The sequence below is a fragment of the Pogonomyrmex barbatus genome, unplaced genomic scaffold, assembly GCF_055798465.1.
Source record: "Pogonomyrmex barbatus isolate J1 unplaced genomic scaffold, ASM5579846v1 scaffold17, whole genome shotgun sequence".
Classification (NCBI taxonomy): Eukaryota; Metazoa; Arthropoda; class Insecta; order Hymenoptera; family Formicidae; genus Pogonomyrmex; species Pogonomyrmex barbatus.
Genome location: NW_028297113.1, coordinates 555,926 through 628,014, shown reverse-complemented (window position 1 = coordinate 628,014; position 72,089 = coordinate 555,926). Strand labels below are relative to the sequence as shown.

Below are 72,089 nucleotides of genomic sequence, written 5' to 3'. Positions count from 1 at the left end.
CTCTTTGGACTCCTGCAAAACGAATCAAACAATATATTACAATCGGTAAGTCGTCATTGATATAATAAAATTACATACAATTACAATACATAAAATTACAATAAAATTACAGTCATTGATATAATAAAAATCATTAAAGAACAAAAGGATCTCTCATGTTTGTGCATTTTCAGATTGGGGCCATTCGAAACGTGTGAAGTTTGTATCACGATCATATCGCTACTTTTAATTTACTCGTTATTTCCTTGTAATTTATAGATGTCTCTTTGTAATGATTAAACTAAGTCCGAGCTGTTTACATTTAATGTCGCATTGCGAGGTTGGATAGTCGCGTGCAATATTAAACGTAGACTTAAACTTAGACTTTTAAGCGACAAACAAAAAAGGCCTACTTAGAATAATTATATTAAGATTACATAGTGAGTGTAGAGCTTACTAATGCATAAGACGTTTTTGTAAAAGAGTTTATTTAAACGTCTTACAAAAGAACAAAGACGTTTAAAGAATAGAACATTAAAGGATAAAAGAATTGAAAATTGATTTCGGAAAATAGAAATGTGTAAACATATACAAATTGACTTTCCTTCTTTTTTCCTTATAATATTGAATAAAATATGTCTGAATTTTTCAATGGCTAAAAAACAAAATATCTTAAATACAATTGTCTTGTTTATATTTTACAAGAAAATGGAAAAACATCGAAATTTTAGTAAAAATAACGTTTCAACTTGCCGCTTCATTCTCAGAGTCTCAGTTTAGCTTTTAACATCAAAGTGGAAATAACAGCTTCTTCATTTTATTTAACTAATATTTTCTTTATCTAAATATCAATGTTATCTTCCATTCAATTATTTCGTTCTACGAGAAATGTATCGCTCTCTAAAATTATTATTATTATTAAATAACTGAATAATAAGATAATATAGCGTAATGACTTATTTAATGTCACATGGTACCATAGAAGCTTTAATAATTTCTTTAATCAAAAAATAAACAATTAAAAATATCATCATATTTGATCATATTGATCAATATCATATTTGAATATATATATATTTTAATATAAATATATATATTTTTTTTCTTCGTTTTACACTCTTTTTCTAGCGTTTCCCGCTCTTCTTATTCGTATGGCGTTCTTGCACATTGGCTTATATGATGACCGTGGTGAATGTTAAAACTTAATAGTTTAATAAGTGGGACGTAATAAATTTCTAGAGATCTTATCTAAAAGATAAATCATAAACGTAACAAATGACGGATCTACTCCGTCTACTGAACGGAGTTTACTCCTACGGAGTGTAAATAAATATAAGAGAAAAGCGAAAAAATATGTTGATTCAAGCATCTCTCCAGAAGATTTAAATTGAATATATAGATGTATGTACATTACATTCCTTATAATAAAAACAATAGCAATAGACAACAATAAATTATGCTTTAATCTGCTCAAAGATCGAGAGAATAGTCACTTTGTTTTTTCCATTTAACTAATACTTTCTTTGTTTAAAAACTCATTTAGCTTCCGTTCAGTAATTTTGTTACTTCTATGAGAAAAGATCTAATAATTATATCGAAACATTGTATATCGTTAACGTGTTGTCAACGTGTGTGATTGAGGACTATGAGGAGAAGCAGACCGTAGATATTGCATTGTTAAAATTTCTGTTAAAACGCGTCTTAGCAAGCAGAAAGACGAAAGACGAGAGGAACACAAGCGGGAGATGTTTACTTCGAAGCACAAACCTGATTTGATACATTCTATACTAAGATGAATAAATCAATCTCGCTCATCGCAAATTCAATTTTATTGAATTACATAGAATGAAATATCGCTAAATCAAATAAATATTCAAGATAAATAAGCACCTAGAAACAACATTAGATATAATAAAAATGCCATCTATTTAAAAATAATACTACGTAGAAAAAAAAGATAGAGATACATACGGAGAAAGATAGGCAATGTGATTTTATATACGAGCTCCTACCATTTGATTCCTCTCGTTCCTTCGATTCATATTGTTTGTTTTTGCTCTAAATTTGAAGCATTAATTACTTCATTTACTATGAGAATATAAACTATATGTATGTACAATTATATATATTCAAGATTAAAATATAATAATTTATTACAACTAAGTGCGGTTATTAATGTTATTATCCGCTTTACAATCCATTTATATCTAATACTACTATAATCCTGCATAATTTTAATTTCGCGAATCTTAAACCGCAATTATCATTCATCGATGAAGGCCGTTAATAGTAATATATTAAATAAAATATTTCTTTTTTCGCAAGTTAAAATTCGATTTATTATACTATATTCGATGAAAATATAGGCGCCTTTATAACTTAGTCTGACTTATACTGGGTGCTTTTCATTTAGTGACACAAGTCGACACAAGTATCATTCTATCTTTCTTGGCTTTCAATTAATAAGGACATAAATGGAAAACACCCATAGATGCATAATCTAAATATAATTAATTTTCTATACTTTCACATTTAGTTATAAATATTGTTGTATATTGGGTAAAGTAATTAAAACTTGAATATCTTTGTTGCGAAGATACAAAAAAGTAACAATAATAAAAATTGTTTAGTTCGAAAGAGGAAATATCCCTATTATCATAGGGAAAGATAATTTTTCTCAAAATTATGTTTTCTATTTTTTAATCTCATTCATGTTTTTTTAAATGAAATCTTATTATACTTTTAAGAGTGATATTATAATAATAGTATTTTTTTGCATCGAAGATGCAAGATATTCAAATGTTTTGTCTTACTCGGTATGAATAATTCTGAAATATCCTGAAAATACATTTACTTTTAACGACACAAGCATATTCATTTTTATCAATTATTCCAGTCTTCCACTTGTGTAAGTAAAATTATACTATTATTCGAGTCCATAAAAATATGTTTATCTCATATATAATTATAAAAAGATTAATGATTAAGAAGTATGACCAAAAAAACAATACATTTGCGAATGTATGTAAACACCTCACTTATAATGTTTTCTTTAGCGTAATCATAAATAGATATTTCGTGTATATTTTACAAATTCTTCAACGTGTATAATAAAAATGTGGAAACATATGTAGGCTTATCATGATAATTGCAATGAAATATTAATGAATGAAATATTATTGAAGACTGATTTGTTACAAGAGATTATATTATTTAAAAAATTCGCTGTGTATCACAAGATATCGAAATAACTGTAAATTGTAAAATTAATAGTGCCTTATGGATCAAGCGTGCAAGTATATCATATTTATATCGAACGACTGAATAATTAATAATGTCAACATTTTTCGAGTCTATTATCTCCTCATAAGAGGTAGACCAATTGAGATCGATTAATAGCCTATAAAAATTCAGTAGATTTCTTAATATGATCCTCAATAGTAACTCATTATTCGAGTATTGAATCCGAATATTGTAATAAAAGGTATTACAAAACTCGAATAAAAAAAAATAGAAGCAACTTTAAGCATACGCGGAATATTCTGCAGTTCATGATCGATCAAACTTAGATCCTTATAACTAACAAATGATTCGACTAAATAAAAAATTGCACATATTTTCATCGCTTAATTTTTATACGCTCTTTTCTGATAAAATATCTGATATAACTATTTCTTGTTATATTCAAATTTTAACATTCTATATAAATAAATAGATATAATCAATATAATAATCGCTAATTAAAATACATGTACGTTGTTACGATGTGACGTTAATGTATCTACTTATGGAATAAGTCTTATAGCGCATGTATCCTGCGTATCACGATTAATGTTTCATTATATCAACGGATATAGTCATTATATTAATATTATACGTCAACTTTCACGCAGTTCTATGTCTAATGATAAACTTTTCTACAATACATATTCTACAATATCATTGAAAGTCATCGCTCTCTTCAACATTAATAAATTATTCCGATTATGGAAACAGTTTTTTAAGCCCAAGATCTGATAAAGCAACAACAGTGCGTTTCAACATGTTGCAACCAACGGAACAGCGACGGGTAATAGTAGACCATTGGTGCTGCCTTCTATCATCATCGCAACGAGACGATGCGATCAGATGATTAGCGTTGCACGATGATTCATCTTGAATCGAGACGGACGTGGTTGTTGACAATGGTAGCAGGGTCTGTATATCCGATGTCAGGCAAGATTTAGCTGCTTGATCGAAGTAACAATTACCGACAAACAGAATCGTTCGTCCTAGGATAAAATTCACGCGGCACAATTCCTAGAGTAAAATAGGATATTATAATAAATCTTTATCTTTCAATACTCTATAATTGTTTGTCTATAATATCTATCTTATATCAAATAAAATAAAATGGTAATGCTGTGCGTGTATATGGCGTATACATGGTAATCACTCTCACCTGAAAACTGCACGGTGATGGTAAATCCCAATTGCACGGACGACGATCTGAAATAGAAATCCGTCAGCAATCATTTGTCATATCTTGACAAGTTCTAGTTTCGCTGCGTTCATCAGCTAACGCATCAAGAATATCCAACAAAAGTTCGCGGCTTAATTGTCTTAATCTTGGAAGCTTGGCAACCTGAATAAAAGAAATATTTTATATATGCGTATAAATATTAATAGTGTTGACATCAAAACCCATAGGATTTGAACATTTCCTTACCTTGCTAAAGTGATGAACTATCAGATTCAGAGCATATTTCTTCATATCGGTAGCTTGTATTCTATCAGCTGCTTCTAAAATCTGTATAACATTTTCGAAAGTGACATTCATCTCGAGATTTTGTTTGCAAAATGCCTGGAGTCGGTTATTTGTGAAACCATAAAATACCGGCGCAGTAAATAGATACAAGGAGTCTTCAGGAGGCATCGAGACATCCGCAAAATAGATATACCTCAGCAAGGATTGAAACGATTCCGACGACGGTATCATTTCACCAATTTGTATCTACATGAAAATTACAAATTTGTATCACACATAAAATATTAATAGGTAAATATTAAAAAGTAATAAAATCCCATTTTTTTCTTATTTAACAAGAAATTTTGTTAGTGATATCTTTCTACAAACTTTTTTACAACTTATACTTACGTTCACCGTATTATTTTCAGGCATGAAAGATCGGAACATTGCTTCAAAATAACTACATCGCGCTGCGAGAATAGCTTTGTGCGCCGGTATCGGCGTATCGTTCAGTATCAATGTGATATCACAAAATTCTCGACCAATGCTTTTCAAAAACGCTTCCATGTCTTGCTCCAGACTAGTTCCTATCGAATAAATTCTGTATGTCTATTTTATGACAAATATACATCGCATATAGTACCTACCAGTAATAGATTCATATTCGCATTTCGTAAAAGTTCTGGCTTGTGGTACTTGTCGTCGCCTAATAATCTCTACCATTAACGGTTGATCTAAAGTCTCAAATTCTTGACTCATCACGATTAAATTATAATTAATCTCCTTTACAACAAAGCTGAGACAAAACTCTTTTATAAAGTACAATTTCAAATGCACAGCATTGCGCAATGCTTCCAAAACGTTCGCATGGCTTATGGTTGCCTCGAGATAATTGATACATAATTGTTCCAAACGTTTCATATTGAATTGCACAGCCAGCCGATATACATCCATCATAAGAAGTACAATACGGTTGCTCTGGGGATCTTCAACTTTGTCGTCTGATCTCTTGGTAGGATCAATACGATCGGTATAAATGTAGTTTAGTACCATTCTGAAAGCTTCCGGTACAGCGTCTTTTAATCTTACCTGCAACAATTTATAAAATGCAAAGATCTAATTTTTTGTAAAAGACGGCATAATTATAAGCATATAATCCACGAACAGTAGAATTGTAAAAGATTACAAATAAAAATTGATAATATTCTAAGTAACATTTGTTTGTAGTATTTTAGTTCTAAAACTTTCTTTTGGCTTGCAAATACCTAATAAATAAAAAGAAAGAAAAAGATATAAAACGTAATTATTCACAATTTAATTTTTGAGTTCATGAAATATTTTATATTTATAATAATAATTCAAAACTTATATCTATAAAAATTATTAAAAAAGTAAATCTAAAGCAACCGACTATCTAACTAATATAAAAAATAAAATTTTTCCATTTTTCAAGCTTTGTTTTCAATGTCCACTATTTTGTAAAATATTTTTTATAATTCACAATTTATCTTTTTCGGTCGTCAGATCATCAGGGAAAGGAAGATTTAAACTTTAATTTGAACTTTGTTTCAATATAATTTTTTTACTGAATTGTTATTTCAAACAATATAAAATTATAATAAAATTTGATGATCCGTTTTGTATGTGTGTGTGTGTGTGTGTGTGTGTGTGTGTGTGTGTGTGGGGGGGGTGCGTGCGTGCGTGCGTGCGTGCGTGCGTGCGTGCGTGCGTGCGTGCGTGCGTGCGTGCGTGCGTGCGTGCGTGCGTGCGTGCGTGCGTGCGTGCGTGCGTGCGTGCGTGCGTGCGTGCGTGCGTGCGTGCGTGCGTGTGCGTGCGTGCGTGTGCGCGCGCGCGAATTGTATTTTATTATTAAGTCAAATATATAAATAGAAATTTTGGGGGAATTCTTCGCGAGCTCTTTAGAATAACTTCATAATCTCCTTTACCTCAAGCGGTGCCATATCTTTAGTAGGACGAATAACAAATGTCTCCAAAATGTCCAAATGATTATCGCGTTTTTCGCGTGCTTGCCGAATACGTGTCCGGAGAAATTGTGAGCGCGCCGCCACCATGGCTATATGCGCCGGTATTTTGGTCTCCGACTCGCCCACTATGAATTCTACATCACAGAAGAGGCGCATATTCAGCAGCTTGCCAAAATCGTCATGTAACGTGCATTTAGGATATGACGAAAACTGAAAACGATACATCTCAGCAGAGCGTATGTTGTTGTCTATAGTTCCCCCAAAGATGAACATCGCGTCTCCGATTACGGCAGCTGCGTGAAAAAGTCGACCAGGTGGTACCTGCGCAAATATATTATAAAATATATATTACAAAAATGAGATCTATACTTATTACATTCTTATATAACATCATTAAAAAGAAATTATATTCGCGAACATGTTAAGGTAAAGCCAAATTAAGGAAAAAGTAAAGAAATAATAAATAATGAATAATAAACGAATAAATAAACAAATATGTATAGCGGCTTAGATATGAATACATCCAAATTTACATCAATAAATACATTTTATATTTTAATAATTCATCAAAAGAGAAAAACGCTCTTTATACTCTATTTCTGTCTGTTGTATTTATTTGAGATTATTCATTTTTACTAGCTTAAATTTATTTTTACGGATCGTCTACCTGACTGTCCGTAGATGGTAGGATAATGTTCCATGTTTGCGTGTCGAGATCATAACAATGGAGATCATTGGATAGAGCCGAATCAGCTGCACCACCAAAAACATAAAGATGACGATCAAAACTGACCATTGTGTGACCGTATCGTCGTGCGGGTGGCGGTGGTGCGCCACGTAATATATGTTCTGTTGATATGCGTGTCCATCTAAAAAAAGAGAAATTAACCGAATGTGATTCAAATGGATACATATCTCAATTTGTATATGTTATAATGAAATTTACCGTCTTTCCTTGAAATGAAACTGAAAGAGACTGTTGGTTGTTCTAGCCCCGCTCTGACCGCTAAAAACAAACATAGATTCCCGGGCTACCGCGACAGGAAAATTGCAGCATGTCGGTGGACGCTCACCGATCTGAACAACTTCCTCCCATGTTTTGTAATCACCAGGCTAATAACAGATGTTGAGTGAATAAAATTAAAATCAAATGTATCTGCATTATGATTATATAAATTTAATATTATGTATTCATTGTATATCTTATGAAGGAGATTTAGATATAAAGTACATAAAACCCATCTTTCCTACCAATAGTGATATTGTCCACATATCATTCAATCTAGCATTGCCATCATAGCCTGCGAAGATCCATAATTTATTGTCATATACAGCAGTGCCATGAGCAGATCTAGGTACTGGAGTCCTATAAATATATTACAGTGGAATGAATTCAATAACAAACAGCAAGAAGAAAAACTAAGGTTATTTGATAATCATATCAGTTTAATTTATCACTTTTAATTTATTATTTTTATCAAATTTGTTATAATGTTACCTGTACAATACTTTAAAAAAGAATAAATTACATAATTTATTAAAACTTTAAAATTTCAAAAACATAATCATTCTCAAATATTTCCTATTTTCAAAAACAAAAGACAAAAATATTTTAGATGGTAAGAATAAATGGTTCACTTTGTATATAAAGTACTTGCACTCCAACAAATCTCCACTCTGTCCACTGGCCGGTCTGGAAGCGATATTCAAATAGATCGTTCTTATTACTAAGATTGGAATTAGAATGTATGTCCCCGGTGTATCCGCCGAACACAAACATCGATGAACCATGAACAACCGCAGAATGATGATAGCGTGGTGCAGGCGGAGTACCAGTTGCAAATGCTCTACCCCAAGACTTTTCTTTCACGTCAAAGCGCAATAAATCGTTCAGCATTCTCTTACCATTGTCGCCACCAAAAACATAAATCGCATCCTTGTATGCCACGATAGTATGTTTGCTACGTCTGATAAAAACAGAACAAGAGATTTTCAATCAATCACTTCCTTAAATCTATTCTCGAAATTTAATAATAATAATAATTGGAAGTATAACTTGTATCAAGTATATTTCGTTTCAAATTATATTAACAGCACAAAACGACGGAAAATAGATACGGATAGACGCCGACCCGGATAACTCCCTACCTGGCGCCGACAAACTCGTCGCATTCCGGCATACGTTGCCATCGGTGCACCGTCTCGAACGGACCAAAATCTAGGGTTAGGCATTCGGCAGTAGCCACGTTATCCATTTTTGCACAGTCACGAACGTAGCGTCGTCTCATTCAACGGAATATTGGTCGGACGGATCTTATCCGTGGATCTTTCCTTAACCTATGACACTTCGCGTCAACATATCTGCTTCGCCGTGGGATTCGATGACAAGCAGGAACGGCACGCTGATGGAACGTCCGTTGATTTGTGATTGCGCACCGAGAAACGGTCGGACCGCCTTTCAAGCCATCATACGGAACTTAACGCGCTCCAAAATCGCTCCGCTTCTCCGCTGGAGCGGATGCATGAACGTCAAAAACATATGTATGCCGCGCGTGTCAGAGGAATCAATATAGGAACCGGCATCCGGCATCCTTCCCTGTCTTTCCCTCTCACTCTCCCCCTCACGCGTCCGCCATCGTGATGTAAAAATGCTTGTCCTTTCCTCCGCAACATGCTTGCACCGCCATGCACGTCGGCATCAATGAAAATTTGCATATATAGCTACTTGAATTATACAGATACGAGAAATTATTGAAAGATCCGGCTGCATGATATTGTAAGAAATAGACGACTGTAAGCGGTCATGAGAGAGAATATAAACAGCTAACAGAGGGGAGCCGTCGCGGTCGTGCAGATTAAGTGCTTGGTAGTAGGTGAGGGATCCCGAGTTCAAATCCAGTCTCCGGTCTTCGGTCTCCGTTTATTTTTCCGAATCTAATAAATATCTTTCAATATAAAACCTCATTGATGCTTCTCTTTGTATAAAAAAAAAAAAATTATGAATAAAGTTAATATTTGACTTTTTTTTTTATAATATCGTGCGATTCTTATTTTACGTCTATAGTTCCATCAAGGAAAGACAAGAAGGGATGTGTTTCGTAAATTACACGTTTAACTTTTTTATTAATCACAGATGCTATACAATGATGGAAGGAGTAACGTAGACAATCTTTGTTTTACTGCAAGATTTTTTTATTCAATTTCTCTCCTGTATATAGCAATTATAACAAGGTTATTCACGATTATTCTAACTATTGAATCATATCCTATATAGAATGAGTGTAGTTATTGTTCTCGAATCACGTAACTCAATCTGAAAAGAGTAGTCATGGTGAAAAAATCCATCTTTAATCACTACAAACTTTTATTTGTTACAAAAATAGTAGAAAAACAAGAACAACAATCTCAATTTATATGATCTAATTTAATTAATGAGCTTATCCCGTCATTATCTGCTTATTCCAGTCAATTCCAAGGATAAGTTCAATGCAGTAACAGGATATTATAAAGTACTTTGACCATATAAATATGGACTGCTAGTAGCTCACTTCACTCGTGATGCCAATATTAATTTGAACAATGACGCTATCATGTCCCACGAACTGACGAAAATGCGTCACGTGAGTTGAAGCGTGAGTGATTAGTCAGTGCATGGTTGCGTTTCGTTTCGCGCATTATGCGCACGGATTACATAGAAAACGTTCCCTTTCACTCAATTTGTGCATAAACAGCGCTTAGAATTCCCATCACCTGCAGCGCATAATGCACGCATTAGCCTCAAGTTCAAGCTATAGCAGCTTATGCATTCTTCTTTCTATGCGATTGCATAATTGTATGTGGCGGTTGATGGCATTGTGAAAAGTGTTGAATTCTAGTTTTACATAAAAGTGTCAGTGAAGATATGGAAGAGACATTGTTAGAGTTCCCAGTCCCATTGAAGAAACGCAGAGCGTCATCACATTATTTCTTACTCAGGAAATAATTAATAAAGTTCAAACAATCATTAACATTTGGTCGAATATATTTGTAAGTTATATAGATTACAAATACAAGTAAATCATTTCTTACGAAAAAAGTTTTTTGAAAATAGCGAAAATACCCAATTAGGTTATTTTTTTCGATTTTTGAATTAATATTTCCATTACTTCCAAGAGCATTTTTAAAGGGATTATTTTTCTATTTATTCAATTATTGGCTGTAAATATAAATTATATTAGAAATACTGTTACAGATCAAAAGTTGCTGTAATCACTCGTAAACAGAGTAAGCAGAATAATTCTACTGACTTCTCAAGTTCTTCAGAAATTAGTCAGCCTTCATCAGCATTGTCGAAGAAAATGATTGTTCGAATACAAAAGGATTTATATGGTGCTGCAGTATATTTACTATTAGAATTGTAGGGAGAAAGAATCCGATTTCAATTCGGGATCTAAAAGAAATGCTACTATTTGGGCTAAATTAGCAGAAAAAGTAAGAGAAAATTCCAACGGAAAATACGCTGTAACTGGGTTGCAATGCTTTGTAAAGATGTCTGGTCTTAAAAGGACATTTAAAAACATAAGCGGTCAAAATAAAAAGAGTGGAAATTGTTGGAATACATAGGCCTTTTATTCGGTAAATCTGTTTCTTATTTCTGTAAATAATGTATTAGAAAATGAAATACAAATTTGATACTGTTAATTTTATATGTAATCTATTTGAATTTTGTAAATAATTTTTTACATAATTGATTTATATAATTTAAGTAAATGCTTTTACACAATTATAATTTTGAAGGTGATAGACTTAATTTTTGGGAAAAAGACTTTTGTGGTGCCACCTGCAATTGCATCAAGTGAAGGTCTAGTTAAGCCAACAAATGTGACAGAATCGGCAGTAGCAGAATCACCTTCATATTTTAATATATTTTTACTTCAAACGATTCATTTCTTCAAACTTTCATTTACCACTATTCAAATGGAGCACAAAATGTAAATAAACCGAATGTTACCGAGTCTACCCGAAATGAACCGATATCAGACGAGTGCCTTGGATATCGATCACGTAAGTTTTCTCCTAGAACGAATCAGTGAAAAGTGACGAATCTCATGTGAATTCCATCATTTTGTGATCACGTAATTTTAATTCCGGTGAAAGCGCGAGATATTTAGCGTGAAACTTTTCACTATCAGCTGACATAGTTAAACACGGTGAAAATCTAGTGTTTCTTAACCTACACAGGCTGCGTTCCGATATTCACTATCAGTACTAAAAATCTATAATATACGTGATCTGAACTATATATTTTCAGTACTGGCAGTGAATATCGGAACGCAGCCACAGCATATTAATTGGTAAAATGGCCGCAGTTTTAGAGAGATTTTAATTTTAATTTTTAATAATTATGTATTCCGCTGTAGATAAATATTCAAATTTTTTATGAAGATAAATTGCTAGTATATATAACACATTATTATCAAGATGTAAACTGAGAAGAATGTAATACTTAAAAAATAGAGTGAATAAAAAAGAAAACAAAATATTGGAATTACCTTTTTTATTACTTACTAAACTTCCCATAAATAAACGTCATTTAGTCAACTATAACATTTTCAGAAAACTTATCTAATATCACATTTAAAACGTATAGTTACCATTTCCACCATTTATATTCTCTTTATCAACTTCATTACCTGAATTGTGATTTGTAGTTTCTATGATTAAAGAATGTTTTTTTCCTGCAAAATTTGATATGTAGACTCTAACTTCATTAAATGCAGATTCATTTAATGACTCATACTCTTCGATGAATTGCAGCTCATCACTTTGGACATCTTCAAGCGGACTTAGCTCTCAAAGCTGGCTTAGCTTTTATGCTCCTATTTGTTTGAAATAATACATACACTGAATAAATACATACATTGAAATAGAGAAATTTTTTAAATGAAAGTTTATATATTCCAAATTAATAAATTAATAAATTGTTGCAACTTATAATTATTAGTAATTGTCTTTCTTATTGCCGTTGATATATTTATCGTCTTTGCACAAATAGGAATATCTATTCCTAAATTCGTATCTCTTTATTTTGCTAAATATTAAGGTTATATTTACAGTCGTAAAGTTGCATTCAGTGTTTTTGAAATATTTTGAGATGAATAGGTCTTCATTACTTCTAGTTATGTCACTAATAATTTCTTTCGCTGCGTGATTTCGGAAGCGTCCCAGATGTGCACATTTTCAATCGGACACACTCATATCAGCTGATGCCTAGGAATTAGGGGTGGGCGATCTTGAATCGATCTTTCGAAGAATCGATTCTTTTATATTCGATTCTCGATTTTTTTAGGTCGATCTTACAGCTTCGATTAATGCAGTGAATCGATTCTTGAAATAAAAAATCGATCCTATAAAAATGTAAGATTCTACACGCATTAGTTGACTTTTCATATATGTGTATAGCATGTGTCTATACAAATTTATTTGAATAGACTTTAAGCTTTAATATATTTATCGATTGTAGACATATCGACAACAATAGAATATTATATTCAGATTTTATTTTTATTTTAGTTCTTAGCAGAATGGATAACTTATAATTAAGACAACGTTTGATGACTTCTTTGTCTTTGATAATACATAATACTATCTTATGTCGCAAACCTTAATGATATATACAAAGTATCACTTTATATACATTTTTAAAACTCTATATATATATATATATATATATATATATATATATATAATATACGAGGATGGTTTGAAAAGTCCGCAAAAATGAAAACTACTTAATTTTTCGGAATAAATCTTTTTTATTTTTTAATGTAGTCTCCTTTTAGGATTATACACTTCGTCCAACGCTATTCCAGTTTATTGATCCCTTCCGAATAATATGACTGGTCTGGATATGATTTGGTCCAACTGTGCAAAATAAGCATTCGTTTCTGCAATCATCTCCTCGTTTGAATGAAATCTTCTTCCCAGCCTGCTAGCCATTTCACATTGAGAAATAAATAATAGTCCGAGGGAGCCAAATTTGGAGAATAAGGGGGATGTGGAACGAGTTGGAACCATAACTTCAGCAATTTTGCGGCCACAACTCCGGAGGAGTGAGCTGATGCATTGTCGTGATGGAAAAAGACTTTCTTGGTGACAATCAATCGTGGACGTTTTTTCTTGCAGCTCGGTTTTCAAACGGTCCAATAACGATGAATAATATTCACAGTAATAGTTTTCCTTCCATATAGTCGATAAATATTATTCCTTGCGAATCCCAAAAGACAGTCGCCATAATCTTCCCGGCCGAAAGAATGGTCTTCGCTTTTGGTGCAGATTCCCCGCTGGCAACCCATTGTTTGGACTGTTTTTTGGTTTGAAGCGTGTCCATGTTTCGTCCACAATGACGAAACGACGCCTAAAGTCCTGTGGATTCTGCTAGAACAGCAGACATTCCTTGGAAATATTACACTTTACGATTTCGTTTTTAGTCAATTGTGAGCAATCGCGGCACCCATTTTGCAGATAATTTTTTCATACCCAAATGTTAATGCAAAATATTATGTATCCATTCATTCGAGATGCCCACGGCACTAGCAATCTTACGCACCTTGATTCTTCTATCATCCATTATCATATCATAAATTTTATCAATGATTTCTGGAGTAGTAGGGCATCCAGAACATTCAGCGTCACTTGTGCTCATTGGCCATTCCGAAACGTTTGAAACTATTTATAAACTGTTCTAATCGAAGATGCAGATTCCATAATGTTTATCAAGCTTCTTTTTAGTCTCTTCAGGCGATTTGCCTTTCATAAAGTAATACTGGATCAACACACGAAATTTTCTTTCATCCATTTTTTAGAAATCGCTCGACTTCCTCGTTTCAGACGAACGCCAAATACAGAGAAATAGATCAATCTGGCTGAAACTTGTGTGTTCTTCCAGAGATGCTACTAATTGAATATAATCTTGATACACACCAATGGTGCTATCTTTTCGACTTTGTACGGACTTTTCAAACCGCTCTCGTATTATATATATATATACCAGGTGTATGCATAAGTTTTTTCCGGTTTAACTAAGAGATGTCGCCAGCGAAAAGTACGCAGCGTATTAATTTGACACATACATCATTTTGTTCGTCTGACATTTAAAACTACAAACACACACAAGTTGAGTCCGCCAAAAACTAGCGTCTTTGTTTTATCGTTCAGTGATCATGTCAAGTTTTGTGCCTGAAAAAGAACATTTGCGGCACGCATTGCTTTTTTTATTTAATCAAAAGAAAAAGGCTGTTGAAAGTCATCGTTTGCTGGTAGAAACATATGGTGAACACGCTCCATCGATTAGAACATGTGAGACATGGTTTCAACAATTTAAAAGTGGTGATTTCAATGTGAAAGACAGTGAGCGCTCTGTAGACCACAAAAATGCGAAGACGAGCAATTGCAGGAGTTATTGGATGATGACCCAACTCAAACTCAACGGCAATTAGCAGAAGCATTACATGTATCACAAGAAACAATCAGCAGACGTTTACGAGCAATGGGAAAGATCAATAAACTCAGTAAATGGGTCCCACACGATTTGAATGAACGTCAAATGGAAAATCGCAAAGTCACTTGTGAAATGCTGCTTCAACGCCACGAAAGGAAATCATTTTTGTATCGAATTGTGACGGGTGACAAAAAATGGATTTATTTTGAAAACCCGAAGCGGAAAAAATCGTGGCTTTCACCTGGCGAAGCCTGGTCCATCAACACCAAGGCCAAATCGCAAGAAGACCATGCTCTGTGTCTGATGGGACCAGAGCGGTATTGTGTATTATGAACTCTTGAAGCTCGGCGAAACCGGGCATCATAATACACAACGCTATCGCCAACAAATGATTAATTTAAACCACGCATTAATCGAAAGACGATCGGAACGGGCCAGAAGACATGGCAAAGTGATTTTGTTACATGACAATGCGCCGTCTCACACAGCAAAACCAGTGAAAGACACTTTGAAATCGCTTGGGACATCCTTCCGCACCCGCCGTACTCCCCAGACCTGGCGCCATCTGACTATCACCTCTTCGCATCAATGGGGCACGCGCTCGCAGAGCAGCACTTCAGCAATTTCGAGGAAGTTGGAAAATGGCTCGACGAATGGTTTGCCGCAAAAGACAAGCAGTTTTTCTGGCATGGTATTCATAAATTATCTGAAAGATGGGCGAAATGTGTAGAAGCCGATGGCCAATATTTTGAATAAAAAAAAATTAATTTCCCTTGAAAATTACGTGTCTTTTTCTTACTAAAAAACCGGAAAAAACTTACACCTGGCATATACCATGCACCTGCATACACCTGGTATATATATATATATATATATACTGTAAGAATTAGACGACCGTAAGCGGTCATGAAAGAGATTCGGAATATAAACAGCTAACAGAGAGGAGCCGTCGTGGTCGTGCAGACTTAAGTGTCGGATTGGTAGACGAGGGATCCCGAGTTCAAATCCAGTCGGTCTCCGTTAATTTTTTCCGAATCTAATAGATATCTTTCAATCTCAGAAGTGGGATTCAGCCTATGTTACCTCAGAGAAGATTCAGCCTATGTTACCTGACAAGTCGATCGTTCAGGAGTGAACGGAAAAAGTCGGGGGTAGTACTCCAAAGTCGTTGTCGGTCGTTCAAGAGAAATGAACGGGAAAAAAGTCGTGGAGTAGTACTCCAAAGGAGTCGTGTCGTTCAAGAAAGTGATCGAAAGTCGGGAGCAGAAGCTCCAAGTTTCGGATAAAAGTCCGATAGAGGAAGACTCGGTACATTCGGGACGAATGTAATACCAGAATGGCCGAACTGTAAGAATTAGACGACCGTAAGCGGTCATGAAAGAGATTCGGAATATAAACAGCTAACAGAGAGGAGCCGTCGTGGTCGTGCAGACTAAGTGTCGGATTGGTAGACGAGGGATCCCGAGTTCAAATCCAGTCGGTCTCCGTTAATTTTTTCCGAATCTAATAGATATCTTTCAATACATATACGAGAGCGGTTTGAAAAGTCCGTACAAAGTCGAAAAGATAGCACCACTGGTATATATATATATATATATATACACACATACATTATGTATATATATATATATATATATATATATATATACACATTTATCAAAAATAAGCAATAAATATATATTAACAAATAAATATTGATATTTTGTATTCGTACAAAAATATTATCATTATAAAAAAGTGTACTTATTTCAAATAATATACCATGTAGACTGCGTTTCGATACTCACTGCCAGTATTGAAAACACGTAGTTCAGATCACGTATATTATAGATTTTCAGCACTGGTAGTGAATTTCGAAACACAGCCCTTGTAAAATTAGATAAAAAGATCGATCTTTGATGAATCGATTCTTTAACAGTCAATTTTTTAGTAAATCGATTTTTAAGTGTCCGATCTAAATCAATCCAAAAAATCGATACTTTTGAAAAAATTGTTCATCCCTACTAGGAATTTTCTAATAAGCCACCTATCAAAAATTTTTTTATTTAATCGACCAATCGGCAATGTGTCCGATTGGATCACCCGTGATTTCGCAGTGAAAATTACGAATGATGAAACCATGAGATAGCCACTGGTAAAAATACAAAAGTGAACTATGTCACTGAAAAATACGTGATCGATGCCCTGGAATGACCCTCGCTCCGTATATTAGAACTACAGTATAAGTAGATACAATAGGTTCACTCTGCTCAATATCCGTGAAATGATTGTCACTCGCGCATGACAGAAATGCACACTTAACAATATGGCGGTTAAAAAAAATGGTACATGCCATAACCACAGTACTGTGGTATAAAGTTATTAAAGTGGTGTATATAAATTTGTCAAAGGCCAACACAACAATTTAAATACTCTATAGTGTGTAAAATTTATATAAACATAAATAACAAAAATGGATATTGAACTGAATATTTGTTATATTCTGTTTTAGATATTATATATGACGTATCTTCACTTAGACTCTAGTAAAGAAAGAAAATTAAATATAGAAAGAATTATTGAGAAGTGAATTCGAAATTAACATACTCCTATAACATAGGATGAGTCAATGAAAAGAACAAACTTCAAAAAGTTTCAACCTCATTTCTTTTGCAATTGTACACACACACACACACACACACACACACACACACACACACACACACACACACACACACACACACCATAAATAATTTTATCAATTAATAGATCTTTTTGAACTCTATACCTCTATAACTTTTATCTAAAATTTTATTTTTTAATATGTACAACAATATATACATCGTATATATATCGTAAATATACATTTTTTTATATTTAATAATTGTGTTTTGCATATTTGTATGTACATACATATATTGGCAAAGGAAATAAACTTATATATGAATTAAATGCCAATTAAAACTTTTAAATAATCCTTTCTTTATTGTATTTGTTAATTTACATAAATTATTGCACTTGTTTCTCTTTAATTACATATATAGTTTTATTTTATTTTATATTTATTACTTTAAACTGCCCGCGCTGCACATTCAACATTATGGCCGACCATTTCACTTCAGAGGGTCAATCATGTAACTTTTCCCCTAGGGCGGAAATGTGAAAAGTGAAAAGTTTTATGTGAACTTACGATCATGTACGATTTTGCGGGATCATGTAACTCTCTTAAATGTGAAAATGTAAAATTTTCACGTGAACTTTTTCGCCATGTACTTTGGTGGCGGAAAAGTGGAAATCTAGGAAATTAATAAATATGCTTCGGAATTAGAGAAGATTAGGGCTGCGTTACGATTAAGTGTACATAGTACAATTGGTTATTAAAAGATGTATATAATACTGTACTAATAAAATAATTTTCATTAGCTATAAAAACTATATAAAACTTATGAAACTATGTTTCATGATTTTACTTTCCATGCATCCAAGTTACATACATAATCGCTGTACGTGAAAAGTTTTCACGTGAAATGTCAAGGTGTGAAAAATGAAAAATAAAAAGTGAAAAATGAAAGGTAAAAAATTTCACATAAAGTTACATGATTGACCCCCTGAGAGGGTCAATCATGTAACTTTACGTGAAATTTTTCTCTTTGAATTTGAATAAAGTTACCATTTATCAGGAATTCGAGTTCGATTATTTTTAAACAATGTCGTTATATTTAAGCGTGCGCACAAGATGAATTTGTCCGCCACGTGGCGGTCACAGGAGGAAAAGGCGGGATTTTCGATCTTTTAATGAAGCGGCACAATTTTAAAGAAAATACTAGAATATATATTTTAACGTCTGAACAGAGTTAATACAAAAGTTTCGAAGAACGCACGACTGAACAACGATACGATATTGACTTTACACGACTAATTTCGACTAACTTCGACTTCGGCTTTGACCCTCGTGGAGAAGATGTTTGTCTCGATCGCCGACTAGAAAGAGAGTGTCGGATCGTTGGCTGTTCCGAAAAATGGAGCACGTTCAATGATATTAGTTCAAATAGAGATTGCATCAGCCTCGCTATGACTGGTCAAAATCGAAATATCGAAAAGCGAGTGCTGGGATCGTTCGAATGCTCTCGCCGATCGCCGAACAGCACTTTTGGCGCCATCCGCCGGTCGCCTTAGGAACTTCTTATACTATTGTATCTACTCATACTATGTCAGAACCTTTCCTTATCTAAAGTGGCAGCTTATGTCTATATATTTCATATGTGTATGGCTAGTACTGGCAGTGAATATCGGAATGCAGCCATTAGCTACGTTCATTTAGCACTACAAAAGTTTCGAATTGTTTGATTAATCAATCAAAATAAAAAATTTTATGAATTGATCAATTAAAAAATGCTTCGAAGCATTTGCACCAAGTGGACTGCATCCATAGTTTTATTTCATATGATGTATTCGATCTTAATCGGTTATTCGATATATATCGATATGCTTATAATTTGTCGCGCGAATTTCAATTTGAATGTCAAATATATTTTGTGTGTTGCTTTTTCTATGACAACATATCATCATCGTTATTGATTATTTATAAATAAATAATAATTGAAGAAGGACGTGTTCTTGTATAATTGTACGAAATGTTGCGTTGTAATATAAAATTCATAATTATATTTCTCTGAATAATGTATTAAATAAATCTAAGTTTGAATAAATACAAGAATCAATTCTTAATTGAATAAATAATAAATAAGATCGCTACAGTTATTTCTTCAGAAGTGGGATAAAAGTTTTCTCATGTACCTTCTCTGGCGAAAATAAGACAAATAAAGAAGCATTAAAGAAGAAGCATTAAAACGCTTCATAAACGTTTTACATTTCTTTTACGTTTCGCTGTTCCAATTTACGCTCTCTAGAAGCTTTGTTTACACTTCCGTCACTCTTTTTTTACATTCGACTTACGTTCAACTCTTTATTTTCGCCTTATTTTCGCCAGGGTTCTCGTTTATATAACGCATTTGAATTTGATTGCCGTCCTTCTCGAGCAATTTTTAGTCCGCCTTTGTGAAGAAAAATAATGGATAGGCTTCTTCTGGAAGACTTATCTTTAGAAGAATTTCGTGCGGAAATTCAGCTCATTATGGTTTGAAAATGTCGGATAATAGAAATGTGCATTGATACAGAGTGCATTGATACTATAATGTCGTATTTGGAAAGAAATGGTCCTTTGATGGATATGCGTCATTCGAATCAGAAGGATTCCAATTGCGGAAAAGATGTGGTTCACAGAATTTTTTCTCCTGATGCAAATCAAGATAATCTTTTGCATTTATTTCTTAATTCTGAGGCTAATGATTCAAACTCTGCGAAGCAAGAAGCAACCTGAAATTCCACTTTCACAAGTTATCTGCTTGTTATCTGAGCAAACGCGACAACAACAAGAGGTAATGCGTCAATTATTATCTGCTTTAAATCTTGGAAACTCAGCTTCTAAAGTTTATCCTGCTCCTCCTGGAATCCTATAATATCCCTTCTTCTCAAAATCAACCAAAATCCTTCCCAACTTTCCTGTGAAATCCTAGAAATATGTCTTTAGCCTCTTTTTCGCCTGCTCAAGCTGTTAATTTATTGGCAACACAGATTCCAGAATTCTCAGGTTTGAAAGAGGATGACGTTGATTTATGGATTATTACAGAAAGTTTAATTAAACGTGTATCTCGTATTCATGATGTTTCACATAATGTTACTTTATTAAGCCTGCGAATGCATCGAGGGCTGGTGCAACGACGCGTCGGGTTCGGGGTAGAGGGTGAGCGATGCTTTTCATCGGTCCGCCACATAGTCGTCTTCACGATGAGATCCGCGTCAGTGGAGGAGAGAGAGAGAGAGAGAGAGAGAGAGAGAGAGAGAGAGAGAGAGAGCCAAGGGGATACTCCTATTTCGGAGCGTTTCATAATTGAGACCGTGCGTGGAGGCAGTGGGAGCGAGGGATCGATAATATTTTTTTTTCGGGGTAGGAACCCAGACGCATACGTGTTCAAGGTAGGGGTTGCGGGGTAAAGAGATCGGGATGGGACAGGCGGGTGAGGGGGTGACGAGGAGGCGAAGGGTTTACCGCTCGTGCGACACGTCAACGCGTGGTACGACTAGTATAGTGGCAACGACGTGTTGCCACTGGAAAACTGGTCAAATCTGCTCGTCGTTGGTTTGATTTATGTATTGGATCTGTTAATGAGACATGATTTGGTTTTAAAGATGCTATTACTCATAGATTCAAAAGTAAAATTCTTTTTAATGTTGTTGTAATGGATCAAAGCTCGAAAATAGAATGATATAAAAAAATCTTTTCAGGACTATGCGATAGATAAATTTTCTCTAATGCAAAGTTTGCATCTTTCATCGATTCAATTCAATTAATTAAATGGAATAAGCAGTAAATTTTTAAGAGGTATTATAACTGCTAGATATACTAGGTCGGTTCTAACCCAGGAACTCCGAAGGGGGTGCGAGTGTGCGGGGAGGGGGCGGCGCGCGTACGAAACGAAATAGCGCGTCGACCCAGTGCCATTGAGCGTAAACATGTCGTTCTTAAGCGTGCGATTGAATCGCTGAATCAACACAATCGATGTCTTCAACACTGTATATTAAAGATAAATAACGAAGATGATATAAAGAAAAAATTGCGCGTGGACAGGGCACGTGGACATGACGTCAGAGGGGGGGCCGTCGCCCATCATGTTTTCATCTTCTCTTTTTTTCTTTACCAACTCTCTCTCTCTCTCTCTCTCTCTCTCTCTCTCTCCCCCTCCCATTGCGACTCTCTCTATTGTATATCTACTATCTCTCTATTGTATATCTCTTTCTCGTATACCTATTATCTTTCCCGTTGCGGCTCTCTCTCTCTCTTGACGACTGTTATTTCTCGGCTAATTATTTTTGGTGGGAGGAAAGGAATGAAAGAAATGTTTTTTTGCATATTATATATGTTTATATTTTTAAACAAATTGAATACATTTAAGCGTGAAACTTTTTTTTATTACATTTTTCTTACACACTAAAAACTAAAACTAACAGCTCGCAATCGACGAGTCGACGTCTATCGAAGATATCGCAATCGCGTATCGCGTTTGGTACTTTCTCGGAATCTGTTACAACAGACGCGATGTTGGAGAATCGCGTATACTTAGCATCGATCATATCGACAAATCTGACGAGTCGATCGAACGTCATATCGATATATTCATTCAGATCAAACATTCGGCGTAATTCGATCATCGTACGTTCAAAGCGTACGTTCAAAGATTCAAGACTTACGAGTGTAACGTCGTTCATCAGGCAAACTCTGACGGTTAATGATCTGCTTATAAAATTCTTTGTAATCGTTTTTGTAATCGTTTTGCAACAATTTATAGATATTCCATCGCTGCTCGTAGAGTCCCTTCCACGTTTCGAGAGATAGTATCAATTCCTGTTCCCGATGATTTCCCAGAGCGATCTCCATGTAGCTCGGTGGACTAACGTTGATTCCAATTTCCAAAAATTTGTAACTTGTGGTCGTCAAAGTGTAACGTCTGCTTAGTAAGCGCACCGCGTGACGCTCCATCGAAATGCTGTAGAAATTAAATATATAATATTGTACAATATTGGAAAGAAAGAGAGAAAAAAATAAAAAATGCAGTTGAAACTTATGCATTACGTTCCTTCTTTTATTTTTCGCCATCGTACGGTGCGCTGCTTCCTTTGGCGGAATACATTGCGTACATTGCGTACATTGTTGATCGTTTGTACAAACGAATGATGGAGGAGCGGAGTACTTTTCATGCAGATCGTTCAATGGAGGACTGATCGCATCAGCGTAAATTTTTGACATGGCAAACCATTAATCCCCCCCTCCCCCTCCACTCTTCCTCCTCTCTTCTCCCTTTTTAGGCATTTCATTGTTGTGACATGTAGTGATATGTTCGCAAAGGAGCGTGATGTGTTCAAATTTTTTTTCCAGGAAAAAAGCCGTGATAAGATGGATTTTCGTGGAACTCGACGTACGCGTCGCGACGTGTTAAAAAAGAAGCGTCGATACTCCGGCTGCTATAAACAAATTGCGATTCGGGGAGATCTATGATGATGCTCTGATTTAGACAAAGGAACAAAGAAACTGTAGATGATATATATAATGGGTCATGGAGTGTGCAGGATTACAGTAGATGGAAGTCTAATGTGAGAGAAAGAAATAATTGACCATGTGAATATTGTGATTTGAAAATATGGAAGAAGACATCGCGAATATAATGAACGAAGTATTTGGAGATGAAGAAGAAATGGACATTAATGTTGAAAATATTGACATGGATATTGAAGACGAAGATGAAGATGAAGATGAAGAGCACGCATTGTCTGACAGCGATTACTTGAGTATCAGAGTGAGGAGCTTACGAATTATGTGGAGAAAATTGTTACACGTTCGGAACTCTTTGAATGGTAATAAAAAACATTGTACAATACAATTTTATTATTCGACGGGTGGTGCACTAATTGTATGTGCCGAATGCATGTTCGTCTGGCGGATACTAACATTGGAATAATATATGCCGTTAGGAAGCATGAGATAAATACTCTTGATGCGCTATATGGTCGATTTTGTTCCAATTGTAGTCAGTTCGTATATGTAACAATGCCATGTAACATGTGCCCAATTTGCATCGCGTAAAAAAGACAATATTGTGAACAAATCACATGCAAGTGCTCAGTGGGGACGTAATATAACATATAAAAAAATGGAACACTTAGAGCGAGTGGAACGCGACCTGCTGGAGCAATGCAGCCAGATCGCTACCTTGATGGAGCGTTTCGCGTGGCTGCAACGATACGACGAGTGCATCAAACAACTCGAGGAACTTAGCCGTGTTAAGCGTTCTCGACTCACTTGCAAATAGACAATCTGCGGTGGCGAGGATAGGACAACTCGCGGGTGCAAAGGTACAATTAGAAAGACGTTTCGTGCACGTTGATGGCGAATACCCAAGTAGAGACACTGGATCTCTCGTTTGGCGCGAGATTGATCCGGCGTTTAAAAGCCGTATATTGACAGATGCGGTGATTAACGTGGACTATATCGAGCCGCGACGATTTTTGGAAGACTGGTGGTGTAGAGTTCGAGTGAGTGAGAGACATTGTACAAAGACACGATAGTGTGAAAGTGAACACCGCGTTCAACGGCGAGTTTGTGACGAGCGATAAACGCGCCAATAAAAGTATAAACACGAAAAACTATGAACTCTTTCGAGTGTCAAATTTGGACGAGAGATACGAGCAGCACGTCATCGAACCTACGCTCGAAGAGTTCCAAGAACGCGACAGTGGATGGGCGCTATCACATATATATTAAATTTGACAATTAATATAAATAAATATAATCCAATGCACGCGGGATGTTACATCGAATTGCCGTGAGAAATTATGTTAAAGCGAGTGGTGATCAACGTACGATCCAAGAACAGTGCGTGTTTCGCGTGATCGGTGGTCGCGGCTCTGTATCCGGTCGAAAGGCATACGGATCGGGAATTGTCGTACCCGCATTATACGACAGTGTTAAATCTCCAAGACATTACGTTTCCGATGACGTTGAATCAGATTAAAAGGTTCGAACATCTCAACGACATCTCAATCAACGTCTATGGTATCAAGGAAAAGGAGATACTTCCGATACGGTTGACAGATAAGAAGATGGAGAAACATGCAAATATATTGTACGTACAGAATCCGCGCGACGACAACGCGGGGCACTTCGAGTACATCAAAGACCTGTCCCGCCTTGTAAGCTCGCAAATAAACAAAAAAGAACACAAGAAATACTTTTGCGATCGGTATGTATTTTAACAAATTTTATTATTTCTCTTATAAAATTGTTTATTATAATAAATACTAAAAAATCATATTTTCCGTTTGCAGATGTCTACATTACTTCAGTTCGTCTGAAAAATTGCAATCAAATACAACGGACTACGAAAAGAAACAATGCGCAATCCGACTGCCGAGCGAGGACGACAAGTGGCTCGAATTTAAGAACCACACAAATAAGGAACGACTTCCTTTTGTCATTTACACGGACTTGGAGTGCGTACTATGGCGAACGGAACCGGCAGAAAAGGAAGACGCGTCGTACACTTATCAGCAGCACGAGATATTTAGTATCGGATACTACGTGCGAAGCTCATACGACGATGTGTTATCGGTATATCTATTTCGTTGCGGCGAAGACTGCGTTGCGTTCGTTCGGCAATTCGAAGACTTGGCGCATCAAGTAAAAATTCTGTTATCCGCGAATTTCCTTATGAAAACGTTGTCGAGAGAACAGTGGGAGGCATATCGTAGCGCGACATGTTGTCATGTGTATTTGTGAAAAATCATTTACGTCGCATGATACGCGATCATTGCCACCTTACCGGTCGTTACCGTGATCCCGTGCATTCAAATTGTAATCTAAATTATAAAGATTCATATTGCATTCCCATAGTATTTCATAACTTATTCGATTATGACGCGCATTTTCTCATCATAGAAATAACTACGGCGTTCGAAGGCAGAATCGACGTGCTGCCGATAACAAAAGAAAAATACATCTCATTTACAAAACACGTTCAAGATACCACCGAGAGATCAGATTCAAATTGCGTACGACTGCGGTTCATAGATTTGTACAAATTTTTAAATACCAGCCTCGGTAAATTGGCATCTTTTCTAACAAAAGAAAAATTGAAAATTTTATGTTCCGAATTTTCCATGTTATCAAACGAAGATTTTTATTTGTTGACGCGCAAAGGTGTCTTTCTCTACGAATACATGGATCACATGGACAAGTTGCAGGACACGTGCCTACCACCGCGCGAATCATTCTATAGTTCGTTGACCGGTGATACGATGTCGGAGAATGATTACGCGAACATCTGGCAGCGGTTCTCCATTAAAACTCTAGGCGAGTACAGCGATCTGTATTTAAAAACCGATGTCTTGTTATTGGCTGACATTTGAAAATTTCCGCGAAAGTTGTATCAAAAGTTACAGTCTCGATCGCGCTCATTACTACACATTGCCAGGTTTCACGTGGAATGCCATGCTGAAATATACGCGTGTAAAATTTGAGTTGCTCACCGACATTGATATTGTTATGTTTATCGAGCGCGGTATACGCGGTGACCTCTGTCAATGTTCCGGCAGATACGCGCAGACCAATAACAAGTACATGCATTCGTACGACCCGTTGAAACCGTCGTTATATTTGATGTATTACGACGTGAACAATTTGTACGGATGGGCGATGTGTCAACCGCTGCCCTATGCCGAATGGGTTGAAGACGTTACAAACTTTGACGCGAGCGCGATCGCTCCGGATTCACCTACGGGTTATATTCTTGAGGTCGATATCGAGTATCCGCATCATCTACATGATCGACACACTGACCTATCTTTTTCGCGACGCGCGGTAAATCATCCAGCACGCGGCAGGATAAACTTCTCGCGACGTTATATGATAAGAAGCGGTACGTCATCCACTATCACAACCTGCAGCAATGTACGCGCCACGGTTTTCGTATCGCAAAGATACACCGCGTACTACAATTTGTTCAATCCACCTGGCTCCGCGATTATATCGCGATTATTATAATTCAATACACACTTTAGACGTGCGCGAAAAATGATTTTGAGAAAAATTTATACAAATTAATGAACAACGCGGTATTCGGTAAAACAATGGAAAATGTTCGGAATCACATGGATGTAAAATTGATAACAAAATGGAATAGACGGTATGGCGCGGAGGCAATGATCGCGAAATCAAATTTCCACAGCCGCAGCGTCTTTGCGGAAAACTTAATCGCCGTCGAACTGCGTAAACTCGAGATGAAATTCGACAAGCCGATTTATGTGGATATGTGTATACTCGACATATCGAAAATCTGCTTGTACGAATTTCACCACAAGTATATGTCACCGCTATATCGCGACAAATGTAAGATCATGTACACCAACATGGACAGTCTCATATATCACATCGAGTGCAATGACGTGTACGAGACGATGAAACGCGATATCGCTAGATTCGATACGAGCAATTATCCGCCACACATACGGGATGCCTCTCATGAATAAAAAAGTACCCGGCCTAATAAAGGATGAAAATAACGGTACGTGCAATAATGACGGAATTCGTCGGACTCAGAGCGAAGATGTACACGGTGAAGGTTGATGGTAAAAAGGATACCAAAAAGGCGAAAGATGTAAAAAGTAACGTCGTAGCGCGAACAATAACGTTCGACGATTACACGCGATGTTTGAATGAAGAGATCGAAATGACTCGTCGCCAGCCATGTATAAGATCCAAGTTACACCAAGTATATACGGTGTCTGAGTCGAAAATCGCTCTGATGACAAACGATACATCATACCGGATTCGACGGAAACGTTACCGTGGGGACATTCCATTATAATAATATACATGTATATGCAATGTATATATATTTTTATATTCTTTTATGTAGTTTATATATATGTATGGACATATGTACGTATGTACGTATACACGTATGCATGTATGCACGTATGCACGTATGCACGTATGCACATATGCACGTATGTATGTATGTATGTATTATATATATCATAAGTTTTATTGTTGTTACCATATATGTATAGTTTTTACGAAGATATAATGGAAGAAAAAAAAAGACTCTTTATATATATTTATACATTGTATATTAATTTTTTTTATACATTGTGAAAATAAAAAATAAATTAAATCACACTGCTTTTGTTTATCCACGAATTGTGCAATCCATCCCAACCATTTGACGTAAACCTTGTCTCCTTTCCTTCGCAGTACTTTCTCTACGAAATACACGTCCGGATGAGTCGCGCGATGCAACTCGTGCTCGTAGAATGCTCCAGCGACGGCTTTTCCACGATAATCCTCAAGCAGATAAATTACAGGATTAGTATGCTGTAGTATGTATTTTAATGATCTTAAACACCTCGGTGGTCCAATTTGGCGTGTAACCTTTTTCGAAAATTGTCTTGTACTTGCTCACGCGTAGCGAATCGCCTATTTTGAATTTTGCTGGACCTGCGATCTTTATCGCACTGTACACCGTGTCCAAGAATCTTTTGGCGATCGCGGGAGTTACGTCAGCGGGTCGAATGCCGATAATGCAATGCTTGCTTGTAATCTGACACGAGGTAGCGCATCGACCCACTTGTAAGTGCTATTGAGCGTAAACTTCCACATGTCGTTCTTAAGCGTATGATCGAATCACGTATCGACGAAACGAGCTAATCGATTGACATCAGTGAGGAAAAAAACAATTTTAAATTGTATATCTTATTTATTATCAAACATCGTCAAAACATGAGATCCGATGAATGTGAAAAAAATGTTAGCTCCGAGAAACGACGAAGCGTTGAGAAATTGCACGCTCCGGCGAGAAGAAATTTTCCGCGAAGACGTGTTATAATTCGGGGATACGACGATCTGTGGCAGGCTGATATCGTCGAGATGCGTCCGTACTCGAATTTCAACAGAGGTCATCACTACATATTCACCGTCATTGATGCGTTGAGCAAGTACGTCTGGGCCGTACCGCTCAAGAGCAAGGTCGGAAGGGAGACAGCTAACACTAACGCTAAGATAATTCGAGAGAGCGGAAGATACCCGAGAAACTTGCAAACGGATATGAGAAAGAAGTTTTATAATGTCGATGTGCAGAAACTTTTGAAAAAACACAACGTTAATTCATTATTCCACGTATACGGCGTTGAAGGCATCGATCGTCGAGCGATTCAATCGCACGCTTAAGAACGACATGTGGAAGATTTACGCTCAATGGCACTTATAAGTGGGTCGATGCGCTACCTCGTCTCGTGTCAGATTACAACGCGCGCAAGCATCGCACTATCGGCATGCGACCCGCTGACGTAACTCCCGCGATCGCCAAAAGACTCCTGGACACGATGTACAGTGCGATAAAGATCGCAGATCCAGCAAAATTCAAAGTAGGCGATTTGCTACACGTGAGCAAGTACAAGATAGTTTTCAAAAAAGGTTACACATCAAATTGGACCGGTGTTTAAGATCGTTAAAGTGCAACATACTAATCCTGTAACCTATCTGCTTGAGAATTATCGCGGAAAAGCCGTCGCTGGAGCGTCCTACGAGCACGAGTTGCATCGCGCGACTCATCCGGATGTGTATCTCGTGGAGAAAGTATTGCGCAGGAAAGGAGATAAGGTTTACATCAAATGGTTGGAATGGATCGCACAATTCGTGGATAAACAAAAGCAGTGTAATTTATTAATTCATTTATTACAATTAATTCATTTTTTACTTTTACAATGTACAAAAAAATTAATATAGAATGTATAAATATATATAAAGAGTCTTTTTTTTTCTTCCATTACATCTTCGTAAAAACTATATATATATATATATATGGTATTATATATATGGTATTATATATATATATATGGAATTAATATATATATATATATATATATATATATATATATATATATGATAACAACGATGAAACTTATGATATATATATAATACATACATACATACATACATATATACATACATGCATACATACATATATACATACATATTAGGTGTACAAAAAAGTTCTGAGCTTTAGATTTCATACAACCGAAATAACAATTTAAATTTTATATATCTTCTCGCCCTTTTGCGGTTTTAAACCGTTGACATTTGCCTTCTAAATACCATACGGTTTGGCGTTTGATGCACATAACCTCAAAAATCAGTAGTGTTCACGATGGCAATAACAAAAGAGCATATTCGATTTTCCATCCACTTCGCGTTTCATCTGAAGAAAAATGCTGCTGAAGCCACTGCAATGATTTGTGCTGCATATGGAGAGAACGCTGTAAGTCATACTACATGTAAAAAATGGTATCAAAAATTTCACCAAGGACATTTCAGTCTTGAAGATGAACCGCATGCTGGACACCCTCAAAAGATTGAAATGGACGAATTGCAAGTACTGCTGGATATAAACTCTGCGCAAACTGAAAAGGAGCTTGTAGAACAGCTTGGCGTTACGCAGCAAACCATTTTCGTACGTTTACATACGATGGGAAAGGTTCAGAAGAAAGGCAGATGGGTTCCACATGAATTGTCCGAAGACAACAAAAATCGTCGGCGTGACACTGCACTCACTTTGCTTTCAAAGTTTCGGAAAAAAGATTTTCTGCACAAAATCAACAGGCGATGAAAAGTGGATTCTTTATGATAACCCTAAACGTAGAAAATCATGGATTGACCCTGGTCAACCTTCGACATCGACGCCAAAGCCCAATATCCACGCTAAAAAGGTTTTGCTCTGTATCTGGTGGGATTGGAAAGGTGTGTTGTATTACGAGTTGTTACAACCGGGTGAAACAATCACGGCAGACCGCTTATCAACAACAATTGACCAATTTGAGCGATGCATTAGAAGAAAAAAGGCCATTTACTGGTCAAGGACGTCGTAAAGTGATTTTGCTTCAATGCTCGATCACATGTTGCGAAAGCGACTCAGGACCATATCTTTGCGTTAGGCTGGGAACTTCTCCCGCACGCGGCGTATAGCCCAGACATGGCGCCTTCCGATTACTACCTATTCCGGTCGCTGCAGCATCATTTAGCTGATACACATTTCGTGAGATTTGAAGAGATACGAAAATGCATTGATGACTTTATCGCTTCGAAGCCGGTGAGCTTTTATCATCAAGGAATTCGCAAGCTACCCGAAAGATGGCAAAAGATCGTTGATGCAAACGGGGATTATTTTGCTGATTAACATTTTTTTGTTTGTTTTTGAATAAAAATTGAATTTTACAAAAAAAAGCTCAGAACTTTTTTGTACACCTAATACATACATACATACGTACATACGTACATTGTAACGCGGTCACCTCGCTCGACGCTCGGATCGGCTCGTCGGTGTCCGGGTTCGAGAGGAGGGGAGACTCGAGCATACGCGAACACAGGTTGCAGCGAAAAGATCCTTTATTGGTAGAAAGATAGATACAGAGTAGGGCCTGGTGATGTCACAGTCTAATAGCAAAGCGGAGATGCAAAGCGATTGGCGTAAGGCGGCGAGAAGCGCAAGACAGGTGCGGCGTGCGGTCGACAACGGTTTATTTACACGTGACTATGGTGCGGTTACAACTAAAGAACTTAGAGCTACCGGCTTATAACTAACGGACTTCTGTATCACATGCACTTACAAGCTAATGTCAAGTTGGACGAGGTATTGCGGGCAAAACCGAATGTCACATCGAGCTCTGCCTTCGCAATGGAAACCGGCGAAACCCGGTGGAGCTGAGCGAAACCTCAGCCCGCGGAGTGGTGACAGGAGTCGGCGAAACCCGACAGAGTTAAGCGAAACCTTAGCTCGAAGAGTGGTGACAGGAGTCGGCGAAACCCAACAGAGCCAAGCGAAACCTCAGCCCCGAGAGGTAGTAGGTACTGGTCAGGTCGGTGTCAGGAGTCGGATCGCAGGATGGGATCTGGTCTCGATATCTCGGCCGGCCGGGCTTATATACCCGGCCGGCGTTCCCCACTGCGCGCCGTCAGTCCGGCGGTGGGGAGTCGGTATCGCGTGGGGCACCATGAGAGATAGCGTGAGCGAGACGGCGCGTGCGGTGTACAGGCAAGCGAGTGAGACAGCGCGAGCGGTGTGCGTGCAAGCAGGATAGGTAGCGCAGGAAAAACAAGCATATATCTATTTATATATATATATATATATATATATATATATATTTGGTACAAATAACGGCCCTGCCGTTACATACATATATATGTACATACATACGTACATATGTGCATACATATATATAAACTATATAAAAGAATATAAAAATATATGTACATTGCATATACATGTATATTATTATAATGGAATGTCCCCACGGTAACGTTTCCGTCGATCCGGTATCCTTTGTCATCGTACGAACTCAGAACAATTTTCGACTCGGACACCGTATATACTTGGTGTAACTTGGATCTTATACATGACTGGCGACGAGTCATTTCGATCTCTTCATTCAAGCATCGCGTGTAATCGTCGAACGTTATTGTTCGCGCTACGACGTTATTTTTTACATCTTTCGCCTTTTTGGTATCCTTTTTACCATCAACCTTCACCGTGTACATCTTCGCTCTGAATCCGACAAATTCCGTCATTATTGCACGTACCGTTATTTTCATCCTTTATTAGGCCGGGTACTTTTTTATTCATGAGAGGCATCCCGTATGTGTGGCGGATAATTGCTCGTATCGAATCTAGCGATATCGCGTTTCATCGTCTCGTACACGTCATTGCACTCGATGTGATATATGAGACTGTCCATGTTGGTGTACATGATCTTACATTTGTCGCGATACAGCGGTGACATATACTTGTGGTGAAATTCGTATAAACAGATTTTCGATATGTCGAGTATACACATATCCACATAAATCGGCTTGTCGAATTTCATCTCGAGTTTACGCAGTTCGACGGCGATTAAGTTTTCCGCAAAGACGCTGCGGCTGTGGAAATTTGATTTCGCGATCATTGCCTCCGCGCCATACCGTCTATTCCATTTTGTTATCAATTTTACATCCATGTGATTCCGAACATTTTCCATTGTTTTACCGAATACCGCGTTGTTCATTAATTTGTATAAATTTTTCTCAAAATCATTTTTCGCGCACGTCTAAAGTGTGTATTGAATTATAATAATCGCGATATAATCGCGGAGCCAGGTGGATTGAACAAATTGTAGTACGCGGTGTATCTTTGCGATACGAAAACCGTGGCGCGTACATTGCTGCAGGTTGTGATAGTGGATGACGTACCGCTTCTTATCATATAACGTCGCGAGAAGTTTATCCTGCCGGCTGGGTGATTGCTGGGTGCCGCGCGTCGGACAAAAAGATAGGTCAGTGTGTCGATCATGTAGATGATGCGGATATTCGATATCAACCTCAAGAATATAACCCGTAGGTGAATCCGGAGCGATCGCGCTCGCGTCAAAGTTCGTAATGTCTTCAACCCATTCGGCATAGGGCAGCGGTTGACACATCGCCCATCCGTACAAATTGTTCACGTCATAATACATCAAATACGACGACGGTTTCAACGGGTCGTACGAATGCATGTACTTGTTATTGGCCTGCGCGTATCTGCCGAAACATTGACTGAGGTCACCGCGTATACCGCGCTCGATAAACATAACCATATCAATGTCGGTGAACAACTCAAATTTTACGTATGTTTCAACATGGTATTCCACGTGAAACCTGGCAATGTGTAGTAATGAACGGGATCGAGACTGTAACTTTTGATACAACTTTCGCGGAAATTTTCAAAAACGTCAGCCAATAACAAGACATCGGTTTTTAAATACAGATCGCTATACTCGCCTAGAGTTTTAATGGAGAACCGCTGCCAGACGTTCGCGGCGCGTAATCGTTCTCCGACATCGTATCACCGGTCAACGAACTATAGAATGATTCGCGCGGTGGTAGGCACGTGTCCTGCAACTTGTCCATGTGATCCATGTATTCGTAGAGAAAGACACCTTTGCGCGTCAACAAGTAAAAATCTTCGTTTGATAACATGGAAAATTCGGAACATAAAATTTTCAATTTTTCTTTTGTTAGAAAAGATGCCAATTTACCGAGACTGGTATTTAAAAATTTGTACAAATCTATGAACCGCAGTCGTACGCAATTTGAATCTGATCTCTCGGTGGTATCTTGAACGTGTTTTGTAAATGAGATGTATTTTTCTTTTGTTATCGGCAGCACGTCGATTCTGCCTTCGAACGCCGTAGTTATTTCTATGATGAGAAAATGCGCGTTATAATCGGATAAGTTGTGAAATACTATGGGAATGCAATATGAATCTTTATAATTTAGATTACAATTTGAATGCACGGGATCACGGTAACGACCGGTAAGGTGGCAATGATCGCGTATCATGCGACGCAAATGATTTTTCACAAATATGACAACATGTCGCGCTACGATATGCCTCCCACTGTTCTCTCGACAACGTTTTTATAAGGACATTCGTCGAATAACAGAATTTTTACTTGATGCGCCAAGTCTTCGAGTTGCCGAACGAACGCAACGCAGTCTTCGCCGCAACGAAATAGATATACCGATAACACATCGTCGTATGAACTTCGCACGTAGTATCCGATACTAAATATCTCGTGCTGCTGATAAGTGTACGACGCGTCTTCCTTTTCTGCCGGTTCCGTTCGCCATAGTACGCACTCCAAGTCCGTGTAAATGACAAAAGGAAGTCGTTCCTTATTTGTGTGGTTCTTGAATTCGAGTCACTTGTCGTCCTCGCTCGGCAGTCGGATTGCGCATTGTTTCTTTTCGCAGTCCGTTGTATTTGACTGCAATTTTTCAGACGAACTGAAGTAATGTAGACATCTGCAAACGGAAAATATGATTTTTTAGTATTTATTATAATAAACAATTTTATAAGAGAAATATAGAGAATAATAAAATTTGTTAAAATACATACCGGTCGCAAAAGTATTTCTTGTGTTCTTTTTTATTTATTTGCGAGCTCACAAGGCGGGACAGGTCTTTGATGTACGCGAAGTGCCCCGCGTTGTCGTCACACGGACTCTGCATGTACAATATATTTGCATGTTTCTCCATCTTCTTATCTGTCAACCATATCAGGAATATCTCCTTTTCCTTGATACCGTACACGTTGATTGAGATGTCATTGAGATGTTCGAACTTTTTAATCTGATTCAATGTCATCGGAAATGTAATGTCTTGAAGATTTAACACTGTCGATAATTCCCGATCCGTATGCCTTTCGACCGGATGCAGAGCCGCGACCACCGGCCACGCGAAACACGCATTGTTCTTGGATCGTACGTTGATCATCATTTTAACATAATTTGCCGCGGCAATTCGGAGAGATCCATTGTCTCTACTGGTGCTCACATACTTGCCACTAACGTGCACAAAATGTCTTTCTAATTGCAATCACGAGTCGCGCGATCTTCGCCACCACAGATCGTCTATTTACAACGGTGAGTCGAGAACGCTTAATACGGCTAAGTTCCTCGAATTGTTTGATGCACTTGTCGCATCGTTGCAGCCACGCGAAACACTCCACCAAAATCTGACTGCACTGCTCCAGCAGCTCGCGTTCCACTCGCTCTATATTACATATATATATATATTTTAAATATTTATTTTAAATTTTTTATAATTTTTTATAAATATTTTAAATATTTATTTTAAATTTATATTTTATAAAATAGTTTTATTTCTAGTTTATATAAGTATAACATATAAATATACATACAGTAATAATAAAACAATTATGGTAACTGGATATCGAGAACATTTTGTATTCGTTCTTTTTTCCGTATACCTTCAATATGTAATTCTCGATTGATATTATCGTCTTCTCCATTCCTTACATTTTTTATGTCATTGTTTTCAACAAATATCGGAATATTATCGATCATGTCATTCCTCGATATACATATATTGTGCAATACGCAACACGCATTACATAATTAGGAATAAGATCAGTTCGCCTCACAGGAAGTTTATCTAGCAACATTCTAAATCATTCTTTCAAGAGTTCGTTCTACTGCCATTCGAGTCGAAGATAAGCAATAGTTAAAATTTCATTGCTTTTGCGTTAATCCATTATCTTTAAACCATCCATTAGCGTCCATTATCTTTAAACTACTAATAGGTGTCGTTGAATTTTGTAGGCTGCATCTCCTATTACATGACTATTATTAGAAAATTTCAACGAATCATCGAAAATACATTGTATACCAGAGAGTCGAAATACTCTTTGATTATGTACTCACTGATCCAGGATAGCCAACGAAACAATGAGTAAATTGTAAGTTATGCTTACAAATCACCTGCAATTTTAATAGATTGTTACTACCATTTTTTATTAATTATATAGATATGTGCAAGAAATGAAATAAAATAATACCTGCAGAATGAGAGCCCTTTCGATTAATGTATATTTCAGGATGATCATTTGGAGTATTTATAACAATATGTGTTCCATCTAATGCACCGATAACACTCGGAAATCCGTTTTGCCGCTTAAATGCTACTAATAGATTCATTTGCCTCGTCTTCTGTTAGTCATGTTATGAATTGCTCTCGAAGACTAATAAGAGCATTTATAACGCGCCTTACTATGTGCAGACCAATAGCTTTACCAACATTAAAACGGTGACATATAGATCTACAATATAATGAAATAAATATTTACAGTAGATGATATTTTACGGTGTTTTTATTTTACGGTGTTTTAATTTACAGATATGAATCTGATGCAGCAAGCGTCCAAATGGTTATTAGAAGTTGTTTTTCCAAATTAATGAGGAAAGCGACTAAGTAGTTATCTGCAGATCAGGATTTGACTTTTTTTCTAACTTTGGTTCTATTATGGTTAATAATAGGACCAATGGAAAGTTTCTCGAAACATTCTATTAAAAATAATAAGTTTATAATTAACAAAACATTTATTTTTGAAACAGTAGTATATAACGATATGGTAATAATGTACATTACTATAAATAATGAATATTATTGATGAATATGAATATTATATATAATATTTTATTAAGTAATATTTTCAATAAATAACTGCACTTTTCTTACCGAAAATGTGATTTAAAGTCTGCATCTGTTAATACAGAAATTACGTTTTGAATATAATTTTGTACGCGTAATTTTAAAAACAGTGGTCCGTGTTTACTATCAATCTTATTTATTAGTAATATCAGTAATATCTTATTTATTAGTAATTTGTAACATCATATCATCATCAGAATTATTATCACTTGATTGTTTTCGGTTATTATTCTAATAACATTGAATAACATATGTTGATCCATATTGATTATGTTTTGATTTTTTATGTACACTTTTTTTATTGCTTTACACTGCTTTTCTGTTCCGAAATCCAGTACTAGACAATAAAAATTTAAATTTCGGAACGATAAAAGTCAGTCATTTCAATAACAGCAGCGACAGACTTCCAGTTAATTTTAATTTTGGAACATGGCCTGATATACAATATTACGTACATGCCCGCGCATATGTCAAAAAGGATGTGCAAACCAACAGATTATTACTTGAATAGTGCTACTAATCCATAGAAACTAAAATTATTTTGTTTAGAGGATTTCGTTGGTACCAACTTTATTCCCTCCATTTTTCGGGAAATTGTTGTCTAATCACGGGGATCGACATGTAACTTTTTCCCTAGGGCGGAAACGTGAAAAGTGAAAAGTTTCACGTGAACTTATGATCATGTACGATTTTGCGGGATCATGTAACTCTCTCAAACTTGAAAATGTGAAATTTGTCGCCTATATACCTTGGTGGCGGAAATCTAAGGAAAGGTGGAAATCTAGGGAATTAATAAATATGCTTCGGAATTAGAGAAGATTAAGGCTGCGTTAGTGTCGGTCCACAATAGGTGATTTAAGCTTTAAGAAGTAAGAAATTGACCAATTATAATCGAATATGAAAAGAATAATCGACTATGATTGGTCAATTTCTTACGACTTAAAGATTAAATACTTATTGTGGACCGACACTTAGGATTAAGTGTACGTAATACAATTGGTTATTAAAAGATATATATAATATAATACTGTACCATATATAATACTGTACCAATAAAATAATTTTCATTAGCTATAAAACCTATGAAACTATGTTTCATGATTTCACTTTCCACGCATCCAAGCTATATACATAATCGCTGTACGTGAAAAGTTTCACGTGAAATGTCAAGGGAGGGTCAATCATGTAACTTTACATGAAATTTTTCACTTTTCATTTTTCACTTTTTACTTTTCATTTTTCACACCTTAGTGTCGGTCCACAATAAGTATTTAATCTTTAAGCCGTAAGAAATTGACTAATCATAGTCGAGTATTCTTTTCATATTCGATTATAATTGGTCAATTTGGTCAATTTCTTACTTCTTAAAGCTTAAATCACCTATTGTGGACCGACACTTAAAGTTACATGATTGACTCTCTAATGATATAGAAGAGTATATGGAAGAGTATATGGTATGCGGGGTCTATATTATTATATGTCTATGATTCCCACCAGTTGGGCATTTAAATGACAAAGAACGTTATAGAAAATTCCGAGAGGAAGTGTAACAGAAAATTAGTTGTGATTGGTTACCTACTTAACTACTCGACATGTGCAGTTTAATTTTATACATGCTGAAATCGGGAGAATTGCGCTACTCTGTATATGCTGTGTTATAGACATTGCGCAGTCCCTGTTATTGTAATATTTTTTCTCAATCTGTAACAATTTCATTGTTTTTTTCTATATCCCTTCAGAAATATCAGTGAAAAGGTGTTATATGACGTTTTACATATTAATCAAACGTATACATTTGTGATTCAGACGATCAAATGGCTGGCTCGCTGGGTACAGTCGATTGGGAAGGTAGGTCACAATTGCTACAAAATTTGTGTTCAAAACATTCAAGAAAGAAAGGAAAACTCTTCGCGATTATGTTTATTTTTTTAGAGAAAGGTCTCGAAAATTCAATATTTTTTGTACATTCTAAAATAATGATGTTATCTTGCCACTTTTGTTTTTACACGTCGCTGATCATACTACTCGCATCGTATAAAAAAGAAACATATTCATGAAGAAATTTTCTTTTTTTTTATCGTTTACATGTAGAAGCTGCGGTCAAATCACACGAATTGCTATTTTGTTGTAGATCTAAGGAAGCAGGCGAGACACCTAGAAAATGAAATTGATGCTAAGTTGGTGGCATTTAGTAAACTGGGCATAAATACTAGTGCTAGGCATACCAGTACAGAAGAAATTCCTCTTCTAGATGAGGAACAAGTATTTGAGAACATGGCATCAGAAATTGAGACATTGCTCTCCAAAGTAAGCTCTTTTTTCTGATATATATACACACACAAAAGAATATATTAATAAGACTCACATACAACATAGTTGTTCTCCATAAACGAAAGGATGAGCGAATTACAGCCGAATGGAGCAGCTATGTTGCATACAATGCAACGTCACAAGGAGATATTGAAAGATTATAAACTGGAATTTAATAAGATTAGAAATAATTTTATTGCTAGAAAAGATCGCGAGGATCTTCTAGGCAGCGTTCGTAAAGAAATAGAGTATGTACAACTTTGTTGTCATTTCCATTATAAATTATATATCAATTATGGATATCACATTGATGAAAAACCAATATTTTATATTATAGCAATTATAAAAATGCAAGTGGGTTGAATCGGCGTGAAATGTATCTCAAAGAAAATCAACATATTCACAAGTAAGCCAGTTTAGTCTTATTCATAATACTATGATAAAGATTAAAATATATATCCCATTAATGTTATTTTAAACATATCTGTGAAAAATCTTTCAATACTTATATTTTATCATATATTATTAATATATCTTTTTAGTTCCGACCGATTAATCAATCATCAAATAAGCATAGCAATGGAAACACGGGATCATCTGATGACTCAGAGACAGGCATTTAAACGTATACAAACTCGATTTAATGACATCTCCAATCGATTTCCAGCAGTGAACAGTCTATTGCAGAGGATAAATCTGCGTAAGAGGAGAGATTCTGTTATACTCGGTCTTGTCATTGGAGTCTGTACATTTTTAATGCTTCTATATGCCTTTCATTAGATGCAATGGCGATATCAAGATACTTCCATCAGATTAGATAGCGATTATTTTGTGATTTTTCGCGATGTTTCACAGTAAATATAAATACATTTAAGAAATATCCAGATTTAACAAATACATATGTAATTTTAGTATTTGAGTATATGAAAGTGATGTGTGTATGTTGCTAGAGTGATCAAGATTAAATGTACAGTTGCATTCGAAGTGCACGAAAAGAAATTCATCATTCTGTAGGTTTTTTTATACAAACATACGAAGTATAAGATGAAAATATATGATGTAAGCAGAACTTTTATTCAGATTTAACACAACATTATAATTTAATAAATGTTAAAGTACAAGGATACACGCGCATGCAATTGATGCTGTTATAGATTCAATTAATTTTTCGATTTTTTAAATAAAATATGGAGAAAGGAAAAACATACCAGTTTAGTTTTTTTTTCTTGGTAGTTAATTTCCTTTCTTTATTAAAAAAAAGTAGGTTTCTAATGAACAATCTTCACATTTGTATTTTGCGATGAAATCATTATATTTGGTATCTGCATAAAAATCATCATTTTATTCTACATCATTTAATAATATACTTGATAATAAAGACATATTTTGATGTAGCAGTTTCATTATACAAAAAAAAGAAATTCAGCATTAATCGCTTAATGGTTCGTTAAAATGCAAAATGGATTTTTAGAAAGAATTCTCGGATATGAAAACGGTGAGTATCGTCGAATATAAAGAATTGGATTTTTTTACATACACAGACATTTATACATGCATATATACACGCAACACATTCGATCATTCGTGAATTATCCATTAAAATATAGCACATTAAAAAAGAAATAATCGTTTCATTAGAAAGCATGTTTGTTTCCACACGTACTAGATACTACATTTATAAGCCATGGTTGGAAGTTAAGAACTCAAGCGAGATAATTATAAAAAAATACAAAACTACATTCTACAACTTTGTCCATTTTTAAATTAAAATTAAATATATTAAAATTCCGCTGCTCTCTGTATTTCACTAATATATAAACTAATAATAATTAATGTATTATTTTACGCAAATAGCATGCATTTGAAAGAATTAAATCTATAAATCTCGCTTAAACATTGAATATTTCCTTTCATCCTTTTCCGACTTTTTTTTTCGTGAAAGATTTATTCATTATATACTTCATAATTGAACACTTTACTCTCTTTTCTTTCATCTCTTTATAAATGTAATACATAGCTTTTATCCATGAAGTCATGTGATAGTTTTTGCGTACTTCCGCAGGATGATTCTTTATTACAAGAATAACCGTGGAAACAGATAAATGACGAATTTTCTCTCTCTCTCTCTCTCTTTCTCTCTTTCATAGATGCATCACGCGCGCACATTCTTAAAAATTAAATCACTAAAATGAGGACTCTAATCACGACTCGATTCTACTAAATTTTTCTGATAGTACTCTATGCTCTAAATCTGCGTTTTGAAATTTCATCATTAGAGATGATTGGATTGCAAATCTCATATTGTTAATTCTTCGAAACGTTCGGATGTACAAACGAACAAGGTAATCTACATTCAATATACATGCAGGCCGTACTTCCTTTCTCTCTTCTTTTTTTCTTTTTTGTCTCTTTTGTGTAATTGCTAATTTACGCATCTGAATATAAATATATCGATTGTATGTACTATCTTTTTCTAATTATTTTTCTTTTTTTATATATATTAAGGCTAATTAGAAGTATGTAAAGATCATTACGAGACGAGACGTCATATTTCAGACAATTTCGAAAAATATTTCGTGTACAATAATTATACGTATCAGAGACATTTTCATGTTTAACTTCAATTTCGCACAAGAAAATATCGATAAACAAAAAAATATATTGCTTATTTGTTCGAAAGAAATTAAAAATTCCAATATTAAACTATAATTTAACTAAAAATTATAAAATTTTTAACTTTATTTCATTTTATTTATCAAATACTTTTTTGTTTTATTTTCATACATAAATATTCATAAATATTCATTTCTTTATAAATAGACTAACGGTCTAAAAAATATTCACGATATATCACGTAAAGATTATGAGTAATTTTTCGTTGAGAGTATTTCTTTTTTTTGATGAAACAATTAGCAACATATAAAACAAAAAAAATATATTTAACAGAAATCCATTTTTTTATTCATGTAATAATTTAAAAAAAAGAGAAATAACAGAATATGATTTAGCATCTATAATAAGTCCATCTCTTAAGTTTTAATATAAAAACAAAAGAAAACTCCTATCTACGTGATTATCTCGTCTCTCCAGATCTGAATAATGACAGTTTTATAACAGTAGAGCACTAGTACTAATATAGCAATAGCAGTAATTTATAATAATGATAGATAGTATGTTAGCGGTAGCGTGTGTGCGTGCGCGTGGCGCGCACGTGTGTGCGTGCGCGTGGCGCGCACGTGTGTGTATGTGTGTGGTGTGTGTGTGTGTGTGTGTGTGTGCGTGTGCGCAACGCCTCTTTTCAATTATCCGATTGGTTTAATGATTAAACGGAAACCAAAGCTATCGAATATACATATCTCTGTACTTTCCAAAGGGAATCGACTACTCCAGTCTTGTTATTTTCGATTAATTCATCTCATTACTAGTTATCACTGGATTTACACGGTTGCAATAACAGCAGTCGATGCTCTTCGAACATTTAAGTTACATTTAAACTACAATCTAACTTGAAACTGAACATGATCCTAAATTGTATTAACCGATTATTTCACACTTTTTACGAGGAAAATATTTCTCTCTCTCTCTCTCTCTCTCTCTCTCTCTTTTCGCCTCTTTTTCTCGTTCTTTTATGCAATTAGGCTCTCTCATAACAGTCATCACAATGTATACTTATTCTATTATGTATTATATCACACGTCCATCTACTAAAATCTCATGGGCAAAAATGATTAATAGTGATGACATGATAAACTTCCTTTTTTTTTATTATATAATTGGCATATCATGACGATGTATGTAAAAAAAAAATGATAAAAATAAGAATTTAAATACTCAGAACAGTGCAGTTTAGAATTTCTAGTTTCGAGCTTAAAATTGATATTGTGTGTAGTGTTATGATATTTATGTCTATTGCCTTTCCTATTTTTTTACTTCATTATCTTTTCATAGCATGTATAAACGACCTAATTCCCTTTTTACGAGGAGATAAGACAACGTTGGAATCATTGATTTTGACCAAACTTGATAAACATACAATACAATACCAACAAGTAACATATACCAAACAGTAAAACGCAAGTGAATGAGAAAAATGAATGAGAAAATCAAAATTATAAACTCGCAATCAATTAAGTTCCTTACCAGTTTTGTCTGTAAATCATTTAATAGTTTAGCGCAATACTAAATTCGTATTGCGCAAAAAGCTGGTTTAAATCAAAAGGTATGTTTTTTTATTTGTTCAATTTCGTATAATTAATCTTATAACTCATATTTTCTGCTCATATATATATATATATATATATATATATATATATATATATCAAATATGAATATATCTAATATGTTACAGCTGGATTACTGAATGATTTAAAGACAGAATTAATATTAAAGAATGCTAAAGAATTTAATAATGCTTAATGCACATATCAATTGGAGATATACTATACTTTACAGAGCCTGAATCAACATCCAACATTATACCATTTCCTCGTTAGAATTACAAATCTCGCTATCGTTTTTCATATGTATATGTGCACCACACACACACACACACATAGTATGTTACACTTTGTGTATGTGTTGGTGTGCGCGCGTATACTTAGAATATAAAATAAAATGTGTGTAAAATTTTTTTATACGTATTATATTTATGTTTAATATATTTAAAAATATATTATTTTTTTAAATATATTTTATAATGAATAATAATTTATAAAAGCATCAAAATTTCTAATTTCAAATTATTCTCGTCTAAGATCAATTATCATATATGTAATGGAAAAAGAACTGTGAAAGATAGTAGGAAAAGCAATAGAACACTGAAAATTCCAAAATTACAAATCCTGGACAATATTACTTAAAAATCTATTCTTAAAAATCTGTTCGTGTGTGACGGATAAAAGCTATAATTTTTTCGAGCAATTGCATAAATGACAAAGAAATAAGCAACAAATTGTGATCCTTGATATCAATCGAAAGAGGTCACTCGTGTTCGTCGCGATTTATTATCAGATTCAATTTGGAATCTACTTGATGACGAGTCACAATTTCGGACTCCAGTCCAGAACATATAATTGCGTTCGTAATTTGCTTTTCTTTTCGTATCTCGACAAAATATTGACGAAAGATTTATTTCTCTCACATTCTCTCTCTTTCTTTTTCTAAAGTCGCGGCTCTAGGTACGTCAATAGTCTTGCTTGGTCCTATATATATCTACAAGAATAAAACAATTTCATAGATATTAAAGATATTTCGCGATTTTATAGATCGACGACATGATCAAGAGGAATAAGTTTACCCTTTATACGTGACTCGGCATTCAAAATGTTAATTCCTCCGTCTTTTCCGCATCAGAGGAGAGTGCCTGACGCAATGACTCCATGCAAGACTTCGGAATGAGTGTCCCAACAATTTTCAAACTTTCATCTGTTACCAATAAAAATGGAAAATTGTTAAAAGTTTTCAGATTTTATCAGAATGTTAATTGAATAATTAACAAAACCTTAAGTTTGACTTACCCGTACGTAATCGTACAACTTGCATCTTCGAGTTATGCCCGGATCGTGCAGCAAGTACATTCTCCACACGACTCCAAACGCTCAGTACAGAACCAGCTAATACATTATAGGAACGTCTTCTTAGTCCCACTTCGCAATCTATACCAAGAGTAGTATTTTTACAATTGCCGCTCCAATACGCATGCGAACATGTATCCACAGAAGCTTCATATTGTTGCGTCCAGTGTGGCTCCGCTTCGTCTGCGCTTACCTTCTTATACTTCTTTTCTAATTCACCTAGAGTTTCTTGTCGTAATTGCAAACCTGTGTTGGGCCTAATAATTCACAATTATTAGCTTCTAACATCAAAATCACTTAATATATAATATATAATAAAATATTTTTAACAATGTGGATTTTGATTGATTATACCTGTATACCATATAAAACTGATCTTTCTTGCTCTCAGATTTTTTCTTGCCGCTCTCTACCATGGCCGCAAGAATGGCCGTTTGCTTGCCGTTGCGGATCTGATGGCTTAGATAGAAACCCTCTTTAGACCCAGTCAACTCTGAGAACTTGTTCGTGACCTCAGACCAGCTCATACCGCGCTCGACATGAACTACATGCAATTCCGTCGGTGCCTTACCAGTTGCGTGTTTCCGCAGAAACCGATATAATCGTACTCTGCGAACATTTTCGCCTGATGTACCAAGATCAAGAATACCCATGTCAAAGCGGCCAGTCTTTTTGGCTTGTGTCACAATAGCGTTGAGTGTATCAGTGAAATATTTGAACAGACGATTTTGTAAGTCGACCGGCATCCCGAGAATGCGATTCAAAAATTTTGACATATTATTGTAATCCTTGTCGAGCGTTAGCACACCAGGTGTGCTTTCGCTATTGCAAATCAAACCGACACCTACTAGTGCATCTGCTACGTCTTTAAAAAAATCGCCGTGATAATCTTGTGGTGGTGGTACCAAAGGCGGCTCATATCTGAAATCATTAAACATTCATATTTCATGTAGATGATTTTTCTATACTTTTAATCAATTACAAACCCCATTATGGTCTTCATTGTCGCTTCCAATGCCGCACGACCGTACTTATTATCGATATTAAATTGCGAAAGATCTCGAGTCTCCGTCGCACGACGATCGCCATGCGTTAACGCACCCAAACTTTCCAAACGCTTCGCGACAATCGAGGCAAATCGCCTTTCCCCAGCTAAATCTGATATAAGAAATATGTACTCAGGCGCGTTAACCTGATTTGAGCGATGCGTTCGTCCAAACTGCTGTATTGCTCTATCTGCACTCCATGGCAACTCAAGCGTGATATGCACACGTCGCATTTGATTCCTAGCTCGTCTGTCACTCTGTAATGATATACCGCTACTGGCCGCTTCAGAAATTATCGCTACAGTCTTCTCTCCGTCCATAAACCTAACAAAGATAGAAATAGAATACCGATCTTAACTTAAATGCTTAATATAAATTAATTTTTAAATAACAGTCATTCTAATTTGAATTAAGTGATGAATCAAAAATAAGTGTGCGTCGAATTGAAATTTATTATATACAACTATATATTTTCACTCATCACACACCTCTGTTTCTCTGTCAAGTTGAGAGTTTCTAAAGGAACATCTACTTCAGACCTAGATTCGTACTCTATTCCACCATCTTCCCTTTGTACGACACGGCCCTTTCTACCTGTCATCTCTGCGACGTTTTCTGGTCCACCGAGCTCATCTATCAATTGATCCAACGTATTTGGCGGTAGACGTTCACCAAGAACCTCTATTTGTGATAATAATTCCTCTTTCATACTGCATGCCCTTTCGATAGCATCTCTAGGTGGTGCCTGATTATGAGATATACTTCCGCCTATAGTGTTCATAGACCCACTGATTGCCGTGTCACCATTACGTTTATTTTTGTTGCTAGACTGTTTATGTACTAGCATTGATTGGATTTTGTCCTGTGTACTCAAACGTTTCTTTGCAGGTTTTTTCTGCTTTTTACCCTTTTTCTTTCGTCTATCCCAAGGATCTAGAAAAACAAATATAAAAAATATATTCCTAAAAATCCTTCTCTAATTACAAGTAGTTGAAAACAATAATTGAAAAAATGAAGTTATTAAAATATAAAATAAAATTAAAATAAAAACTTGATAGTTTAGGACTTACCAATATCAGAATCACTATCACTGAAAAACGGATTGAAATCAGAGCTGGCATTGCTCTCTTCGTCGGTGTGATGATCATCTTCACTTTCGGTACCACTTAATTTGTATTCGGAACCGGAACTGTGAGCACCATTTCTTTCTTCATCTGATATTTCCTCTTCTGATGACCAAGCACGCACTTTCTTCGTCGCACGTTGTGCTGCTTGACGAATTGGTTTCCTTTTACTACCTCCCGCAGAACCACCAGCACTATCTAGATCTTCATCGTCATCTAATTTGAATTTCGGTGGTTCTAAACCGAGAAGACGTTGAATGCGATTACGATCCGGCGCTGGAAAATGTTTTTCCACTAGAGTTTGTAAAACTCCCCTATAAATTATTTAAAACATTAATAATAACAGCATTAATTTACAACCAAGACTTTTCTGATATCTAAAGCAATACTGACTTTGCGGTAGAAACAAAATCACTGAGCTCGCCATCATCACGTTCCAATTGTTCCAAAGTACGCGCCTCACCAGTAGATTGTAGACCGATTACTACACATTTGCCACATTTGACTGCCTCACGAGCCACGGCCACCGCGTGCTTCACTTTTGCGGCAATACAGAGATATTTGAAAAAGCGCTGATGCGCCGACCAAAATTGACCCCACATTGTCTTCTTCATACGATTTTCCGCGTCTATCAACTCTGCTGCTTCCTGGAATCTCTGCATCGCTTCCACCCACTAAATTAAAATAAATCGCACGAGATTATCATCCAAATAAAATATTGAAGAAACATTGGATATGCGACAACTCACCAGTCGTACTGAATGATCGTAAACCTTCGTGAAGTCCTTGGAAAGAGGTACTTCCTCGATCTTGAAGGCAACACCGTGAAAACTCAATTGCCGAGCTATATACATGCCACGCAGCTTCATATCCATCGCTACAATCTCCATCGCACCGACACCGCGTTTCTCCACAGCAGTAATAAAACCGTTGAACTCTGGGAAAGGTGTACCCTCGCCCCACATACCTAATCGTACCATATAGGCCATGTTGCGAGGTTCCGAAGCGCCAGTTGCACTGGCGTATACAACTCTAGCTTTTGGAAGCTTGTTCTGTAGTTCCAAGACAGTTAATCCTGTACAAGTTTTATATCGTCAATAAAGCCATCTACAAATGTTTTAAAGAAATTACGCGCATAAAATTGTGCTTTAACCTGTCTTTGTAGGTTTTGAACTTCCAGTAGGACACAAATTTTTTGCCCGATGACACTCGTCAAAAATTATTAAACCATCGAAATCTTCTCCGCACCATTGTAACAACTGTTTCAATCTGCTTTTATATTTTCCACCACTCTGTGATGATTCACCAATTAATGCAGAATACGTGCTGAAAATCACACCTTTCTTCACATTGCCATTTACAGCTGATGAAATTTTCGCATATTTAAACTTATTCAAAGCATGTACCTGTAAGCCGATGTATTTATTGTAATTTAAAATCAACATATTTCCAATACTTTAAATTAATATTTAATTAGATAAAAAGAATAGTTGTAAGTGAAAGAAATTAAAATTTGACATTCCGATATCGATATTCAATTTAACACAAATTACATACTTCTATTTTTGATGCACCTATATCCTTCAAATCGCGTTCAGCATCGTATTTCAGATCATTCGATACAGATACCCAGATGGCACGTTTTCGACCTTTCAAGTAATTTTCGAATATAATTCCGGCTATAGTTCTGCCTTTACCAACACCTGCACCATCGCCGATCAAGAATCCAGCGCGTGTACTGTCAGGTAATAGATGTTCATGTTGTTGAGAGGCATATGTAATAGACTCAAGTTGAAGTGCAGAGAGCGCACCGGATCGTATTGTCTCTTCTGGTATGGAAAGCTTATACCAAACGTCCGTTGGCTCGACACTCGACAAAGATGCTGTTTCCACAACCGGATCCGGATGCTTTCGTCCAAGTTTGACTGTTAATTGTCAAAAGATTTAATTCAAAGTAAGCAACACAAGAATAAATTAAAATAAATATTGATCATACGTTTTGTTGGCATATAATCAGCATAAGTTTCTGCAACACCCATATCTTCGTCGTCTACTTCTTCCTCTTCTGGAAGATTTGGCTGCATTAGTTTTGTTGGATCACCCGAATTCATCCACATTTGTGACACAGTTTTTCCTGTAGTAAAATTACAAATGGTATAAATTTTCTCTTTAAGATTTTCTTTCAATTAGATTATCATTAATATACCTGAAAGTCCTGACCAATTAGAATGAATTCCACTTTGATTAAGAAACTGAACAAAAGGATTAACTCCCATATTCATCCCAGGCATACCCATAAAACTATTCATCAAAGCATTCATATCCATGCCTAAGAAATATAATTAAATATCACGATATAATTAAAATGTAAAATTCTAAAAATTATAAAATATATAGTTAATTTATAAAAATATATTTTATTTTTATTTCATTCCTATTCAATATAAGTTAGACTAAAATTAAATTTAAATAAGTATTATAATATTAATAAAATTTTATTTGCAATTCATGAATAATGTATGTGCATAGATAATATTCATACATACATCTATGTGCAAAAAGGAAATGTTTAAAAGACTTTGTAAGAAGTTATGTTTTTATATAAAATTCATTGTGATAAATAATAATACAATTAACTTACTTGATTGAAGAAAAGCAGCAGGATTAAATCCTGCAAGAGCTAACCCTGGTGGAAATCCATATCCACCAGATGCTAATTGATTCAATTGATTCAACTGATTTGCACCAACAAAACCTGGTGGGTTACCTTGAGAGCCTCCTACATGCACCATTTCGTAGCCTGGTGCTGCTGTCTTTGTTACTAGTCCTTCAGGAATCTTGTTACCAAATTTTTGATTTAACTCTAAAAATAATTTTTGTAAAAGATAAATTTATGATGAAATAAGAGGAACACTAATCAAAACATAAGCATTGCTTTAAATATTACAGATGACTTACCATTTAACGCTCCTTCTTGCGTTTTTTCCAAAGGACTTGTTGGCAAGTCTGCAAGCTTCTCATCCTTAATACTTCCAATTACAGCTGCAGTCGCAAGATCTTTACCTCCACCTAATCAAAAAAATTATCTCTTGGATTAGATTTTAAAATTTTACTTATAAAAAGCAATATAAAAATTTTACTTATATAAAAGTTATATAAAAATAATTATATTATCTTATATAAAATGATAACTCTGAATTTTACTGTTAAATATTACATATGTAATGTATAATTTTCTAATTTACCAGGTACTTCAATTTTGTCAGGATCTTCTTCATCATCAAAGTCACTCCCACTAGTATCATCGCTCACTCCATCATCATACTTTTTTGCCTATAAAAGTATGATAATATATTCCAAGTTAGATTATAAAAACAAATCAAAATAATAAAATATAGCAAAAACATTTTTAAAACAATATATATCTGTGTAGAGAATTCTTGGTCATAATAATAATAATTAATCATAATTGATATATAATTTATCTGAATCAAACTAAAGGAATCAGAATCATAAATCAATTAAAATCTCATGTGTACTTCGTTACAAATAAAAATATCTTTATTGAAATATAGATCATATATGGACATGTATCAAATTCAAAGTTACAAACTATTCCATGTGTTCTCATAGACAAACAATTATTTACTCCAAATACATGATGATTCATTAGAGTGCAAATCCCTGTCATTTGGTATAAGAGAAAAAAAAAAAGAGCATAATGCCAAAGAAGAGTCTCTAGGTTAGTCAATTTTCCACATATAAAAAAAATAAAAACAGCTAATTCTTACTAAGAAACTGTACTTTATACTCCTAAAAAATTATCTTTCGTTTTCGTGTTCCTTGCTTTCAATTTTTCTCGGAAAATTAATATTAAAAAAACATACCATGATAAATCAAATGTTGCAAAACCTCGCGTGTTATCTTGCCGTGTGACGAACTAGGATAACGAGGACAATACTGGCAATGACGCTTCAACCAAGTATCCCAAGTACTAATATTGTTGATAGAATATTCAGCGAGCGAACGGCGATCTTTTCTTTTTTTTTCTTTCTCGGCCCGGTTTAAGAAGAGATCAAAAAACGTGTGTTACATAGAACGAACATCGCCAATGATTAATTATGCACGAGCTACGAGATAGGCACGACGAATATAGGTAATGCACGACTAAACCGGTCCATCTCACGCGGCTGTCGTCGGTAAGCAACGCGCGCGCATTCACAGCTCGAGAGCGCGTTCGCTCGGCTGCACGGCTGCCGCCATATTGGACTCTATTCCCTCATCCGACATCCTATTGCTTTTAACTCTCGTATGATGTATGTGTACATACATACATGCGCTGCAATATAACACGAGTACACATACATGCCCGATTCGAATTGCTGTCGCCGTCGTTATGCGGCGCCACTAATCCAACGGGTGGACGCGCGTGAACGCGTTTTTGCCGAATCGTTATAACGAATAAGGGCAAATTCACAGAACGCGCGAACCGAAAAATTGTCGCGTTTTCATAATTTATTGCTGCGCAGTTGCAACGGTAGGTAAGAGGGAGGGAGCGCGAAATTTGTCTTCTTTCGTATCGGCAATACAATATGCGCGGAGAAAAATTACGAGAATATCACGAGAAAACGATTTCCATCAACACTCCCCTTATCATGAATATTCTCATAAATGTTTTCTCTATTTCCCATACGATTTTTAAAAGTCAGATCATTTGCGAACACTTCGAAGATTCATAATTTTTTTTTTTTTTTTGAGCGATTCGAATCGATATTCGCAATAGCAAGAATCACGGATTAATATTCATAAAGTTGATTGTTACAATTTAAATGACAAGTGCTTTTTTTAGTGATAAAAAAAACATCAAATGTATCTTATTCGATACACATACCATTTCAAAGAGATGGTTCCAAAAACTTAAGATGTCGTTTCACGTTTTTGCACTAGTGAAACGTTACGTAAAATTTTACGTATATAAAAGATTGAATCAAGGATTAATAGCAGCAGACTTTATTAATAACGTTTTTAACACGGACCTACTTATTAAACACGTGTACACACGATCACACACTGCGACTGTGACGACGACATCAGACGACACACGAAGCTATTGTATCACCATCAACGAAACATTATCAAGGTCGCGATTATATCAAAATTTGTGCGGTTTCCAACCTGCATGCGCAGTCACGCCCTCTTAAAAAACATTACGACCAAAGTAAGAAACTATACTCCTTACAAACACAAATGATAACTGCAGACTAAAAATTTTGCAAAAATACATAATACTTTCACATCATAAATATCTATAAATATTTAAGAAACATTGAGATAACAATAAATTGTAATATTAGTATTGCTTATAGGTTTAATGTTTAGATTTGTATCGAGGATTCAGAAACAGTCGATAATGTAACGCTCTGTTATTATTCCTGAGACCATCAGCTCGTATAACAGATTCAAGTATCTTCGCTAAAGATAGCGCGTGTCATATATTTGCATATCCGTGGTCGTACATGTATAATACCGGCAACGATGGATGAACATTTGGCAACGTTGCCGATGCGTGCGACGCTGATCGTTAGTCGATTTAAAGTATTCGCGCTAAAAAGAAAAGAAGCCGCACTTGGCAAATTCGGCCGTGAATACTGAATTGATGTCGCTCAGTTATGAATTTCGTGTCACTATGTAATACATGATATTTCCAATTGTATCAGCAATCAAAGTAAATGCATGCATCGCTCCCGGCAACGAGTTTTCTGATAAATCTATCTAAAAAATAATAATGCCTTGCGAGCGCGGCAATCGATCCGCACTGCGCACTGCCAACGGCGCCACATCTCGGTACGCGCGCGAATTAACCATAATGAAGCGGTAATTTCATTCCCGCGATGTTTACCGTTTTCCCGTATTTATTTATTATGATCATTCGATACAATAATTCATTATTTGTTATTAATAACAAATATATTAAGTATTTGTTACGAGCAATAGCTTATTATTATTCAGTAAGTGAATTTAATAAAATATTACAAATTGCATTGATTAATTAACTCAGTGCTGTCCAAAATTTGTAACTTTGAAATTGATATGAATCAAAATTTAAATCAATTTAAAACCTTTCCTATTTCTTACTTTATAACACTTTATCTTTGTATAACGTGCGACGATAGATGACAGAGATGAAAAACGAGTTTGAAATCATTAAAGAAGTTTCTGACATGCATTAATTTTGTTTCAAATATATTATTATTAATAAATATTATTTGTAATAATATAATATAATATATTTAATATATTTAATATAATATAATTTATAATATTAAAAATAAATGAATATATGCGCGCACGCATGTCTCTCTCTCTCTCTCTCTCTCTCTCTCTCTCTCTGTGTGTGTGTGTGCGCGCGCGCGCGCGCAGCATGCACACACGCACGCACAAACGCACGCACGCACGCACGCATGCACGCATGCGTACACAAAATTACAATTTTTTATAATGTTCTAAATGTACACGCACGCGTGTACGTGCGTGAGTGCGTGTGTAATTTTTAATAATATACCACTTGAGTGCAGATAAAGCAGACCAAGTTAGTAGAAAAGTTCTTTATTTTGCGATTTTCGTAATTAATAATAAAAGTTATTAATGATTAAAAATTATCGAATAAACGTATATTTGCACGGTCAATTGGCAATTAATAAATATATAGCGAAATATATAATCACGCGTTGATAACAAGTAATCTTTTCAAGTATTCTAATGGAATATAATATATCATACAGATATTCTGTACTCATATGAAATATACAATGATCATTGATATACAAGGAAAATTCATATAATATCTCTGCATAATATCGTTTCTCGTATTTTTAGAACATATTCAAAAAATAACAAATAAATTTTGCTATTTACTGCATGTACTCTGATTATATCCCTAGTAGCAATGCATTGGCTCAACATTGGCTCAACATTGGTTATGTTGAGAGTACATTGGCCATTATTTCTTAATGGAAAGTCAATATTGATTATGGAATAAATGGAAATGTATTACTAATGTTAAGGTGCCGTTTATGGGGAACCGAGACTTTATATGAAGCGTATTTTTTCAGATACGCAGATTATAAGAACCAATCACAAATTAGTTTAGCATTTCTGTTAGAGAGTACAATAGAAGCCTTAATCAGCAATTGGTTGTATTAATTACGCATTTCTCGAAATTCCGATTATTTTTTTTGTAATCGATTATAATTGGCCAATTTCTTAAGTCTTACGTCTTAAAGTCTCATTGTAGACACCGCTTTAGTGTCGGTCCACAATAGGTGATTTAAGCTTTAAGAAGTAAGAAATTGACCAATTGTAATCGAATATGAAAAGAATACTCGACTATGATTAGTCAATTTCTTACGGCTTAAAGATTAAATACTTATTGTGGACCGACACTAACTTGCATAAGCGTAACTTGAGCCAACCAATCACATCGTTTCACTTGACATCAGATTCTACCTAGTTACTTTATACTGTTTATGCTATTGTTACGCTGAATCTAACTTTTTTGCAGAAGAAACACACACACACACACACACACACACACAGAGTGAATAATCAGAATAATCAGAGCTTTTCGGCAAAATAAATAAAGATTAAATCAGAGTAAGTTAATTAATTAATATAATAATAATTAATTAAATAGCTTTATATCGAATTAATTAATAATAAATATATATATTAATATATATATTAATTAGTCTTAATTTTAATATATATATATATATATTAATATATATATTAATTAATTAACGGGATGAGTCGCCACTCAGCTTCGCGGCGAAGGTTGAGGGACTTCCTGGAAGTTGGAAGTTTATCGGGAAACCTCTCGCAGAGATATGATCTGCGTGGTTCCGCAGCTTCGTCGGATGAGGATGGTAGTGAAGCCAATGATGGAGAGGGAGTTTCGTCCCCGAAGAGATCTCTAATGAGTTTCCTTTTGCAGTGCGAGAGCCCTCGAGGAGAGGAATGGCGACGTATTTCAGTCGCAGGAGGCGACCTTTCGGTCGACGAGGAAGCGACCTTGTGATCGATGAGGAAGCGACCTTGCGGTCGATGAGGAGACGACCTCACGGTCGGTGAAGAGGCGACTTCGCACTCATCAGAGAGGAAGCGATTTTACAGTCGACGAGCAGGAGAAAGCGACTTTTCAGTCGGAGAAAAAACCCTTTCTCTAGATCCGCCAGTGCAGAGAGCTCGAGATTGAGTGTCGAATCGGCGAATGTTCGCCTAATTATACTGTTTGATGTTAGATTCTAATTGAAAGAAAATTATCTCTTCTTACGCCGTGTCGCGGATCGCGACCCTTAGGGTGCCGTCACATACGGCGTAACTTGCATAAGCGTAATTTGCGCCGACCAATCACATCGTTTCACTTGACATCAGATTCTACCTAGTTACTTTATACTGTTTATGCTATTGTTACGCTGAATCTAACTTTTTTGCAGAAGAAACACACACACACACACACACACACACACACACACACACACACAGAGTGAATAATCAGAATAATCAGAGCTTTTCGGCAAAATAAATAAAGATTAAATCAGAGTAAGTTAATTAATTAATATAATAATAATTAATTAAATAGCTTTATATCGAATTAATTAATAATAAATATATATATTAATATATATTAATTAGTCTTAATTTTAATATATATATATATATATTAATATATATATTAATTAATTTATAATGTTTTTCAATGCGTGGTCCAACAATATCTAACAACTGATTGAACATTTTTATGGACATTCTACAATAATTATAGAACATTTCGTAATCTTCAAATTCCATTTCTTTGATCAGATTGTCACTGTACTTTGTAATAATCTTCATTTTTTTGTGAATATCGGACGCACCCACATTCTATGATGAGCTTTTTTTGGTATACCATCAGTTTCTATATTCCACACAATTTTAGTATATTTAGTATATTTTAGTATATCGTCTAATTTTCTGTTGTGGAGATTGTTTCATCTTTTTTCACTTTTGCCATCGCTTTCATATTATTAATAATAATAGGTCAGAGTCCATGATGACTTCTGAATACATTCGCACTGATTAAGTTCGCATCTTGACTTATTCGTATATATACTTGTATGTAAAGTCTCGGTTCTCCACGAAGCGTACTTTTCCAGATACGCAGATTACAAAAACCACAAATTAGTTTAGCATTTCTGTTAGAGAGTACAACAGAAGTCCTAATCAGCAATTGGTTGTATTAATTACGCATTTCTCGAAATTCCGCGAAATACGCTCAATGTGAAAGAAGGCTTTCAGAATGGCGTAACGTGTTTTAGTGAAATACTAGAATATGCAAATTACGTTTACGCAAGTTAAATGCATGTGACGAGACCCTAAAGCAGAGAAAAACGTATACGTATCTAATAACTTTTCACGGATACGTGTAACCTCTTATACGTTTTTCTCTGCTTAGACTTGTCTACAATGCGTTGTGTGTCGATGTCGTGATCATAAGAATGGGCCAATCACAATCAAGTATTCTCCCCACATTCGACCGTGACTGATCAATCTTGTGGCTTGCGGTTTGCGACACTGACACACGACACATTAATAGGCCTTAACCTATGTCTACGTTTATGGCTGGTTCCCCATGCAGCGTAACTTGCGTAAGCGTAAACTGCATCATCCAACCAAATTGTCTCAGCTACTCTATATAAATCGGTCTAGACTCTGAGTGCATTCGTTTATGCAGTTACTACCGCAGATGTCGTTTGTTTACTCCATCTGCGAAAGTGACTGCAGTGCAGTTCGTCGTTCGTTTGGATGTATCGCATCTGTGCAACTATCTCGGAAGTCCTGCTTTAAATGTTCTGCTTGCAGTACTGCGTAAACGAACACCGAAATGAATTTTATTAGAATAAGAAGCAAAAATGGTCAGAAACAAATAATTGATAATAAAGTAAAATAAGAATAATAAAATATAAGTAAAATAAAAATAAGAATAAAAAATAAGAATAAAATAAGAAAAAAATAAGAATAAAAATAAGAAAAAATAAGAATAATAAAATATAATTCACAAAAAATTAATATCTAACTTTTAAGTAAAATTCATAGATTAAATATTTTTTATAATATCCATTATTTATATCAATTAAATTTAATATCAATAAAATATTATCTTTTATACAATAAAAAAGTTTTATTACATTTTAATTATTCGAATATAAATTTATGTATAAAATTGTCTCTTTATTTATCATTCAAACAATCGGCTCAATTTCTATTGGAAGGTATGATCCGTGCAGTTATTCACGCAGTTATCCGTTCGGTAAATTTCGATCACGTAACAAGCAAATGAGAAAGCAGTGGATGCACAAAATACTGCGTAAACGAATGTACCCTTTTATTAGATTTATTGGTTGACGCAGCTTACGCAAGTTACGCTGCATGGGGAACCATGCCCTACATGTAAGCGCTTACGTCTCGTTCTCTGCCATCAACTATACTCTTAAAGAATAAGGTCCCTGATCCGCTATGTTTTGACTAAATCCTACGAGAGAAAGAAATATACATACTATTTCATTCTAACCAATAACGTGTTTTAGTAGTATTTTTTACTTTGCATGTGCATTAATTTAAGTGCACGTGTATTAAACGTGGAAAGCGTGATAATATATTATTAAATAATAGAGATACTAAAATTGCAAAATATAGTCATAAATTAATTAATTGTGATAAATCAATATAAAAAATGGGTGGATGTTTATTTTTTTACTTAAATTTTATTTTACATTGTAATAAAGTTTGTTTATAATAATAATAAATATGTATAATAATCCTTTCTAAAAAAAAGCATGACATTGATATTTGTATCTCTCGAAATTTCCTCAAAGTTTATTGTTGACGCTTTTTCGATGAGTTCTCTTACTGCACTAACTTTGTAAATGCTGTCATTGTATTGATTTTACAGAGGATCGTTTTGATAATTGTATATTAAAAAGTTAAAAATATTATAATGTAACAATAATATAATAGTATTATATTAATTTTTGTTCTTGTGTTGAAAAAGATGAATAACGAAAAAAAAGATAAATAAAAAAAATAAATAAAAAGATAAATAAATAAATAGTAATTTAAAATCGTTAAAATTAAAGGAAATATAAATAAATATGATATATATATATATATATATATATAATAAATACGATAAATATATTAATAAATTGGTAATATAATTATGTAAAATGAAATTTTATAAATATACACATTTTATTAAAACGCTTATGTTTTTAAATTGTAATATTACAATTTAAGATTAATGTAATTAATGTATTTGAAAATAAGTGGGAATAGTCAAAAGATGGCGGACCAATCAAAGTTGTTTTTTCGTGGCTAGTCTTTGATTATAGGTTGGATAGGCTGGATTTCCGTAAGCGCATATGCGCGCATTTATCTATAGTTCATGTCACGTAACTATAACAAAATGCGCGCATATGTGCTTTACGGAAGCCATAGTGTCTCTATCATTGCCGTGTTGTACTGTTGTCATTACTGTTGTTATTATTTCAATTATTTCATTACAGTGTAGGCATTTTTTCACTGGCTTATCATGCACAGAACGACCCGCACGTCCTATCGTATAGGAAACCGTGCTAATGGTGCTACAAAAGGTAAGTACGTTTTGTGACAAATGTATTGTGACATTTCAATCACTTCACATCGGTCGCGGATAGGTTATGTTTTTAACAGATCTCATTTTCTCTCTCGCTCCATCTTGAACGCTATTACAGAGACGTTCCGACTTTCCGCTCCCCTCTGTCTCCGCCGTGCTCTCCAGAATCTCCTATTCCATGACACCTAGACTCTCGATGCACGACATTCATCGCTGACGTTTTGACGAATTAAGTTTATCTGTTAATTAAAATCACGGGGCAATCGATTCAAAACATTTTATGATACCGACGATGATGATACTTGTCGAGCCGCGGCACACAATCTCCACAAAACTGGGATAGAGCATCTGGTTAGAACTCTAAACCAACATGGAGTACATATAATAATTAGAATGTTAGTTCTGTATTCATTCACATGAGACAGTGAGATTAATTTTAATTGTTTTAGTAATTTCTGGACATTTTCTTTATCTAAATATTTAATATTTTTCGATTTTTAAATTGTATAGTTTTATGATTGCTTTAATAAATTACTTTTAAATTTGTATTTATTTATCTTTTTTTTCTATTTTCTTAACGTTCGAGCAATCTTGAATAATATGAATTCTTATTTATATTTCGAATTTTGTTAATATTGATGTTTATTGATGTTTATGTTTATTGATGTTGATTTACATTTATTGATGTTTATAATAATATGAAAATTTATAAAATTTATTTTTTATTGTTACATATGTTTTTATGTTTAGTATTTTCTATATATTTTTATATATCATTGCTTGTAATAATATATATGACATTATGTTTTATTGAGGTCAGAAAATTCAATGTTAACAATTTGTTTAACACAGGAAGGCAGAGATGTAACACAGAGAAAAATATAGCAAATACTTTCTCTGTACACAGTAATGATGCAAGTTTATTGATACAAGAACAAAACAAGAACAAATTGAATACCACCAAAGAAGTAACAAATAATTTAAAAACAGTCGAAACACAATCCATTTTAGAAACATGCAAATCTTCTATAGCAATAGTTTATTCTTATAATCAAGTAAGTATCTTACATTAAAATTTATCTTATAGTAATTTTTTAGGATTATCTGTACTATACTGAATTAGTGCATATTAAAGATTGTAACATATGAAATATATAAATACAATGGCATATTATTATTTCTTTAATGATAAAATCATTAATGTATTGTAATGTATACTAAAGAATATGACAAATTCATTGTTGATTATTTATATAAATGTTTGAAATATTTATGTATTTTTATATTTTAATAATTTTATCCATAATAATATTTAATGTGCACTAATTTGGTATATAAGTAAATTCATTATTAAATATGTTTATTCATAAATAGAATAAATAAACAATATATATAAAATCACATATAGTGTTATTTCATTTATTGCAGGATTTAAACACTGAAGTTACAAAAGAAAAAAATCAAGTAGTTCTTTTTAATAATGCGCAAACTATTTCAACTTGTGTTCAAGTAAAAGAAGAGATTATACCTTATGTAGAACAATTTAAAACCGATGGTAGAAATTGCAAATTTATTAATGTAGATATTTTACAATTAGCCTTTTTTATGACATATAAAAATATTTATTTTTTAGAAATGCCAGTAGCTGTTCCAATTCATATGCCTTCTACACCACATAGAATAAAAATGCCATCAGAAGATTTAGATGAGAAAGCTACAATTATTACTAAGGAAAAACAATCTGTGATTACATTATTTAGTCCATTGCGAATTATAAAAAAGCCGACTCTACGTGGCCGTAAAAGAGTAGCCTCCAGTCAATCCTTTAGTAATCGTTTGTCAAAGCCGTCAAGCATTGAAACAAATCATTCAATTACTGACTACTTTCCAGTACGCCGTAGTGTAAGAAAGAGCAAAAAAGCTGTATTGGAAGAAAAACAGCGTGATTTAGAAAATAAGGTACTTTATCAAGTAGAAGATGGTTTAGAGGTAAGAACCTGTGCATAATAAGAATTAATAGGAATATACTTCATTTTTTAACTAATTCAAATTATCAATATTTAATCTATTGAAAGAGTATATATACATCTGACCAATAAAATTAAATAGACAATAGAGACTTATGGTATAATGGTATTATGGTATATATGGTCAGATTCAAGAAAGAGCCTATTTTATCAATTTAATTAAATAAATTCCCAAAAAATTTAGAAATTTAGAAATTTTTTATTTGAATTCGCCTTTGGCAAATTCTCAGAAATCTGTAAGAAATGTTTATTGTGAAAAATATTATTTCAACCAGGAATATTTTTCGTAATAAAAATTTCTTACAGGTTTCCGATAATTTGCCGAGAATTTATTATTGAAATATTAGTGGAGTATTAAATTATTTTTTTTAATCTAATTATGTAATTAAATTTAAAAAAATAAACGCTGAAGATCTTGCCTGATTATATATGCCTGACTATATATGAATCTCCATTAATATATTGTTTAACTTTTTTCTGTTACAGATCAGAAATTTTCCGGGTAAAGGACGCGGTGTCATAACGACGCGAGAATTTGCTAAAGGTGAATTTGTAGTAGAATATATTGGTGAACTGATCAGCCAAGGAGAAGCAAAGGAACGTGAAGAAATATACGCCCAAGATCAGAATACTGGTTGCTACATGTATTATTTTCAACATCGTAATCAACAGTATTGGTAAGAGAATTTTTGATAAAATAATCATTCTTAATATAAAAATAGTAACAATCAGAATAGAAAAGTTTGTAATATATGTCGCGGTTTTCAGTGTTGACGCAACAGCGGAGACTAATAAACTTGGAAGATTGGTCAATCATTCGAGGACCGGCAATTTAATTGCACGAATCGTTGAAGTCGGTTCAATACCACATCTGGTACTTACGGCAAAAGAAAATATACCAATCGGCGTAGAGATCACATATGACTACGGAGACCGAAGTCGCGAATCTATTCGTCATCATCCATGGTTGGCGTTATAGCACTTCCAATTTATTATTTATATAATATCGCTTTACATTGTAAAAATGATTCATTTCATTTTTGTTCCTCTTATGAAGAAAGTAGCGCGTATGTTAAATTATGTATATAAATTGTTTTGACAACGAGATGGCGTATTAAACACGCGACTTTGCAAGCTTATATGCTAATAAATTCCATATATACTTTTTTATTCTATGGAATTGATTTATTTAAATGAGCAAAAGAAGTTTATATTGAATAGTTAATCATGATAATTAGATATTATATAATTAGTCTTTTTAATATTTGATATTCATTTTTAAAAATTTATTTCCGAAAGGGAGAGAAAGAGTATAATTACTATCGTATATAATTTAACATATACAGTATTATCAATCGATATTGAACTTTTATATCCGGTGTGTCAATTGCATAAGCGTGACAAATTATACTTCATGTAATCTCAGCTTTCATCTAGCATTATTGATAGCGATCGATCTTGGATTTCTATGTACTAGATTAAGTTTCTAGTTGAACCAATTGTGATATATAGTTACAAAAATGACATATTCTTTTCTCGCTCTTCCAAAAATCTACACACACACGCGCGCGCGCGCGCACACGCACGCGCGCGCGCACACACACACACACACACACACACACACACACACACACACACACACACACACACACATATACAGGGTACCCCAAAAAAATTAATTATTGCAAAAATTGCAAAATGATAGAGGATTTTTCAACTCAGTTTAACCCGCTCTACACACGAAATTAGTCCCATTAAGTCTGGGACACTCTGTGTGTGTGTGTGTGTGTGTGCGTGCGTGCGTGCGTGCGTGCGTGCGTGCGTGCGTGCGTGCGTGCGTGCGTGCGTGCGTGCGTGCGTGCGTGCGTGCGTGCGTGCGTGCGTGCGTGCGTGCGTGCGTGCGTGCGTGCGTGCGTGCGTGCGTGCGTGCGTGCGTGCGTGCGTGCGTGCGTGCGTGCGTGCGTGCGTGCGTGTGTGTGTGTGTGTGTGTGTGTGTGTGTGTGGTGTGTACAGGGTGTCCCAAACCTAATAGGACTAATTTCGTGTGTAGATAGAGCGGGCTAAACTGAGTCGAAAAGTCCTCTACCATTTTGCAATTTTGGCAATAATTAACGAGTTATTAATTCTTAAAAATTATTAGCTCGGCCCATTGGCAAATGCAAGCGCGCGAGATACTCCCGTCTGGCGATCATCATTGATAGGCGTGTGAGAAATTGTTTACTTTAAACGGCAATAGCTACGCACAAGCCGCTTGAAGTAAACAATTTTTCACGCGCCTATCAACGATGATCGTCGGGCGGGAGTATCTTACCGCGCGCTTGCATTTGCCGGTAGACTGGGCTAATACGGTGATTTTTAAGAATTAATAACTCGTTATCGACAAAAAGATCTTTTTCTTCAAGTATTTGCACGACATATGATATAGTTTGAGTGTTTCACTGCCACTGTTTGGATGCCAGAATTCTTCTCGAAAGACATTGTACATACGTATACAAATGATATGGTATAGTATTTTCTTTGATTGCTTATATATTCTTTCCTGAAAGAGATAATTATATCAAGAAAAAAAAATAGACAATCATTACATTCTCATTTCTATCATCTTTATTTTGTTAATCAATTATTTATATTACACACACAAATATACATTATTATTATTTAATATTTAATATTACATCGCTCATATACTTTTATATTGTCACTAGGTTTTTTTCTATTACATTTGTTTTATTTATGTAATTTACGATTAATGTTTGATTTACTAAGAGTAATTAAGCATAATTTTCCTTATTCCTCTTTTTCAAGTCTTTGCGTTTAAAAAATAATTTTAAAATAGGCGCATATGTATATATATATACACAGGATATTATCGCACTTCTTTTTAAAGAAGTATTCTTGAAATGATTTAATGAAAATCTTAATACAAATATATTGAAATTATAATATTTTTTAAACTATAAGCGATTAAAGTTCACCAATTGTAACGAAAAATTTGTGCGCTTAGATATGGTATAACAAAAAATAAAAAAGGAGTACATTTGGAATTTGAAATTTATACTATTAGTTTCATACAAAATGAATTTAGCAATGATTAAACGTGATCATAATGGTCGCGTTCAGCGACCAATTGCAAACATAACGGTTGTATAATAGTTGAGTAATTCGTCAATGTAATTAGTCTGAGTTTGGATCTAATTGTAAAGATAACTATTGGCCGCTCACTGATTGCTCGTTCCACTGAATGCAGTTATTTATTCAATTATGATTTAAAAAGTATTATAGCCTTGACCACAATCTTTTATTTTCGTATTAGATTCGGCTCTATAAGAATATGTCCTTAAGAAAAACTGCGATAGTAGTAAATTATCTTGTATAATATATACAAAAAAAAAAACAAGCGGTTTTTAATAAATGTTTTTTATGTTATAGATTTTACATTTGTTGATAATCATGTTTACCGCAAGAATTCATGTAGTTGTGCACATTATATATATATATATATATATATATATATATATACGAAATATATATACGATTTATTTAAAATTGTAAAATTAGCGAATTGTAAAATTAGATCTTTGTTTACCACGATCTCTTATTTGCTTTCTAATTTATCGCTTGATATAAATAACTTTTTTTATATACATATGTCGAAAGTTAAACGTTAAAAGATAATTATTGATTAATTATCTTGTTTATTATTCAATTAAGAATTTATTCTTGTTAGAAGATTTAGATAGATTTAGATAGATTTAGATTAGATAGATTTAGAAGATAGATGTAGATTTATCCAAATTTAGATTTATAATACTTAGATTTATTAATACACTATCCGGAAAAATATAATCATGAAATATAAACATGAATTTTATATTACAACATTTTGTATAATTATACAAGAACACGTCCTTCTTCAACTACTATTTATTTATAAATAATCAGTAACGATGATATTATGTTGTCATGGAAAAAGAGAAAACACACAAAATACATTTGACATTCAAATTGAAATTCGCGCGACAAATTATATAAGCATATCGATATATCGAACAATCGATTAAGATCGAATACAACGACCATACGAAATAAAACTATATACTTTACAGTTTGGTCATCCTGACATAGCATTTGACTCGAATGTTTCAATTAATTAAATATAAACAACATTAACATTTTTCCTTTAAAGAAAGATTCAGAAAATACAACCTAAACTTAATTTTATTAAAATTTGATACTATTAACTAATTTAAATTAAATAAATTAATTTTATTTTACTTTTTTTCAATCTTATGTTTTAGAAGAATCAGAAAACAAAGATTTTATCCAAGGTTTAAGGCTAATTTACAATGTGCGCTTTGTTTCCTGTTTCTTGTTTTTTGCCTTTTACCTTTATGCCTTTTCGTGTACTATTTTATCAACATCGTGTTTCTTGTCTCATGTTTCTTGTTACTTCTGGAGTTTTATCTCGGGCGACAGAAAACAAAGAAACATCTTATTAAATACGACATAACAATGGTATTGCGCGGTGAATGTAAAGTACGACATAATTTAATAATAACATGTCAGATAAAGAAAATGAAATGGATGAAGTTTTTGGCGAATTATTCGCAAATTTTTTTACTCGCCAATAAGAATGCTGTATCGGCATCTAAAACTTTTATTTAAGATGATTTTAATATGAAAACAGACTATGAAACTATGAATCTGTAATTGGTTCATAATTGGATGATATGAAGTAACATTTTCTTCGGAAATTCAGAAAAGATTAATTGTAGATAGCAATGTTTCATGCTTCATGCGACAAAAATACAAAAAGCAAAACAAGAGACAAAGGACACAAAACAAAACGCAAAAAGCACATTGTAGATTAGCCTTTTTCCTGTCTTCTCCAGATTTTAAAACTGTAACTCTAATGAGAACATAATCCCCTGGATTATATAATCCCCGGGAAAAAAATTTATATCTAATTATATATAATTGTATTATATTAGATATAATTATATATAATGAGATCTATTAATATTACAAATTATATGCAATTATATCAAAATATTTATATAACTATAACTCAAATATTAAAACTCAATATTTAACTCAAAATATTTAATATCAAAATATAACTCCATATCAAATTATATAAAATTATATTAAAATTTTCGGTAAATTATATTAAATTTTTCGAGTAAAAAATTTATATCTAATTATATACAATTATATCAAAATACTTATAATTCCATAAAGTTATATTGAAATTCTTTTCGGATAAAATATTTAGATCTAATTATATGTAATTAAAATATTTATAACTCCATGTCAAATTATATGAACTTATATTGAAATTTTTTTCGAGTAAAAACTTTATATCTGATTATATGTAATTATATCAAAATAATAATAATTCTATGTACAATTAGGTAAAATTATATTAAAATTTTTTTTTCAAAAAAAAAGATTTATATCTAATTAGAAAATGATTATATTAAAATGCTTACAACTTCAAATTGTATTATACAAAACTATATTTCTTTTTCAAATAGAAAGATATACATTAAATTATATAAAAATTTATATTTAATATATCATGATGCATCAAACTAGGTAAATAATAACATCTAACGAAAGATATTTCCGAGATACGAGTTTAGTTGATATTGTACGATTTATACGTATATACATATACGAATATACATAATTTACGAACACATAATTTTAATCAAATATAAAGAATAAAGGATTCTTAAGGAAAATTTTAGGTTTAATATAATTACACTGGTTACTTCGTTTATTTTACGAAAAACTTAATATTTTATATATGAGATTGTTCATATAAATACAAATATTATAAATAAATATACTTATAAAAATATATTAGTTTTTCATATTTACCACAAAAATGGACTCATTAAAAACTTGGTCTAATTGTATTTAAAAATAATTATATCTAATTATACACACACACACACACACACACACACACACACACACACACACACACACGCACGCACGCACGCACGCACGCACGCACGCACGCACACACACACACACACACACACACACACACACACACACACACACAAGTAGCAAGTGATGTCATTATGACGATAATTTAAGGTCATTTTTCGTCATTCGACGTCAGTGTACTAAATAATGATGTAAAATAAATGTAACATTTATCACGAAATATTATCGTCATAAATATATTGTCATTTAATCGTCATTTTTAAATCATTTTTAATGAAATTAAATATTGAAATAACATTATTAATTATCTTTCTTAATTAACTACAATATAACTGCAATATAACTATAATATAACTACATAAGAAAAATATTCCTCATATTTAATACAGTTATTAACAAATTCATTAACAAGTAAATAAAATATATACAACAATTTATAAACATTTTCGTAAGAATAATAATTCATATTAAACATAATATAGATTTACGGTTCTATATATGTAATTAAATTATCTATAAGAATTACATATGCAATCGAGATTTTAAAATTGCGACTATATTTATACAATATAATAACATTCATTAATCAGATCTATCATATTTTAAGCAGAGATTTCATAATCACTTATTTGGTCATTTCAGTAGCAGGTTTCATGCCAATACTGAAGTTAAGCATCATCGAACAGAATCTTCAAATGGATAAGTGATCGGTTTTAGAAACATGCGATAATACAAGATAAAAAATGTTTCATCATTTTCTCTCATTTTTTCATTTTTTTTCATTTATTTTCTGTAAAGATATTTTATGTCACATATATTATAGATTTTCAACTAACAGTCAATATCGGAACGTAACCGTAATTTTGTCATCATAAGTATGCATAATTTGATCTATTCATATATAATCATACAATTTTATCTATTTACAATTAACAATTTTATCTATTTATAATTAGATCAGGTCAAAATCCATACATAATTAGATCTACAAAATTATATATAATTATATATAATTAGATATAAACTTTTTTCCCGGGTAGAGAAAGTTTTTTTATGTCTTTTGTCGTAACATATTTTATTATATTTTTTAAATTTTATCAGCGACTTCTAGAGCAATTTTTCGGGAAAAATAACGATCAGAATTCAAATCAAATTCAATCTTAACTTTCTGATTTAAAAACATTTTTTAAAAATTTAACTAATTCAGAATCAGAATGATTTCGTTGCTGATAACTCAAAAGTAATTTAGAAGAAGAAGTCTTAAGAGAAGAACGATAGGAATTGTTTATAATTATTATTGAAGAGAATCAAGGCAAGTATTCCAAGGTTGATTCTCTTCAATCAAGAAAATCAACATTTTCTTAAATGAGGATTTTATAAGTTCTAAATCTATTTACTCTTTCAACGAGGCCATTGGCCCAAGGAGAGACTACCGCAACAAGGTGATGATTAACATTCTTGGATCGTAAAAATCCTGTAAACTCTTGTGAGATAAAGGCAGTTTTTCTGTCAGAAACTATAGTATGAGGTTTTTCAAAAATTTGAAATAACCATAAAAAATTTTATCACTTCTTTAGATCCAATAGATTTAAAATCCAAGCGAAAGCATCAATAACATTGAAACAAGTGAAAGCATCAATAACAATCAAAATATTTAAATCCATCATGGTGTTTCTTTAAGAGGACCAAAATGATCTATATGTAACAAGTAAAAAGATTCTGTGGGAGTATCTGTTATCTGCATTTTATCTTCACGCGAGTTCACAGAAGAATTTGCCAATAAACATATTAAACAATTATCAATATAATCGCGAATTTTCTTTCTCATCGCAGGAAACCAATAAGTTGTGCAAATTCCTTAAAAGGTTTTATCGACACCTCAATATGCCATCTCATTATGATAAACACATATAACATTATTTATCAAATTTTCAGGAACAGCAAAACGTGGTTTATCAGGATTCTTTTTAGAAACAAGTCCGTCAATAAGATTAAATTTGTCATGATTAGAAAATTCGAGTTCTGCAATTGCTTTTAATCTTGGATCTAACAATTGTTTATATTCCTCTTTCGAGAGGCAAGGAATCTACATAACTTATAATCCTACTTAAAGCATCGACATGTGTCATATGAGTTCCAGCACGATGAGCTATTTTAAATTTATAATTTTGTAACCTAAGAGTCCATTGCGCAATTCGAGGATTCAGATAAGCCTTGTTCATTGCATAAACAAGAGCATGACAATTAGTGAAGACAGTAAATTCTATGATATTTAGCTTCAACAATATTTGTAATTTGACTATAATAAGCAACTGGAGCCTATTGACCAGAAGATTGTTGTTGAAGCTGTGACGGGAGTTGCGCACCGCGCGTCACACATCTGTGTCATCGCGGACCAAACAACCGGTACCAATTAGGATACCGTCACATGCGGCATAACTTGCGTAAGCGTAATCTGCGTATTCTAGTATTTTACTAAAACACGTTACGCCATTCTGAAAGCCTTCTTTCACATAAAGCGTATTTCGCGTAATCTCGAGAAATGCGTAATTAATATAACCAATTGCAGATTAAGGTTTCTGTTGTCTCTCTAAGAAATGCTAAACTAATTTGTGATTGATTTTTGTAATCTGCGTATCTGGAAAAGTACGCTTCGTTGAGGAACCGAGATTTTATATACGAGTATGTGTACGAACAAGTCAAGTAGATGTGAATCTAATCTGTGAGAATGTATACAGAGGTCAATATGGACCCTGACCTTATTAATAATATGGAAGCGATGACAAAAGTGGAAAAAGATGAAACAATCTCAACAACAGAAAATTAGACGATATAATATTTTAAAATTGTTTGAAATATGGAAACTGATGATATACCAACAAGAAAAAACTCGTCATAAAATGTAGATGCGTCCGATATTCGCAAAAAGACGAAGATTATTACAGAGTGATAGTGACAATCTGGCCAAAAAAATGGAATTTGAAGATTAGAAATGTTCTACAATTATTGTAGAATGTCCATAGAAATGTTTAATCAGTTGTTAGATATTGCCATGCATTAAAAAACATTATAAATTAATTAATATATATATATATATATATATATATATATATATATATATATATATATTGTCGCGTTCGCGGCGTTACTTCCCGTGATCGCGATACTCGGCGGAGCGCTCTCGGAAAGGAAGAACACTGTTTTAGGAAAGACTCGCTCTTTATTAAACCAACGGTACAGAAACGCATCCGGCCACCGCGGAATCTGGCCGTGAAATCTGTAAAACAGTCGGAGAACGACGCGTTGCCAAGAGCCGATCCTCTATTCAAACTCTTATCGATTGATATTGATTATCTTTTAGCAGCGCCGAACGGAATACCGCACGGCCGCAACACTGCCCCCCTCTTCATAAAATTGTCGTCCCGACAATTCTTCCTCTTTCAAGAACTTCCTCTTGGAAAAGACTTCTGGGCTCCTGGCGACTTCCTGCCCTACCCTGGGCTGCTGCCTCAGGTTACCGGGCGCCGCTACTTCCAATCCCAGTCTTCTCTACTCTTCAGAAGAATCTTGTTCTTGAAATTCTCGCGCGTTTCACTCTTGACTCTTCGTCTTGAGCTTTGCGCACTTCTCTCTTCTATTTTTCGGGTAAAGTGGGGATAATCGTCGTGGACCCTTTCGTCTTTCTAAAAGACACACTAAGCCCCTGCCTCGGCATTCGCCCATCGTCCCCCGGAAAAACCACGACTCGGAAAACCGGGGGCGAGGCAGACTTTTTTTCAGTTTGAAGCACGAGCTTGAAGATCTTGCTTGGTGCTCAGGCTCGAGGATCTCCCCACGACGCTTCTCGCAACGGAAGGAAGCTTAAAGAAAAATAAAACAGAACACAGTAACTCAAAACAATTAACAAGAAATAAAAGTAATGTCGAAATTGGAAAACCGGGCCCCGAAAACCTCTATTTAAAATTCTTCCCTTTCTCTAAACGGAGCTAACCTGTCGGCATGCACAACCTTGCTTTTCCGACCACCTGAACGAGAAATACAGAAAACTACATCACTAATTTTCTTAATTATCTCAAAAGGCCCCTCTCAATCGTTCTGTAGTTTGGGAGACCTACCCTTCTTACGATGAGGATTAAATAACCAAACCTTCTGTCTTTCCTCAAAAACGGGATGCCTAGCTTTTCGATCATAGCGGCACTTGATATTCAAAGACCTTGATTCTAATCTCTCTCTTACTCTCTGATGAATTTCATCCAGCTTCTGCCGCAAATTTCGAACGTACTCCTCCGCTGACTCGGAAAAACCATAACTGGGAGGAGTACCTCTTAGCAAATCCATCGGCAAGGTAAGATCTCTTCCGCAAAATAATTCTGAAGGAGTTACGCCTGTAGCCTCATGTTTAGAGGTCCTATAGGCAAGAAGAAACATGGGAATCCAACGATCTCAATCCTTTTGATTCTCTTCAATAAACTTTGACAAATACTGTAAAATCGTCTGATGTTGTCTTTCAACTTGACCATCAGACTGAGGATGAAGAGCGGTCGTCCTCGTTTTCCTAATTCCCAAAATTCTCATCAATTCTTGAAAGAGCTGTGATTCAAAATTCCTTCCCTGATTAGTATGAAGTTCCAATGGGACCCCATATCTAGAAACAACCTGATTAACAAAAATTTCTGCTACCGTAGTAGCTCTCATATTTTTCAAAGGAAAAGCCTCTACCCATTTAGTAAAACAATCAACAACAACTAGGAGATACTTGTTGCTTGAAGAAGAAACAGGTAACGGGCCTAAAATATCCATCTGAATCCTCTCGAAAGGAGCTCCCGAATTAAAGATCTGCAAAGGAGATTTCCCCTTATCTGCAGCACCCCTCTTCGCAATACAAATCTTACAGGTTCTGCACCATTCCTCAACATCCTTCTTACAGGTTGCCCAATAAAAACGTTTCCGGATCTTTTCCAGCGTTTTATTGATCCCGAAATGCCCTCCAGAAGGAGTATCATGAGCTTCTTCTAAAATCTGCTTCACTTTGCTTCGCGGGACCATCAACTGAAGAAAACTGTTTTTCAAATTAGGAGCCTCCCATCTCTTATGCAAAATCCCATTTTGGACTTCCAAGGCATGCCATTGATGCCAATAGATCTTGGCTGACAATCCTTTCAAAGAAACTTCCTCCCAAGAAGGTCGCAAATCATTTTCTTTGGCAAGTAAAAATATTGCCAGTTCCTGATCCTCTATTTGAGTCCTTCGCCAATCCTCAGAAGAATCCTCACGCAAAACAATACGAGCAACTACTTTATCCTCAAAAAGCGCTCTCTGAACTTCCTCCAACTCTCGGGAATTATTATTAAAGAATTCTTCCAACTCCGTGGGCATAACTTCGTCCTCTTACTTAATCCGACGACAAAAATCTTCCCTATGACCTCCACGGAGAAAAGATTCTATAACAGTTTGCATCCCTATTCGTGAAAAGAAATCCGCGCCCAAAATACAATCCTCTCCAATATCAGCAACGAA

The 72,089-nt window shown here is 34.4% G+C and overlaps 6 protein-coding genes, 1 long non-coding RNA gene and 1 pseudogene across 17 annotated transcripts in view; 5 read left to right on the top strand and 3 right to left on the bottom strand.

Annotated features, from left to right (window-relative positions):
- The window catches only part of LOC105431055 (uncharacterized), a 180,365-nt gene extending 178,223 nt beyond the window's left edge, over positions 1-2,142 (top strand). For 6 of the 7 annotated variants that reach the window (XM_089074541.1, XM_089074540.1, XM_089074542.1 and 3 more), the window contains 2 exons: positions 1-45; positions 174-2,142. The exon at positions 1-45 is cut by the window's left edge and continues 196 nt beyond it. The gene's annotated coding sequence lies outside the window, so the exon portion shown is untranslated. The other variant, XM_089074543.1, reaches the window with a different exon arrangement.
- A 146-nt stretch (positions 2,143-2,288) lies between these two features.
- Positions 2,289-9,519, bottom strand: Lztr1 (Leucine zipper like transcription regulator 1). Of its 2 annotated transcripts, XM_089074546.1 has the most exons (11): positions 8,842-9,519; positions 8,352-8,660; positions 7,945-8,059; positions 7,640-7,806; positions 7,361-7,562; positions 6,655-7,014; positions 5,356-5,797; positions 5,117-5,295; positions 4,688-4,972; positions 4,421-4,603; positions 2,289-4,278 (listed from the first exon to the last, which is right to left on the bottom strand). In XM_089074546.1, exons 1-10 carry the CDS (start codon positions 8,979-8,981, stop codon positions 4,484-4,486), a joined length of 2,319 nt encoding a protein of 772 aa, XP_088930672.1. In that variant the 5' UTR covers positions 8,982-9,519; the 3' UTR covers positions 2,289-4,278; positions 4,421-4,483. The 2 variants fall into 2 exon arrangements, with proteins under 2 accessions (XP_088930672.1, XP_088930673.1); XM_089074547.1 differs by lacking the exon at positions 8,842-9,519 and having other exon boundaries at positions 8,348-8,628.
- Positions 7,011-7,899, top strand: LOC148937048 (uncharacterized). The gene is made up of 2 exons (XR_016138731.1): positions 7,011-7,119; positions 7,333-7,899. It is a non-coding gene; the product is annotated as an uncharacterized LOC148937048 (long non-coding RNA).
- Positions 9,520-10,594: 1,075 nt separating the features above from the next.
- LOC105430505 (uncharacterized) lies at positions 10,595-12,212 on the top strand (annotated as a pseudogene). Its single transcript, XR_016138704.1, has 3 exons — positions 10,595-10,608; positions 10,925-11,307; positions 11,470-12,212. The product of XR_016138704.1 is annotated as an uncharacterized LOC105430505 (transcript).
- Positions 12,213-32,067: 19,855 nt separating this feature from the next.
- Positions 32,068-36,431, bottom strand: LOC112552597 (uncharacterized). Its single transcript, XM_089074500.1, has 3 exons — positions 35,530-36,431; positions 34,726-35,381; positions 32,068-34,631 (listed from the first exon to the last, which is right to left on the bottom strand). The coding sequence occupies exons 2-3, from the start codon at positions 35,103-35,105 to the stop codon at positions 34,529-34,531; spliced, it is 483 nt and encodes a 160-aa protein (XP_088930626.1). The 5' UTR covers positions 35,106-35,381; positions 35,530-36,431; the 3' UTR covers positions 32,068-34,528.
- Positions 36,432-38,376: 1,945 nt separating this feature from the next.
- Gos28 (golgi SNAP receptor complex member Gos28) lies at positions 38,377-40,354 on the top strand. 2 transcript variants are annotated; one of them, XM_011638255.3, is made up of 6 exons: positions 38,377-38,687; positions 38,971-39,146; positions 39,216-39,397; positions 39,487-39,555; positions 39,692-39,849; positions 39,930-40,354. In XM_011638255.3, the coding sequence occupies exons 1-6, from the start codon at positions 38,654-38,656 to the stop codon at positions 39,968-39,970; spliced, it is 660 nt and encodes a 219-aa protein (XP_011636557.2). In that variant the 5' UTR covers positions 38,377-38,653; the 3' UTR covers positions 39,971-40,354. The 2 variants fall into 2 exon arrangements, with proteins under 2 accessions (XP_011636557.2, XP_011636556.1); XM_011638254.3 differs by having other exon boundaries at positions 38,381-38,687; positions 39,692-40,354.
- A 1,729-nt stretch (positions 40,355-42,083) lies between these two features.
- On the bottom strand, positions 42,084-51,982 carry sno (Protein strawberry notch). Of its 2 annotated transcripts, none has more exons than XM_011638253.3 (17): positions 51,784-51,982; positions 50,138-50,225; positions 49,851-49,961; positions 49,534-49,755; positions 49,099-49,221; positions 48,889-49,026; positions 48,450-48,817; positions 48,046-48,298; positions 47,642-47,967; positions 47,286-47,566; positions 46,839-47,206; positions 46,257-46,701; positions 45,709-46,092; positions 45,077-45,643; positions 44,666-44,979; positions 44,446-44,573; positions 42,084-44,360 (listed from the first exon to the last, which is right to left on the bottom strand). In XM_011638253.3, exons 1-16 carry the CDS (start codon positions 51,784-51,786, stop codon positions 44,467-44,469), a joined length of 4,098 nt encoding a protein of 1,365 aa, XP_011636555.2. In that variant the 5' UTR covers positions 51,787-51,982; the 3' UTR covers positions 42,084-44,360; positions 44,446-44,466. The 2 variants fall into 2 exon arrangements, with proteins under 2 accessions (XP_011636555.2, XP_011636554.2); XM_011638252.3 differs by lacking the exon at positions 51,784-51,982 and adding an exon at positions 50,780-51,168.
- A 6,420-nt stretch (positions 51,983-58,402) lies between these two features.
- Positions 58,403-63,655, top strand: Set8 (SET domain containing 8). Its single transcript, XM_011638251.3, has 6 exons — positions 58,403-58,582; positions 59,437-59,639; positions 60,013-60,139; positions 60,218-60,573; positions 61,098-61,288; positions 61,380-63,655. Exons 1-6 carry the CDS (start codon positions 58,522-58,524, stop codon positions 61,588-61,590), a joined length of 1,149 nt encoding a protein of 382 aa, XP_011636553.2. The 5' UTR covers positions 58,403-58,521; the 3' UTR covers positions 61,591-63,655.
- Positions 63,656-72,089: the final 8,434 nt, after the last annotated feature.

What these genes read in the sequence shown, in the direction of transcription:
- Lztr1 (XM_089074546.1), bottom strand. Translation starts at nt 8,981, where the DNA reads ATGAGACGACGCTACGTTCGTGACTGTGCAAAAATGGATAACGTGGCT. An exon ending in TGTGGACAATATCACTATTG is followed by an intron (nt 7,807 to 7,944) that starts GTAGGAAAGATG and finishes ATCTGTTATTAG; the next exon opens with CCTGGTGATTACAAAACATG. An exon ending in TTTCATTTCAAGGAAAGACG is followed by an intron (nt 7,563 to 7,639) that starts GTAAATTTCATT and finishes CTCTTTTTTTAG; the next exon opens with ATGGACACGCATATCAACAG.
- LOC112552597 (XM_089074500.1), bottom strand. Translation starts at nt 35,105, where the DNA reads ATGATGATCAACGTACGATCCAAGAACAATGCGTGTTTCGCGTGGCCG. An exon ending in AAGAAATACTTTTGCGACCG is followed by an intron (nt 34,632 to 34,725) that starts GTATGTATTTTA and finishes TTCCGTTTGCAG; the next exon opens with ATGTCTACATTACTTCAGTT.
- Gos28 (XM_011638254.3), top strand. Translation starts at nt 38,654, where the DNA reads ATGGCTGGCTCGCTGGGTACAGTCGATTGGGAAG. An exon ending in TTGAGACATTGCTCTCCAAA is followed by an intron (nt 39,147 to 39,215) that starts GTAAGCTCTTTT and finishes CATACAACATAG; the next exon opens with TTGTTCTCCATAAACGAAAG. An exon ending in AGCGTTCGTAAAGAAATAGA is followed by an intron (nt 39,398 to 39,486) that starts GTATGTACAACT and finishes TTTATATTATAG; the next exon opens with CAATTATAAAAATGCAAGTG.
- sno (XM_011638253.3), bottom strand. An exon ending in TAGGTGCATCAAAAATAGAA is followed by an intron (nt 48,299 to 48,449) that starts GTATGTAATTTG and finishes ATCGGCTTACAG; the next exon opens with GTACATGCTTTGAATAAGTT. An exon ending in CAGTTTTATATGGTATACAG is followed by an intron (nt 44,980 to 45,076) that starts GTATAATCAATC and finishes GTGAATTATTAG; the next exon opens with GCCCAACACAGGTTTGCAAT.
- Set8 (XM_011638251.3), top strand. Translation starts at nt 58,522, where the DNA reads ATGCACAGAACGACCCGCACGTCCTATCGTATAGGAAACCGTGCTAAT. An exon ending in AGAACAATTTAAAACCGATG is followed by an intron (nt 60,140 to 60,217) that starts GTAGAAATTGCA and finishes TTTATTTTTTAG; the next exon opens with AAATGCCAGTAGCTGTTCCA. An exon ending in CATCGTAATCAACAGTATTG is followed by an intron (nt 61,289 to 61,379) that starts GTAAGAGAATTT and finishes CGCGGTTTTCAG; the next exon opens with TGTTGACGCAACAGCGGAGA.